General features: G+C 36.2%; 4 pseudogenes across 2 annotated transcripts; 3 read left to right on the top strand and 1 right to left on the bottom strand.

The window, feature by feature from the left end:
* Positions 1-12,588: 12,588 nt before the first annotated feature.
* On the top strand, positions 12,589-15,906 carry LOC143544892 (histone-lysine N-methyltransferase ASHR3-like; annotated as a pseudogene).
* A 9,551-nt stretch (positions 15,907-25,457) lies between these two features.
* LOC143544924 (putative LRR receptor-like serine/threonine-protein kinase At4g30520) lies at positions 25,458-31,232 on the top strand (annotated as a pseudogene). The gene is made up of 11 exons (XR_013137334.1): positions 25,458-25,963; positions 26,060-26,192; positions 26,302-26,373; positions 27,016-27,159; positions 27,332-27,403; positions 28,049-28,108; positions 28,259-28,359; positions 28,436-28,570; positions 28,844-29,176; positions 29,928-30,307; positions 30,720-31,232. The product of XR_013137334.1 is annotated as a putative LRR receptor-like serine/threonine-protein kinase At4g30520 (transcript).
* Positions 31,233-36,699: 5,467 nt separating this feature from the next.
* On the top strand, positions 36,700-38,532 carry LOC143544893 (UPF0481 protein At3g47200-like; annotated as a pseudogene).
* Positions 38,533-39,244: 712 nt separating this feature from the next.
* On the bottom strand, positions 39,245-44,903 carry LOC143544894 (large ribosomal subunit protein eL42-like; annotated as a pseudogene). Its single transcript, XR_013137330.1, has 4 exons — positions 44,676-44,903; positions 39,727-39,905; positions 39,556-39,630; positions 39,245-39,466 (listed from the first exon to the last, which is right to left on the bottom strand). The product of XR_013137330.1 is annotated as a large ribosomal subunit protein eL42-like (transcript).
* Between the last annotated feature and the right edge of the window lie 27,186 nt (positions 44,904-72,089).

Raw genomic sequence — 72,089 nt, forward strand, 5'->3', positions numbered from 1 at the left:
CTGACATGCGTCAGAGATGGAGACGTTATGTGTCAGACTTTTCGTGTGCTCGAGGTGCTACAGTGGCCTTTCATGTCTCCTCATACAGTGTCAGGAACACGTGTCGCGCTCATGTTGGCCTGCACCTGCGAGTGGGGGCGCGTGAGCGTAACTCTGATCATTACCTGTTTCTTTCTCTCTCCTGGGCCTATAAAAGCAAGCCTTTTGAGTAGTTTTTTCTTCATCTTCATTGTTATTTTCAGAGCTCTTTCTCCTTCAATTTTCATTTCGATTAAGAGCCTTCATCTTTTGCTTCCAGATTTCCGTGCTTAAAGTAACCGCTGTTTGATTCACAGTTGTATGTCTGATAACCTAGACACCACAATTTCCCCCAGCAAACGCCGTGTAAAATCGTTAGTTATGTCCACTTTGAAGAAGACCGGCAAGGGTAAACGGGCTGCCTAGGCCTCGTCGGAGGAGGTGGGGAAGAACAAAACAGTGAAGAGATGGGATGAGATTCCCTGCAAATTGAAACAGTCTGACTTCGACAATCTCGTCGCCTCTCAGGGTTTTCTCCCTAAGTACAGCTGTCTGCTCCCGGCGACCGGGCAAACGGCGGCAGATCCGCCCACCGGCTATATCTCTTTATACTCTCAAATTTTCACTCACTGTAACCTTCGTCTTCCGATGACAACGTTTATGGGTGCGCTCCTTCAGTTTTATGGGATTCACATATCCCAAGTCCATCCTTGTGGACTAGTGCGCATGACTCATTTTGAGTTCATGTACAAAGCTCAGTGCGAGGAGCCCACCCCTCGGCGCTTTCAATATTTTTACAAGCCAAAAATCCAAGATTCTTGGTTCTCATTCATACCGCGCAGTCAGAAGGTTAAGTGCTGCACTGTTTCCTTCAAAAGCCTTCATGACTGGGCTGGAAATTTTTTTTATATTAAGGCTGGTGTGATTCCTATCCGCATGACCATGCGCTCGATCACTTCTGCGCCCGCGGATGAGAATGTTCTTAAGAACCCAACGGGCGCATGGGTTAACAAGTTATCTGCTGAACCATCCCCCGCCAAGAATATTTGCGAGGAGGCGCCGGTGGGGGTTGGTATGAGCAAGAGGTGGACCGACAGCGCGACTGAGCCCGTCGTCCATGTTGATGGCTTAGGTGAGTTATTAGCTCATTGCATTATTTCTGCGCGAATATAATTCGTTTTGCTGATATCATTTGTCTTGTTTTATGCAGTAAGCAAGGAATACGTCCACGCCGCCTATGACGAGCATATGGAGGGCGGCTCTGTCGCGCTGAGCGCTGGGGAAGTTGCTTTCCCCGATCGCTTCGATGATATGTTCATCCCTGTCGATTTAGAATTTTGCTTTGACAGCGATGCGCCTGGTAAGCCTTTGTACTTATGCTTATGCCTTTAGAATACCAAATTTGGTTAACATTTCTGTTGCACGTATTGTAGATGCGCTCGAGAACTATGAGTTGGAGCTTACGGAAGAGGAGGTGGAGGAGGAAGCAGCTGAGGCGCTACAACTCAAGCGCAAAGCTAAAGGCAAAACTGGCGAAGGGGCCAGTAAAAAACAGAAGAAAAATGATGCCCCTGTTGCCCAGAATCTTCCTCCTACCCAAGCGAAGGGACTTGAGAAAACCAAGGGATTTACCTCCAAGTTTTCCTCGTCTTCTTTGCCTCGAGGTGTGGGCAATCCTCCCGTCCACAGGAGGTATGGTGCTGCCACCTCATCTCTTCACCCGGCGGACAAGGGAAGCGGCGCTGCGCCTGCTGTTTCATCTTCTCCAACAGGTATACTTTGTTTATATTTTGTGGTTTTATGAGCGTGATTCCGATAGAGTTATTAATGAAGCTTTGCTCACTCAAATGTTTGTAGAGCCGGCGACTTTGGTGGCTCAACCTCAGGCGCAGCAAGGTACCGAGGCTGCGCCGAAGGTTGCTTTGAAATCCCCTGTTTTACCCTCGAAAATGGGTGAAATGGACTTCATGGCGATGCTCAATTCGCGGACGGCGGTGCGCCAAGGTATTTATTGCGCTTTGATTTTCTGATTTTTTCCTTTAGATCAAGTCATGAATCATTGCTCCTTGTTGGTTTTTTCATAGGAATTATAGCTGGCACATAAGCTGCTGGTGGCACTGCTGGCGCCGGCGCCGTTAGTTCTGCTCCTGCTCCAACAAGCACTGAATCTCCTCTCATTGGGATTACTAAGGAGCAGGAGACTATTTTATGTGCTGATCTAACGGCGTCAAGACCTCCCTCACCTCTTCCTGCGCGCAGCCCTCGTGAGACTGTTTTTGATTTTTCCAAGTCGCAGGAGAAGAGACCTGTTACAGAGGATGATGAGGAGGTCAATTCTGAAGGCTCTGATGGTGGCCGCGCAAGCCCTGTAGCGCCACGAGATTTCGTGGTGCAGCCTTCTTCTCGTGGGGCTGGTGCTGACTTTTCTGCCGGCTCTCCGCAGGTATAAGTTTGTTTTTCTCCGTTGTGCGGACTTCCAGATTAGTGTTTAGATGACTAAAACGTTGCTTTTGCGTGGTTTTGTGTTTGCAGGAAGCCGATCACATATACTGCCCGAGCTGGAATATTACTGAAGATAGCTCATTTCAATCCATGGGCGTGTGTGAAGACTTCTGGGCTTACTCTGTTCCTCCGGCTGAAAGGAGGTTTCAGGAGGACCGCGCTCGCGTGGACTTGCTCAACGACCACCTTTTTGCTGGGTCTGCGTTCTTTGCTGCCTCCCAAGAGCTTCGCAATGATTATATAAAAGTGCGTGATGCCCTTGTGGAGGCCAAGCAAGAGGATAAGATTTCTGCTTGGAATCTTTCTGATGCTCGAGAGAGAGCTGAGAAACTCCAAGCAGAACTTAGCGAGAACCGAGCAAGTGCCAACGCTGCCTTTGTGAAGCGCGGGCATAAGCTGCAGGCTGCGCGGGAGAAGCTGCAAGCGGCAGAAGCGGATGCGGCCAGGTACGCGCGTCGAGCGTGTGACTTGGAGTTGGAGGCAGAGGCGCGTGATCAAACTCTTGCGCAGGCTAACACTGACAAATCTTTATTAGAGAGTGAGGTTGCGCGCCTGAAGAAAGAGCTTGATGCTGCGCGAGCAGAAAAGAATGAAGCCTTGGCGGCAGCAGCGTCTGACAGAAAAGAGCTCGATGCTGCGCGAGCAGAAAAGAATGAAGCCTTGGCGGCAGCAGCGTCTGACAGAGAAGAGCTCGATGCTGCGCGAGCAGAAAAGAATGAAGCCTTGGCGGCAGCAGCGTCTGACAGAGAAGAGCTAAAACAAACCAAGGAAACTGTTGAGTTGTTAAACTCTCAGATTCCTGCTCTTGAGACGTTTGTTTATTCCCTCGCGCAGGATCGTCAATGGCTAGTTTCACAGGGTGTGACTCGTTGCGCTTATGCGATGAAATACTCAGACGAGTTTCAGACCCTTGTGATGGATTGCAATGCTGCGTCGCGCTTGGTGGGTCGAGCTGAAGGGTTTAAGGATGGCTATGAATATGGCATGCTGAAGAAGAATCCATCCGACTACCCTTATCAGCTCGACGTTGTCTGCGCTGACATGGCCGAGGTGGGGGAGAAGTACTTGAATACTCCAATTCCCATCCTTGAGCAGGTATTTTAACCTTAATGAGTTTACCTTGACTTATTTTCCTAATCTTTTGTACTCATACTTTTCCTTGCGACTTGCAGATAGCCGCGCTTGCTGACCAGCCCGATCTTGGCGCGCTAAAGAAATTACTTGACGAATGTGAAGGGACTGGTGGCAGCGATGATGGCGCGGGCAATGCTGCCTCTGCTAGCGGCTCTGGCGTGGCCAAAGGACCTACTCCTGACACTATCGTGATAGAAGACGACTCCATTCAAGACGAACAGCTTGATTATGGTAAGTTTGGAGATGACGAGGAGCGGGCTGCGCCAGATGCTGAGGGAGGAGGTAATGATGAGGACGATGAAGAGGCTGATGTTGATATAGAGACTTGAAAAGCCCTTCATGTTTTTTTTTGTTTGTAGTTTTTATCTCATCATTTTGTAAATTTGTAAACTTCTATGTTTTGGAATGAAATTTTGTTTTTCCCTTATTCGCATCTTGCGCATTCCCAATTCATCTCTTTATATTGCATGTTTGTGCTCGTTGAATATAAGGTATGCTTACACATTGAAACTTGGACAAGGCTGTAAGGAAATTATTTTATTTAATCCTTAACAGTTGTCACATTTCAAGTTATTTTGCAATATTCTGAATATGCTGACACGTGCCTTGGCACTTCATTATTCCTCCTTTGCGCGACGTTATCGCGCATTTATTATAGGGAATTATGAATGAGTTTTTTAGCATTTACGTGTAAGTATGTGTTACTCTGATATCCATTATAATCCCATGCGCGACCTCGACCTGAGACCTTAACAACTATGTTTTGGCATGTGCTTTGCCTTAGTTGTGCTTAGGTACTTTTATGGTCTAGCTGCGCAGCATGCAGGATGGATGTTGTGAGTGATTTGAGCTAAGGCTCATATTATTTGGCTAAGGCCCCGACGTTTTAGAGTTAAAACTCGTTAACGCGTTTGAGCTTGAAGCTCGCGCATGTATGTTTTACTTCGTTTTATTTTTAGTTTGATGTCAATACAATGTTGTCATATTGCTCAAAATTAATAAAGGGAAGTGTGAAACATGTATGCAAAAGGTAATAGAACACACATTAAGAGAAAATAGCGCGCATCATTATTCATAATGGCTTAAAGGGGCCTTGATTACAAACTTGACAACTTTTACATGAAACATTTTATAAGCTGTGCTGCGTTCCATGTGCGCGGGATCTTCTTTCCATTCAAATATTTTAAAGCGTATGCGCCTTTTCCCAATTCTTCCGAGACTTGATAAGGTCCCTCCCAGTTGGGAGACATCTTTCCCGGGGGTATTGCGCGACTAGCTTCATTGTTCCGAAGGACAAAATCATTCTTCTTGAAGTGGCATTCTTTCACGCGCTGATTGTAATATTTTTCTAGTTTTTTCTTGTATTTGGCTTCACTGATGATAGCCGCCTCTCTGCGCCCTTCAAGTAAGTTGAGATCCAACCTCCTTTCTTGCTCGTTGTCTTTTTTACTCATCATGAGCACTCTATAGGATGGGCATCCAATCTCTGCTGGAATCATAGCCTCCGTTCCATAGGTTAGGCTGCACGGGGACTCGCCATTGCTGGTTTTGCATAATGTCCTGTGTGCCCACAGGACATTAGGTAACTCCTCGACCCATGCATGGGATTCTCCCTCCAACCTTTTCTTCAGCCCATTCAGCAAGCTTTGGTTCGCGCGCTCCACTTGGCCATTCCCTTGAGGGTGGTATACTGAAGTGAAGACTTGGTTGATGCGCAATTCCTTGAGCCAACTGGATATCTTCCTGTCAGTGAATTGTTTGCCATTGTCGTTCACAATTTCCATTGGCAGGCCAAAACGGCATATGATATGGCTCCAAATAAATTGCTTCATTGCCTCGGCTGTGATTTTTGCTAGTGGCTTGGCTTCAACCCATTTTGTGAAATAGTCTACTGCCACTACCAAAAACTTTACTCGCCCCAGCGCTTGTGGTAAGGGACCCACAATATCGATTGCCCACTTGTGGAAAGGCCATGCAGAGGTCACCGGAATCAAGTTGTTCTTTGGCCGCATGGTGTTTGGCGCATAGCTCTGACACGCTTTGCATTTTTGGATCTCTTTTAACGCGTCCAAGTACATGCCTGGCCAATAGTAACCTGCGTTCATTGCCTTGGCAACCACCATGCGCGGGCCAGCATGTATTCCATAGATTCCTTCGTGTATCTCTCTGATCACATAGCTTGCTTCCTCAGCATCCAGGCATTTCATGAGCGGTCCAAGATAAGAGCGTCGATATAACGTACCATCAAGCAGTTCGTAGTTCTGCGACTTGTGTCTTATCTTCCTCGCCTGTGCACGATCGTCCGGTACCTTTCCCTCCTTCAAGAATTCCATTATTGGAGTTATCCATGATGAAGGTGTTGTATGAATTACAAGGACAGACTTCGCTCCCACCGACGGGTTGCTCATTACTTCCACCCTGACATCTTTGCCAAAGTGATCGAAGCTGGTTGATGCCATCTTGCTCAGCGCGTCGGCAGACTTATTTTCACTGCGCGGAATGTGTATGATTCTGAAAGATTCAAATTGTTCGATGAGTTTTTTCGCCTGCTCTAGATACAGAGGCATGGTGTTCTCCTTGGCATCATAAAGGCCATTGACTTGCGCTGCTACCAGGTATGAATCTACATGAGCCTCTAGCTTTTTGACTCCGAACTTGTGCGCGATGCGCAAACCAGCCAGCAGGGCTTCATACTCAGCTTCATTGTTGGTGCTCTTGAAATCCAACCTGATTGCGTAAGTATACTCATGATTTTCCGGATCCACCAGCTTGAGGCCTGCGCCGGACCCTTCGTTGTTTGAAGCTCCGTCAGTGAATAATCTCCAAACGTTTTCTTCATTATTGGCTTGCGGAGGGTCTAATTCGCGCTGAGCCTCTTCAACTTTTCCTTCAGGGATTTCTGCGATGAAATCAGCTAAGACTTGTCCCTTGATTGCTGGACGAGGCTTATAGGCGATCGTGTGCTCTCCTTATTCCAGCGCCCATTTTGTCAGCCTTCCTGAGAGCGCGGGACGCCGCAAGACTTGCTGGATGTTGTAACCAGTCAGGACTTTAATAGGATGACCATTGAAATATATGTGAAGCTTGCGCGACGCATGCGTTAGTGATAAAACTAACTTTTCTATGATGGTGTAGCGCGTCTCAGGATCTGTCAGCACCCGACTTACATAATAAATTGGTGTTTGGATTCCTTTGCGATCCACCAGTAATACTGCGCCAATGGCGCGCTCTCCTGCTGACAGGTACAACGTTAAAGTTTCACCAGGAAGTGGAGCTGTGAGCGCAGGCAGATTTATCAGACATTCTTTTATCTCATTGAAAGCTTGCTCGGCCTCAGGCGTCCACTTGAATTGGCTTTTCTTTAAGCAATTTCTCAATGTGTTAACGAATGGGGTAGATTTGCTTGCATGGTTTGCTAGGAACCTGTTAATTGATACCAATCTGCCATTCAACTTTTGAACTTCCTTCATGGTGGATGGTGAGGGCATGTCAAGGATAGTCTCCACCTTCTATGGGTTCACCTTGAAACCATCCTTTGTGACCATTACACCGAGAAATTTCCCTTCTTCTACGCCGAATGTGCATTTGCTCGGGTTGAGCTTCATGTTTACTTCCTTTAGGCGCCAAATTCTTCGATGTCTTTGAGCATTTGTTTTTCCTCCCTGCTTTTAATCACCAAATCATCCACGTAGACTTCTAAGTTTCTTCCAATTTGCTCGTTGAAAACCGCATCCATTAGTCTTTGGTAAGTGGCTCCAGCATTCTTCAAACCAAAGGGCATTTTTGTGTAACAGAAAACACCCTTGTCAGTTCTGAAGGCAGTCTTGTCCTCATCTTGTGGTGCCATTTGAATTTGGTGATAGCCCTTATAGGCATCCAGTAAACATTTGAGCTTAAATGGCGCCACAGAGTCCACCTTCGCGTCAATGTTTGGGAGGGGGTAACAATCTTTTGGACACGCTTTGTTGAGGTCCTTGAAATCAATGCACATTCTCCATGACCCATTGCTCTTCTTTACCATCACAGGATTGGCTACCCATGTTTGGTATCGTATTGGGCGGATGATATTTGCGCGCAGTAGATCTTCTACTTGCTCATTCATGGCCTTTGCCTTCTCATCCCCCATGACTCTTTTCTTTTGAGCAATTGGCTCTACAGACTTGAATGTGTAGAGAGAATGCTGCGCCAGGTCTCGCGGAACCCCAGTCATATCAGAATGTTGCCACGCGAAGACCGAGATATATACGTTGTGAGCAATCTTTTCATTCTCACCCTTGTGTCATCTGATATCGTAGCTCCAATTGTGATTGTTTGTTCTGGGAATTTTGGGTTGAGAATCCATTCCTCTGGCGCGTTGTTTGCCATTGGAAGCTTCATTCTCCCTTCTCGCGGTATACTTGTTACTGCGCACAAATGATCTCGGTATACAAATGTTACTCCTGTTGGTGTTGGGAACCCCAACGCGCCGTGCGCTGGTGACGGTATGGCGTTGAATTGGGAAATCGTTCCTCTACCCAAGATCATATTATGGCATGAAGTGGTGGGCAAGACCAAGAAGTTGACAATTTCAGCTCGCTTGTGTTTCTCATCCCCCATAGTTAGTTCGAATTGTATCTGACCTAGGGGGTGAATAATTTCGTTTGAGACACCCGAGATTGGTGCATTCACAATTTCGAGCCTTGCTTGGTCTGCTGGATCCAACTTCCTGAAACATTGCTCATACATGATGTCTGATTCACTGCCGGTGTCCACCAGGACTTTTGACACCTCATAATGAGCGATGTGTGCAGTGATGACTAGAGGACTGCTGATAGACGGGCCTCCTCTGATTCTTGGGAAGATTACTTGTTGCTCGCGCCAATCCCCTTGGACTTGCGCGCTTCTCTTCCTCGATATTTGCCCTTGCCTTCCTCCTTCAGCTACACAGATTCTTTTGAATTTTTTACTGGCTGAGGCTCCGTCTGGTTGTTCATTCTCTGGTCTTGGGTTTTTCACCAGGTGAGCCAACTTGCCTGATTTCACATCTCTTTCAATCGCATCCTTCAAATGGTGGCATGCATCGGTGTTGTGCCCTGTGGACTTGTGAAACTCACAATACTTGCCACTGTTTTGTGGTCCCTTATGGAGTAATGGCTTGGGGCTTTTAAACTGGACATTCTCTGTGCTTAACACTTGCGAAGGCGTTTTGGTGAGGGGAGTCCATATTCTTGGTAGAGGTCTGTTAGGCTCTCTGCCGCCTTCCCTCTTGTCACCTTCTCCGCGATTACGAATGTCTTTTTGGGGCTGGGGTGAACTTTGTTGCGCTTGCTTTTCTGCGGGAGAATAACTGGTTTGTTGCAACCTGGACCATACGGAGTTTTGTTTGCCCCTCCTTTCATTGTTGCGTGGTGCTTCTGTTTGATGCCCTCTATCTCTTGCTCTGTCTTGGGCAATTTGTTTTTCATTTCGCGAGAAGACTCGCGATGCTTCCATAAGCTTAGCCCAAGTGGTTGGCATGCCATCTCTGCTCACGAGAGCTCTGCGGAGTTGATCACTGCGCGCACCTTGTATAAAGGCCACGCGCAAGAGTTGTTCAGTGATACCTCCAATTGCAAGAGATTCCTGATTGAAACGAGTTATGTAGTCTTCAATGGTTTCATCATTCCTGCGCACGCAGTGCATGATGTCATCGGGGTCGCGCGTGTGTCTGCGCTGCTGTACAAAGTGAGCCTGGAACTTCTCCAATAGCTCTTCGAACCCATCGATTTGTCCTGTCGGCAAGCTTTCGAACCAGACACGCGCTGCGCCCGTGAGGCAGCGAGCAAACATGTGACACCACGTTGGCATCGTCCAGCTTTCTAGGTTTCCAGTGTTGTAAAAACCTTGTAAGAAATCATCTGGATCTGTTGTACCATCGTACTTGCCTAGACCACTTGGCATCTTGGTTTTGTGTTGAATGGGAGCCTTCGCAATGCGCTCAGTGAATTTTGAATGCTTCACCAAGATGGCTGGCCTATATGGTGTGGTTACGTCCACTTGCCCTTTTGCTTGTGGGTTGTACGGTGTATATAGATCCATATCAACTTTGGCTCCAGGCGCTATGTTCATGTGCGCGCGAAGCTGTGAACCTCCTGCATGAGTATCTCGCGTCTTCCTCATGCTTTGCACCTCTTCCTCATCACTAACATCAGCGTGTTCGGTGTGAACAGAGTGACCATCTTCCTGCGCGCGCGCCCTTTTTGTTGTTCCCTGAATGGTTTGTTTATCAAATGCGAGCCTTTGTGTTAAGTCGGCTAACTTTTTGTGTTTGACCAGCTCATTGTATTTGTCCATTAAACGCCGTTGTTCGTTTATGAGCCATTCTTTAGGGTTATTGGTTTTAACTTCCGGACCCATTGGTCCTTTTTGTTTTGCACCAGTCATATTTTGGAACGTGAGATCGTCTGGAGGAGTTTCAGTCTGGCTATGAGGTGTTGTGATGAAGGGATGGTTACTGGTGCTGCGCGCAGTATCACGCGGCACCCTCAGAAACTGATGTCCCTCATTAACATCCTCAAGCTCATTATCCTCCAGAACTTGATCGCTATTTCGAACACCGGAAACCATGGTGAAGATTTTCAGAGAGAACTGATGAGATAGTGGTTTTGTTGCCGTTGTAACAGGTGATGACGCCAATGAAGAAACGTGGATCGACTTACTAGTATACGATCAACTTTCATCGGGTATGAGTGTGCTATATCACCGATGGTTTTCCGGAATATGAGTTCTTCCACCTACAAAACGAGCAGCACCGTGAACTTACCCCTCAGAAAGGGACAGAGGGGTCCTCTTTGGGGTAACCCTCCGGTGTGAGAATAAGATATTGTAGGAGAAGATAATAATCTGAAAGTGAGTAAGGACTTAGAGTGTATTTTCTTGCTTACCTCCCCTTGTGGAGGTGGTGTGGTATTTATAGTATTAGGGTTTTCAATGATTGGGCTCAGACCCAATTAGGGCCTTTTTGGCCTCCTCCTATTGCTTCGCGCCACGTGTCTTTAGGACACATGGTGCTTTTTCATTGATTATTCTCTGACCAAGGTATTTCACCTGACCCATGTGCAATCACGTGGTAACACATGGGTTTTGCTGAGTTGTCCACCCTTCATTGGCAGCTGTCAACATCAGCATATTATTTATTCCTTAAAGGATACCTTCTGGAAGGTTGTCTGATGAGCACAATCATGGTTGTCCTTATCCTGATTTGGATAAGGACGTGGTTGATTATGTGCATGTGTGATATGCGCCTATCCTGGGGATGCGCGAGGTCTTCTCTTTATTCTCACGCGCAGATGTTTCATGCGCAGATGTGATATGCGCAAGCATATGTAATATGCGTGAGCATATGTGATATGCGCCACGCGCAGATGCGCCACGCGCAGATGTGATATGCGTGAGCATATATGATGCGTGAGCATATGTGATATGCGCCACACGCAGATGCGCCACGCGCAGATGTGATATGCGTGAGCATATATGATGCGTGAGCATATGTGATGCGTGAACATATGTGATATGCGTGAGCATATGTGATATGCGCCACGCGCATAGGTTTTGGCTTTGTGTCTTCATGACATCCTGATTTCAAGCCTCTTGTCTATATCTTGTGGGTTGACCCGCCCCGCTCGATGTTAAGGCGGGTGCATACCTCTTCACATGTTATAAAAACTGAAATACCAAACTGAACTGAGATCTAGAGGCGGGCAAATAAACCGGTTTACCGAATCGACCCAAAAATCGAACCGAAACTAAACTGGTTTGAAATTGATTATATAGAAACCGGTTTGGAACCGAGAAACCGTAGGTTAACCGATTTTTCCAAAACCGGGCAAAAATCGGTTAAAACACGAAACGAAACCGATTGTAACCTGACCTGGAAACTGGTTTTAACCCGAACCGATCATAAACCGGTTTTGACTTTTGTTGACTAAACCGAACCGATTTCAACACAAATCAGGTTTTGAATTTTAAACTGGTTTGTGCACCTCTATCCGCCACTGCTCAACCACTTTGCGTGGGTAAGGTGGTGGGAGTGTGGGACGATGAGTTGGTGATTGTACTGATGAGACTCCCAGTGGTTCGACCCGGTAACTTTTCAGTTTTATATATAACTTGTATTTTCGAATTAACAAGTGAATTAGTTCTTTTTCAACGAGCCAACCAAATATCATTTTTAAAAAAATTTCGAACCCATTAAGTATAAAAAAATTGGTTAAAAATTTGTTAGTAATGAATATTTGTTTTTATAAAATATAAAAAACTTTAAAAATAACTATAAATACTAATAACAAAAATTATAAATGCGTCATAAGACCAACCCAATTAAAATTTTAGACATAACACTTAGAAAAATTAAATAAAAACCGACGCGACTCAACCCACACTAGCCCGGAAACTTTGATGTTGTGAAAGCTCGAGTAATATACTAAAACTTTGACTCGACTTAACTCACGGGAAAAAATTCTTGATTCTGTCACTGAATGAGTCGATGGGCTTGTGAATTTTTATACAACTAATATATTAATTATTAAAAATAAAAAGGTATATATATTCGTTCAAAATTGTATCAAAGTTGGAAAAAAAATTAATGTTAATTACACACTTTTATTATGTTTAAGGAAGAAAACAAATATTTTACCGTTTAAGATACTTAAGAATGACAAAACTACCCTCTAATCTTTATAATCTACTCATTAAATACAAAACCACCTTTTCAAAAAACGTCCAAATCATTTCAAACTTCAATCGACAATTAATGTTTTTCATTCAACAGAATCTCTATTGTAGGAACATACATTAATGTAGTATCAACATTAATTAGTATATTAGGGTTTATAAGTTGCAAACAGGATGCCACACTTGTGCAAACTTGTCACATTGTCTTCTCATAAGAAAACAAAACTACCATCTCATTTAAGAATGAAGAGATCAGTGAAATCGAAGAAAGCCAAGACTTCGGTTCCAAAATCCAATTTGTTTCTTCCATTTCTCGTGGACGCACCGAAACTAGTAAGAGTTTGATGGTTTTTCTGTTTATAATAATATTAGTAAATTTATCAAGAACATTTTATGTTGTATATAGGATTCAAGAATAAGTTTTAATCAATATTGTTATAAATTTAAATCAAGTTGTATATATTAATGATAAAAATATGAATTGATGTGTACTTTTTTTTTGTTAACATATTTGAATGATATACTAATTACAGGCCGAGTGTCGTGTATGCGAAAATGTAATTTACCCAGAGGATGAGGTGAAATGCTCTATGACAAATTGTAAAGTTTCTTATCATTCAAGATGTGCAAGTGATCGTTTTGGCGTGTTACGATCATCCAAAGATATCACATGTCCTCAACATGTATGTTCGTGTTACGTTTAAAATAAATCACTTATATGTTCAATATATATATATATATATAGGAAGTGTATTAGTTATTAGTTAATTAACAACATTTGTTGATTATTCAATAGGCATGCTTTCACTGCAAAAAGAAGACATCTTTGAAGAGGTGTTCAAGATGTGATTTAGCATCACATGTTAAATGTGCACCTTATCCTATGTTGGAGAGACCAGGTGACATAATATGTTGGAGGCATTCTACTGATTCACCACCATCTAAGGTTATATCAATAATCAATTCCTTGTTCTATTCTCTTCAATTAAGTTGCCGGTCTCTATATGACATTTAGACTCGTCGTTGATGTAAATGCAACGCATCATTGTTATGTTAAAAAAACGTTACATATAATTGGTTTAGACGCACATTTATAATCAAACATGTCATTCATGTCATGATCATGTGTTTGGAGGCATCGTTAAGTTGTAATCTTAGACGTGTTATCATAATTTCTTTAAATGCAACGTCGTACTAGGATAATACTTAATATGCATCGTTTGCCTAAACGTTTTTTTAAAAGTCGTTTTAAAAATCAGATATAGCAATATATATTTATCTTAAATGAATTTTGTTAAATTTGGCTATATTTCAACCATATTTAACTTCCTACTATTTAAATGTTGTGTCGTCTAAATCTTAACCGCTGAAATAGTTATGTTAACATGCATTCAAGAAGATTAGAAGACGGTATTACTCTTACAATTTTTGTACTCACAAATGATCAAATAATAATTAAACAAGTTATAGAGTAATTTATAGTTGATGATAGTACTGATTTCTCTTGTTGATGTGCAGCATGCAGTTCCTACTAGTAGTATAAAGGTAAGACTTACAGCAATGTTTAAACTCTTCTTTCCAAATTACCATGACCCGAAAAGCTTTATTCTATGCACAATGATCAAAATCAGATCGGCTCAACCTTTTCGTGGCCTAAAGCGAATATTAAAAATAAGATCTTTTCGTAATAAAAGTAATTGTTTTCATTATAGTCCTAGTAATAGCTTACCTTATTCGGTTTAAATTAATGTTTAATACTAGCATAAACCGCAAACAAACTCGTTGCATACAAATTCTTAAGAACAACTCTCACAAGAAAAACTAAGAAAACATCACATAGATTGACTCTTTAATACTAAATGATTTTTTTTATGTTTAAAGAAACTAACTAGATTGACTTCAATCACATACGTACAGGAAGTGTTTGATCGTCTACCGGTCCCATATGTGGAAAAGGAATTCAATTTAGATCTCGTGTCGAGTAACACCATGCCTAATAACTTGGTGCAAACTTCAGATGTGCATTCTTCAGTTCCTATCAATAGCATAGAGGTGAGCATTGGAATAATATCTGAACTCTTCTTTGCAAGTCACAATATAATCTGCATATATTTTCTGTTCAATGCTTACAAAAATAAAAACGAATAAAATGAACTAAATCTTTTCGACTTTTCATCATATATAGGAAGTCTTTCGTCATCTGGAGATATTATGTGTGGAAGAGGAATTTAAGATCGATCCCAAGTGGAAACGCAAGGTAGCGAAAAAGTTGGAGCCGCCTCCTTATGTGCATATTAAGCGTAGTATCCTTCGATCACCATTTATGTTGTCTCCTACTATATATAGTTATATACAACACAAAATGAAAATTTAATTAAATTGAATGCCAATTAGGCTCATCATGTCATAATTTGCTTAACTTAAATAAGATATATACCGTGTAAAAAAGAAGGGTTATGATATGGATCATAGCACTGGATGCACAAGTTGCTCCGACATATGCTATGAAGATTGTTTATGCAGGTAACTCGTCGGCTATTAATATGTTCTACATGGCATTCGTTATCTATCAGCTCTACGTATAATATTTCTAATGTTCAATTTTTGTAGATATGTGCATATTAGTTGTACGAGTGCCTGTGCGTGTTCAGAAAACTGTACAAACAGACCTTTCGACCAAGAAGACAAAAAAGTTAAGGTTGTTAAGGTAAGTTTGAAGCTAAGAAATAAGAACTATTTAATTCTTCTACTATGTACAGTTTTTGTAGTACACTTAGTGTTCTATAACATCTTATATGATTGGCATATATGTAGACACAACATTGTGGTTGGGGTGTAGTAGCCGATGAATTCGTCGATAAAGGTGATTACATAATTGAGTATGTTGGAGAAGGTATATATATAATTCTTTGATTTGTTATTTTTTCAAAAATTAATAACTATGGAAGCTTAAAGTTTGAAGAGAATAACTGGATGGTTGTATTCGTTTTGGTAAGTTTATGTCTAACTATAAGTTAATCTTACCATTTCAGCCATTAATGATGCTTTATGTGAGAAGAGGTTTTGGGACATGAAAGGAAAACATATCACCAATTTCTATATTGTTGCTGTCCGAAAAGACCTCAACATCGATGCGCAATACAAGGGGAATGAATCACGCTTTATAAATCACAGTTGTGATCCTAACTGTATTATGGAAAAATGGTTGGTTGTGGATACTTACTCCATCATTCGCACTTAAAAGAAATATATTGTATCATCTTATGGGACAAATATGTTATTTTGTAGGGATGTCAATGGGGAGACTCATCTCGGTATCTTTGCTGCTAAAGCAATCGAAACCCAAAGAAGAGTTAACATTTGATTATGGGTAATGTTTATCATTTACGTACACCCTAACCTATACTATAAAAAGCTACACTGTATAAATAATCTTTGTGATTTTGGTATTGTAGATATGAGATGTATGGTCGTGATAAAATAAAGTGCCATTGTGGCGCTTCAAATTGTCGTGGCTATCTCGGTGCTAATCGGTCAACCACTGGTGCAGCTACTAACTGAGAAATTGTTGATAATGTTTTCACACACGACTAAGACGCGTATGCAACTACTAACTCATCAATTGTTGATAATGTCTTCACAGACAACTATATTTTTTAAGGTTACTCATGTAAATGTCTACTGGTTTTAGACCATGAAAGTCTGAATAAAACCTAAAAAGGGGTATATGTGATATCCATTACAACGTTTGTTTTGTTATTGCATAAATGACAATATGATGGTTTTACAATAATTTATACAAACTTTGCTTCATGTTTGACATCTATTTTGGTATATGTCGTGTTTAGTTGATAGATAAGTACGTAAATGTAAAATCCAGATAAAGTCTAGTTTATTAGTAACTTAAAGTAGATTGGATTTCTTTTATGCATGCAAATGTGTAATTATATTGCATCGTCACTTCTTTATGACAAGTAAATTGTAACGCCCGAAATTAATAATTATCCACCGGCGTCTCCGAGATTTTGAGTGTCTTTAGCAAGTATGGGCCCTTTAAATGTATAAGATCTTTCCTTCATAAATCGATGATAATTAAGATAATAAAAAACAAAGCAACATGCTAACGATTTGTGGGGTTAAATTACGTGTACTTGGCTAAAAATTGGTTTTATTAAATATGTATTGCTTGGGCTGAATTTATATATGGTTTAATGTGTATAGCTTGGGAGAAAAGGGCTCAAATAAGAATAAGGAGTTTTCTAGGAATAGTAAGAACCAACAAAATTTTGACATTTAGCATTACAAATTATGGTGAAAAAACAATTCTATGAAACTATGTCGGTTATTGGTAATTTTAAATCTCAATAATTGATTAACATGATCTAATGGCTATGATTTATTCCTAGTCTTCCTAGGAAACTACTTATTTTTAGGATAACCCTCCCCTAGCTTGGGATTCATATATATATTGGGTTTAATCTGTATTGTATTCCCTTGGCAAATATGTATCAGGTTTAATGTGCATTACTTGTTCTTATTTATTTGTTAACATTTTTCCTTGTTCGGAATTTGTAATTATGAAATGTAGACAATTATTTTGATACATTGTATTTGTAGGGATGTTAATGGGGAGACTCGTCTTTGCATCTTTGCTGCTATATCAACCAACCCCAAAGAAGAGTTAACATTTGATTACGGGTACATGTAATCCTTTACACCCTCTAGCTTATACTATAACAAACCATGGTATATAAATAATCGTTCTAGGTCGATCGATTGAAGTAATGAGGCAAGAAGTATAGAAGAAAACAAGAGAGAATTTAAGAGAAAAGTTTTGAATCAATTTTCTGCATGATCATTAATGAAATGAAAAGTCCTTTAAAAAGGGCATAGTACATGTGCATAAGCAAAACCTAACATACATACATAATCTGCCTACATGATGAACATAGGTTCATGAGTATAACTATCCACTACTTCCTTTAATTCTCACAAACAAACAAAAACCAAATAAAAACAATGCATAATTATAAATATGCAAACATTAAAATAAAACATGCATGTGACACTAAACGACACATATCAATAATCTTTATGATTTTGGCATTGTAGGTATGAGATGTATGGTATTGAATGAAATAAAGTGTCATTGTGGTGCCTCATAATGCCATGGATATCTCGGTGCTAAACGGTCAAACGAGTGCAACTACTAATTGAGCATTTGTTGACGATGTCTTCACACACAATTAAGTTTATTAAGGTTACTCAACTGTCTACTGTTTTTTAGACCATGAAAGTCAAACGAAGCTAGAGAAAGGCTATATGTGACATCCATTTCAGGATTTGGTTTGTTATTGTGATTTGTGAAAATAATGCTGGATCACATTGCACAAATGGCAATATGTTGGCTTTACATTGACATGTAGTAACTTTGCTTCGTATTTAAAAATGGGCATTACGTTTAAAAATAGGGAAAAAAATGTATATATTTTGTTCTGTGGCCCAAGCTTAATCAAGCCTCTAGCCCAAAATCAATACGGGCTTTACTCTTTTATTGGCTACATTTATCTTGGCTTTATTTATGTATATTTGACATCTCTTGGCTCTCAAGTCTCAATAGGACCCTTTACAAGTTGATGGTTAGCAAAAGTATGTATAAGGAATTATACATAACTTTTTTTTTTTGGCTCAGCATGTATACAGTATTAACGTCACAATTGCTATTGACCTATCTGGGATCGGTTCACTTAAGGTTCGAATCTAGGTAAGCTTGGACAAACCAGAGTCCAAACTTCACGTATCCATGTCAATTAGGCTCGTGCGCATAAACAAACCTGATTTTTATACTATTTTAACTTTATATTTACATAATAGTTAATATTATATAAAAAAACTATTAGTACATAAATAGCATATATTATGTTATGTTATATATAGAATATTGATACCGAAACATCCGATAATCTTTTAACTTAAATTGTAAGTTCCTCTCTCTCTTTAGGTTGTTTAGTTTTGTTTATCGTTGTTTTGATTTTCTCTCTTTATTCGCTAAGGTTTGATTCATCCTAAAACGAGTTCAAGTTCACGTGTTAATGAATAACCTCGTTACATCTATACATCAATCAAGTGGATAAACATATGCAAATTGATTGCAAGGGACTCCTAAAATCAAATCTTTTTTAAAAGATTATGAAACCGAATCAATAAAAAAAAGTTCTAAATTGTTTCGTTGTCATTTGACATTCTCCCATTGCTATCATATCTTACTACATTGAAATAAATATTTAACAAAATATGCACGATGAGACCACTATCAATAACCTTTTTCTTCATAATTGAATGCAAACTACTATTACATGTTATTTGATTTTCAATTGTTTATTTTGTTTTAATGGAAATATGATGCAAATTATTTGATTTTGTGTTGTTATTTTAAAACCGTTTAATAAAAATGATGTATTAGACATGTTAATTCACTCGTTAAATGGTTAATTTCAAGTTGACATATTTAATTAATCAAATCAAATGTCAACATATCTAAATTTGAATATTAAAGTCAAAGAACATTTAAATTAAATAAAGTACATATAGTTTTAATAAGGCTGTGTGTAACGGTGAAATGCCCTTTGTTGCGTCACCCAAATTGGGCGAGGAACACCGTCGTATTGTGTTTTATGCAAAGGGGTGGGCCGAGTAATGAACCTTTGTGGGGTTAGATTTATGTGTCTCTATCTCAAAAGAGGTTAAGCTTTTGCGAGCGTGACGCTCATGTCTACGTGATGGTGACGTGAACAGTGAAACCACTTTTTCAGTTTTTAATGAAACTATTACACACAACCTAAAGTCAAATTGTTTACAAGTTACAACCAAACAACTGTTTATGATATGTTTAACAAAATAATACATATAAGTTATGTTGAAGTTAATAAGCTAAACCATCAACTAATTAACTTACATGAAGACTGGATATAACAAATTTGGCCTAAAAATGATATAAAAATAAAAGATATGAGTGTGGTGGAAGAGAGAATGTGTGCAGGCACGGGTAGTACCTTTAGCTTTTAAAAGGGGACCGTTGGTAACCACATTGTTAACTTTATACCCTTTTTGCCTTTGCCTTAAATCTTTAAAATTGAGATAGGCATGGAAGAAGAATATATAACACGCACACCAACAATGATTTGGATGCTCCCCATCACTTGATCATTATCAAAAAACTGTTTTTAATCTTATAAAATTATAAGTTTATAAGCAATATAATAATATTGATTTGTCACACTAAAATATAAGCCAAAAGTTAGTTTATAAGCAATTTAGTCAAATTGGATATATGAATTTCCTTAAAAGATTTTGATTTAGAATTCTTAGTTTTATATATGCTTTTCTAAAAAGCATATCTCGTAGTTATCTGATAGTTATTGAAAGTTAATTTTGAAACGAGTCGTCAAAAAAATTAACAGGTTGAAGGGGTTTTTCGAAAAGGTTTGATAATATAGGATTTAATTAATAATTTGTAAGTTTAAATAGTTATTTATTTAGTGTTTGAATGTTTTGCAAGTTTATCTAGTTTTTTGAGTTGCTATATATTAGTTATTTGAGTCATACTGTCATAGTATGTTTCGGAAGTTACGTAATATAAATAGATTGTTAAAGGTATGTAATTGATGTGTCGGGAACTATAACAAACAAAATGAGCCGATTTTGGTTGAGATAAAATTTTGTGTTAATGTTTTTGGGTCTGAATTCCAACAATAATAAGGTTCAAACAATTGTTTTTTAATTAGACCACACCTAAAATTATTGATTTGTCACACTAAAATAAAGCCAATATCACATGGCCATGAATATGCTAAAGCTATGGTAGAGACTGTTTCCAAAGTGAACACAAAGGTGGTGAAAATCATAATGAGAAACAAATAGACCACACCTAAAATTATTGGATCATATTATCTAGAATATGATACCAGAACACAAAAACAAAGAGGCATGTTTAATAGAGAAAATGATTTCATATAATAAGTTCAAGATAAAGAAAGAAACACATTCTCAAGTAAAGAAAATGATTTCATATGATATGATTGTTTCTAGTTGGCCCTAGGTATGTTGTTATGTTGTTGACACGCACATACATGAAAAGGTTTATCACATCATGTGGTTTATGTTTTACAATTACATGAGTTGCCTCACTTTTAAAAAGATCTAAAGCATTATATCACATAAATCTTTCATAGTTATTGAGGTGTTTAATATTATTTTATCCCTTTTATATCTAAACCCGAAATAACTATACATTTCAATTAATCATATCCTATATATTACTTTAATAAAAGAAAATGACTGTGACTGAAGAAACACTAACCGGATGGCGCCAATGAAGAAACACTAACCGGACCCCGGGCAGATTACTGGTAACCTGGGGGTTAGATAGATGTTTCCCACGATGGGTTAGACCCAGAGAAGATGGTTCTTCTGATAACCTGCAAAACAGACACCGTGAGCTTGTCACTGAGAAGGGGGGGTTCCTCCTTGTGACCACCCTCCGGCGTGAGAATCAGACTAGATTGCTCTTTAAATATAAAAGTATATTAAGAGATTGCTAGAGCAGATATCAGGTATAATATGATGATACAAGATAAGATGAGATGGTCATACCATTTGTGGTATTTATAGCCGAAGGTAGGTTTCCAAGGAGGTGTGGCCGGCTGCAACAGTATTCCTGTTCCACCAACAGTAGCCTACGCACGTGCCCTGCTGGTAGTTGGTGGGTAGGCAGCGGCTGATAGCGACCAGGCCTGCTGTATACTATTCCTTTTCCACCAACCGCCGGCTACGCACGTGGTATGACAAGAGTTGGTGAGTAGGCAGCGGCTAATAGTGACATACAGTGTAGGAGCATGCTGCTCGCCATACTGTTGTCCATAAGCTGTCGTATCTTTAGTCAGATCTTTTCCCATACCTCGTCAGGTACAGTACAGAAGATCTTCCCGTATCGTACGGACTGGCTTATTTGGGCGGGAGTATTCCCCCTCCCGCCCTTGTGCGGGATTGTTCCCGGCTTCGCTCATTCCTTCAGGTGACACTGAATGATCGAGAGCTAAGTGCCTTGTGCGTGTAGCCTTGCTGCGCGGGTGGCCTTCCCTAATGGCTTGTATCCGAGGCTGCGGGGACAGGCGGAGTCCTTCACCATTGGGAGGCATTTCCTGCGTGAACAGCTTGCGTACTGCGCGTAAGGACGTCACGTCTCTGAGCATGGTTGGTCCTGCGGATCCAGTTGGTTTCTGCGCAGACGTCCCTGTTCAAGGTGAGTCTTGCGGGTCCAACTGGGCTCTGTTGGGACCTACCTCTTCAGTGACACATGTCGCTTTGTGATTAAACCTCATATCTTTTTTCCCTCAAAAACTAAAATATTAATTAACCATAATATATATCTTAAATCAATAATTAGTCACTTCCCTTTTACACTCTTTTTATATTATGTTTATACATTTTTTATACAAATAAATATTAACATATTATGTATGTTACTATATATTTCAAAATACTTGGTGAAATCAAAAAAATTAACAACAACCCATGTTTGTTAAAAATTATAAAAAATTTAATTTTAAATGTTATCATTAACATGACCTTTGTTTTCACTGAAAGGGGATATTATGGTCTCTTGGGATGATTAAGGGGTTAGGTTTCCCATTCAAGTCTTTATTTACTCGTCGTGGTAATCATTTATTCGTTAGGGCATTCATTTGTTCGTTTGAAAAGTGTCGCTTCTGTTTTCATTGAACGGGGCTCGCAACGACTCACGAGCCTTTGTTTTCACTGAACGGGGATATTATGGTCTCGTGGGATGATTAAGGAGTTGATTTTCCCATTCAAGACTCCATTTACTCGCCATGGTAATAATTTGTTCGTTATGGCATTCATTTGTTCGTTTGCAAAGTGTTGCTTCTGTTTTCACTGAACGGGGCTCGCAACGACACGTGGGCCTTTGTTTTCACTGAACTAAGATATTATGGTCTCGTGGGATGATTAAGAGGTTGATTTCCCCATTCAAGTCTTCATTTACTCGTCGTGGTCATCATATGTTCGTTAAGGCATTCATTTGTTCATTTGAAAAGTGTCACTTCTGTTTTCACTGAACAGGGCTCGCAACGACTTGTGGGCCTTTGTTTTCACTGAACGGGAATATTATGGTCTCGTGAGATGATTAAAGGGGTTGAATTCTCCATTCAAGTCTTCATTTCTAACACTTCATAACGACTTTTCTAGAAATCGGTTGAAGTTTATGAAAGTTTAAAGGTCAATATGCAATAATGCATTAAGAAGAGGATAGAAATATAAAAAGTACGCACACACATGTTTCTGAGAAAGACAAAAGGTGTTTTAGAATGTGAGAAAGCTTCTCTATTGGTTTCTATTTTATTCTTGTTCACTTTTACTTTCATTAAAAATTCATTATTTTAAATCAAATCTCATCAAAGATCATGCTTCTTTAAGGTTAAAAGTAAAAAAAAAAAAAGACCCGTTGTATTTTAACTTTTCATGTTACATGATGCAAGGTGTTCACGGGTGGGTCGATTTGGTTTAGGTTGAAGCCATAATCGAACCGAAACCAAAACATATGGTTATTAGAGATTTTCAACTAATTGGTTTTTAGTTTACAGGTATTTCGATTGATTAGTTTTTTGCTTTGGTGTTGATTCCGTTATGAAACACTAATCATATTAAATTAGCTTGAAATAAGTTTAGTTAATTAGAGTTGCTAAGACCATTAATCTTGTTTTTAATTGTATTTCCTTTTTCTCCTATGTTAACATGATGTAAGATTGCATTAGTATGCATAAATTGAATTTAAGTTATGTTATTCAAATTAATTAATCGAATAACCTTTAAATGTAAGATTGTTGGATAAAAGATTAGCTATTGACTAAGAGTTCAGTATTGATTAGTGGGTCATGTCAACAAATCACAATGGTTCAACATGAAAATAGACATATATTTCCAAAATTAATTTAAACTTAATGGAAACTTGAATAACAAGTTACCCTTAGGAACATTTTACTTTCTGTTTTTTTTTTTTTTTTTGAATGTTTAAGCTTGTCTCCTACTACTTACAATAAACCGCCATTGCCAGGGATCGAACCCTGGACCTCTCACCCAAAGGCCTAAGCCTTTACCATCCCACCAAAGTGGAGATGGCATTTTACTTTTACTTGCTCGTTTTAAAATTTGAACCTAGCGAGCTAGCTTGATTAGACTTTAAGCTCAGCCTAGGCCAACTATTTTGCTTTTAGAAAAGAGTTTCTAAAAAAATATTTATTTTAAAGGCTCGTTTAATCGTTGCATATGGTATTCGAAATCTACGGACTGGCCTGATTAAACGAATTTATACCAGCTCAGAAAAGAATTCATGTAATGTTTGAAGACGTATAGATTCGTAACAAGTGTTAACATGTTTTAGAAGTCGTGTAATGGTCTTGTTCCTAATCTTATGAATATCCACAACTTACATCCTATTTTATTTAAACTTTTAACTCCTCATTCCTAAGTCCCCGTAACATGATCAATATTTAAACACAAGTGATATAAAATATGAACTTATTATAAATCTACAATTTGAACAATATAGTTAGGAAGATTATTAAAATACATTTTCATAGATAAAGTTATGCATTTTCTTCCCAATTTTTATTGTTGAAAATATAAAATGTACAAATTATAATAAAGAAAAAAAAATCTTCTGAATAGAAAAATGGTGTGTTTGGGTGTTTATGGTGGATTTAAATGGTACAGGAAGAAAAGCAAATAGAGTTGCAGGGAAGTAATGATAAGGAGGCAGTAGGCAGGGTGTAGTGTAGTCTTATCCCATCCATTTCATCTTTATATCACATCTTAGTCGATCATATTCTTAATAATTCATGATTCCCTATATTCTCCTACCAATTGTGTAATATATATTTATACAAATTATTCTACTAAAGTTTTAAATGTTTTATATGATTATCATGAAATATGTTTGATGTTAAAACTAAAATTGTTCCAAGAAAATCAAGAAAACGACTACTCTTGTTGTATATTATACGTCGTGAAGTTAAACGAATCATATTATGCATTTATGGTTATGAAATACTTAATACAGTTCCACATATCTACTCATCTCAGTAAAAACTAGCAACAAGCTAAACGGTACAAAAAGGGTAACCAAAGCTTCATCAAATACAATCAAATCACGAAATTAAAATTACACAATATTTACTCACTACATCAAAGAAAGCATTTTGTGATTGATGATCCATAGGAACCTCAAAGCCTTTATGTCATTAAAAACTTTATGTTTACTTACAATAAAAGTATTTTGAAATGTATAAAAACTCGTCCGCTTTCTACATTTCCTCCTTGAGAAATATTATTTTCTTGATGAAAGCGAGGTTGCCCCCTCATAGTTCATACACGATCAACCTCGCATGGCTTTGTTTTCATGTTGTAAATTCGCATAACCAAAAAGGGTGCTAGTACTTTTTCATAGAGGTATCCTTATTGTATATTTACATCATGAAGTATATTATTATTATTATACATTTATATTGAACAAAATGATCCAATAATAACAGAGAGACAGATAAGTAGACAATAAGTTACGTCGTCACTCCATTTTGAATGGCAACATATGTCTATAATTATGATATAATTCAAGTAATTTCACATATCAACTTTATATTCACGTATTATCAGGAAAATACACCGAAATGTATAAAAAATGACCAACGTTTTTCTTAAAGAAAAATAATAAACAAAAATAGATTCATAAAACTCCATACACAACAAATTTGACCTATTTAGGCCGACTATTGTGGTTTAACAAACTGGGCGAGAAGGATCCAAGTCAGCAACACTTTTGCAGGTAAAGGGGCCCCAAACACCGTGCCAAAGAGGCGTGAAGGGTAGTGTCGCTAGCTAGTTTACGCTTGAAGGGGCGAACATGATGCAACGTAAGACAACATGTCAGATGGCTTTCGACATGGGTGGTGGTAATGCCCCTGACGTTAAACCACAACAACTAGTCTAATAAAAAAACAAGTAAATGAATTAAATTGTATAAATTATTTAATTTTTTTATCCCTCTTTGCTTTTCTTCATCTATGTAAAAATGTAAAAGCTACCAGAATAGCAACAGTAAAAAGAAAAAAAAAGTGACTGATTTAATTCAAAGAAAGAAAGAAAAGGAATATGCGCATGTTAGCCAAACCTGCGCACTTTAGCCATTAAAGCATCTTGAAGCTCATAATTTACACTTTACATCCCTCACTCACTGTCACTGACACCAGTACCCTATCACACCCCCACCTGATTCTCTCTCTGTACAAATAACAACACACTTCCGATTACAACAACAATATTATTATTATTATTATTATTATTATTGTAATAAAATCTTTTACCAAAAAAAAGAAATCTTTTTTTTTTTACATATACCCTCTTTATATTTCTTCACAATTTAATGTATTTCACCTGCATTGAATAATAACCATGCTCCAATATTTCAAAATTCTCAATTTCTTCATCTTCTGTTTTCTTCCCCTGTTTCCTCTGTCTTTCAGCTATGAAGCAAGAAACCCTGAAGGTTTTAATCAATTTTTAATTTTTTTTATATTTTTGATATGGGTTTTTGATTCTCTACATGGGTTTTTAATATCTTGATCTGAAACTATCTGTGCAGTTGTATCTTTGATTTCGATTAAAAATGGGTTGAATGATCCTCATGGGACTTTTAGCAATTGGGATGAAGATTCTGTTGACCCTTGTAGCTGGGCTATGATTACTTGCTCTCCTGATAATCTTGTTACTGGCCTGTATGTTGTTTTTAACTTGTGTATATGTATATTATATTGTATCTATATGCAAAATATTTTACTGTTTTATTTATTTTTCTAAAACCCTTGGGGTTGTTTTTTTTTGCAGTGGAGCTCCTAGCCAGGGTTTATCAGGAATATTGTCAGGGGTTATTGCTAATCTTACAAACCTGCGTCAAGTGTAAGCTTTTATAAATTTTGGTTTTTCTTTAAAATATTCTTGAAAATTTTATAAAAAGTTAAAAAAAGGAGGGTAATTTGTTGATGAATGGTTGTTCAAAAAGCTTGCGGTTTGAAGCTTCAGCTCGTAGCTCGCTGGATAAAAGCTCGAATAAAATTAGCTACAAAAAACTTGATTTGAAACTGAGCTGAGCTCGACCTAAGCTATGCTCGGGTCATGGCTCGATCATAGGCTCGTTTTACTTCAAGCTCGAGCTCGTTTAATTTTGAGCTTGAGCTCGAGCTCAAACCCACCTTTGCTCAACTCGTGAACATGATGATTATAACAGGTTGTTTCAAGTGTAAGTTTTTAAAAATTTGTGCTTTCTTTTAATTAAACATTCTTGAAAAAATTCTTGAAAATATCAAAAAATAAATAATAATAAATAAATAAATAAAAAGTGGGTATTTTGTTGATGATTATAACAGGTTGTTTTCAAGTGTAAGTTTTCATAAATTTGTGTTTGCTTGAAAACATTTTTGAAAATGTCAAAAAATAATTAAAAAAAGGTGATTTGTTAATAAAAATTTGTGTTTACTAGAAAATATTCTTGAAAATGTTATAAAAATAAAAAAGTGGTTAACTTGATGATGAATATAACAGGTTATTGCAGAATAATAATATCTCCGGCCAAATTCCGGTAGGGATAGGACACCTTCCAAAGCTACAAACATTGGAGCTTTCAAATAATAAGTTGACTGGTCATGTGCCTGAGTCACTTGGTCTTTTGAATGGTTTGCAGTATTAGTGAGTGATTTGAAATTTCTCTCTCTTAAACTCCTTAATTGAAACATAATCTTTGATGGGTCAATTTTTGTTTTTAAGTTAAATTGACCTTTGAATATTTTGATTTTTGTTTTTCTTGATTTGATATTATTTGACCCCATGTTTGTTTTTGATTTTGTCATGTAATGAGTAGAAGGTTGAATAACAACACCTTATCTGGAGCTATTCCTTTGTCCTTAGCTTCACTTCCTCAACTAGCACTCTTGTGAGTTTATTTAATTATTATTATTATTTTTGTCATTTAGGGAAAATATTTATTTGTGTTAATTTGAGTTGGTGTTCTTACAAATCACACGGTCATACGGGCCAATATATTTATATGGCCCGTATGGGTTGATGTGTTCTTACAAATTGTATATGCTGTATGATGTGTTTGGCTGACACAAAATATACTGATGTGACAATGCACACCATTGAACACATCATACGGGCCAAAATGTTTATACGAGCTGTATGAGTTTATGTTCTTACAAATCATACGGGCCGTATGAGTTGGTGTTCTTATAAATCATACGGGTCAAAATATTTATATGACCTGTATGGGTTGGTATTCTTACAAATTTATATACTGTATGATGTGTTTGACTGACACATAATGATTGATGTGCCAATGCACATCAGTGAACTCATCATACATGCCAAAATGTTTATACGTGTCGTATGAGTTAGTGTTCTTACAAATCATACATGCCAAAATCGACTGATGTGACCACCGACAAAGTCATATGGCCGTTTAATTTGTTTCACTATTTATACGGTCTATTTGCGTATTGGAGGTGGTGTATGTATAATAACACGCTTTATTTTGGTTTGAAATCATTAAATCATTGATAAAGTTTCTTCATTTCAGGGATTTATCAAACAACAATCTCAGTGCTCCTGTTCCCAAGTTTTCAGCAAGAACATTTAAGTAAGTATACATGAATCTTGTCAAAACCAAACGGGTCAACCAACTAAAACGAACAGTTTTTTAATGACCCGATTGAATTTCTTGATTATGTTACATTCTTTTCTTGATATGAAGATATAAAAATGTTATCTTTATCTGTTTTTTGAACAGCATTGTGGGCAATCCAATGATATGTGGAACCCATGCTAATGAAGGTTGTTACGGGTCAACTTTGCCCGAGCCTCTTTCTTTTGAGCTCAATCCATCACCAGGTATAAAATTTTTAATCATTTGATTCTCTTTCTGTCTCTAAACCAAGTTTCTCACTCTAATAATTGCAAATTTCAGGCAAAAGCAAGTCAAAACGAGTAGCAATCGCGCTTGGAATCAGCCTCGGATGTCTCGTTCTTCTCCTTGCATCACTTGGAGTTCTCTTGTGGAAGAGAAGCCGAAACCAAAAGCAAAGCATTCTTGATATTAATGGTATTGTTAAATCCCTTTTTGTCACATTTGACTTTCAAGGTCAACGGATCCCGTTTTCAAGTACATTTTTCGATATGATTTAACTTTTTTACTCACAATTTCATAGATATATTCAAGTATGTAACACTTTATATAAAAAATCAGAAATTTTGATGCTAAATATGTAATGTTTGCATAATAAATTTTAAGCTAGAAAAGTCCAAGATTGACCAAAAAAGTCAAACATGTTAACACTTTATATTAACTTTTACTTATGTAAACTAATGGTAGCAGATATACCAGAAGGTCTAATGAACTTAGGCAACTTAAGAAGCTTCACATTTAAAGAACTTCAATACGCAACCGACAATTTCAACTCAAAAAACATCCTAGGAGCCGGAGGATTCGGTAATGTTTACAAAGGGAAACTAGGAGATGGTACTATGATTGCAGTCAAACGGTTAAAAGATATTAATGGGACCGCTGGAGAGTCACAGTTCCGGACCGAATTGGTGCTTATTAGCCTAGCGGTTCACCGAAATTTGCTATGGTTGATCGGCTACTGCGCCACCCCGGTTGAACGGCTCCTGGTTTATGCTAATGGCAGTGTGGCTTCAAGGCTTAGAGGTTTGCACTTTGTACTTTGTAACTTGTAACACTGTCCTACTGTTTTATTAACCAAAAGTCAACATGAGTCAAAGGTTGACTTTATAAAAATGGAAACTTTATGACATGTGTGGGGGTCCCAGTTGACATTTTCAAAAGTAAATGTTGGATGTGTTTTGGGTACAATATCAAAGTGGTTAAGAGTTGGTACATTATTTTGGTGTTTCATGTTATTGTGGTCCTTCAAGAAATCTTGATACATGATCAAACATAAATTTGGCAAAATGGGCGGGTCGGGTTGGGTGATGGGTCGAAACGGGTTCGGGTCAGACTTGGTTCGGTCAAACGGGTCAAGTGAAATTGAGTTCAGGTCAAAATGGGCCACTTTTAAAAAAAATCAATTTAGTTCATGTCAAGATGGGCCACTTAAAAAAATTGTTCGGGTCAAAACGGGCAGGTCGTGGGTGCTGGGTCAAAACGGGTTCGAGTGAAAATCAGTTCGGGTCAAAACGGGCCACTTAAAAAATCAAATTGGTTCGGATCAAAACGGGCCACATAAAAAAATCAAATTGGTTCGGATTAAAACGGACCACTTACGAAAATCATTAGTTTTGAGTCAAACGGGCCACTTAGAGAAAATACAATTTGGTTCGGACCAAAACGGGCCGCTTTGAAAAGAGACCAATCTCGTTCGAGCCAAAATTGGTTCGGGTTGATTCAAACATATGGTATTTGTCTGATTCCTTTTCAAACATTAATGTTTAAATTTCAGGTAAACCGCCACTAGATTAGAACACGCGTAAAAGAATCGCGATTGGGGCTGCACGCGGATTATTATATCTACACGAGCAATGTGACCCAAAAATCATCCACCGAGACGTGAAGGCGGCTAACGTTCTCTTAGACGAGTTCAACGAGGCCGTGGTGGGTGACTTTGGGCTAGCTAAACTCCTTGACCACACCGACTCGCATGTGACCACTGAGGTTGGTGGTACCGTGGGCCACATTGCACCAGAATATCTCTCCACGGGCCAATCTTCCGAGAAAACCGATGTTTTCGGTTTTGGGATTTTGTTGTTGGAACTCATAACGGGAATGAGAGCGTTCGAGTTTGGGAAAACGGTGAATCAGAAAGGCGCGATGCTCGAATGGGTAAGTGTTTTAAGCATTAGAAATTTTTGTATTTGTCTATGCATTATTTAGTTGTACTATTTGTTGACATGCATCGGTAACTTGTACTCTTTGGACTAGTAGTTAAGAGTAAGTCTACCAAGTCCTTGGCATGCATGTACTACTTATGTTGATCTTTTAGAATGTATTACCAACTGTACCATATGGACTCACATGGCCTAGACATGCAATGACAACTTATACAATTGCAAGGTACAAGTCCTTGATGCACAAGGTGCAAGTCTAATAAGTAATAACATATTGATCAACTTGTACACTTTGGAATATGGACCAAAGTGTTTCATATGCATCCATATTGTACACCTTACACAACTTAAAACTCATCAATGCACAATGTACAAGTGTTCTAAGCATCAGAAACGTTTCATTTCAGGTGAAAAAAGCACACCAAGAGAAAAAAGTCGAACTTTTAGCAGACAAGGAGCTCGGAGCCAACTATGATCAAATCGACGTGCATGAGATGTTACAAGTGGCGTTACTTTGTACTCAGTACACTCCAGCCCACCGACCTAAAATGTCCGAGGTTGTTAGGATGCTAGAGGGGGACGGTCCAGCCGAAAAATGGGCCGTGACGCATAATAATATAAATCCCAACACTATAAGAAAGAATGGTATGGTCCAAAAACTTGAAGACAATGATGATGACTATACATCAAGCATGTTTGGAGTGATGTTGATGGATGATGACCATGATCCTCATGCCATGGAACTCTCTGGTCCTAGATGATTGATTATCAAATGTTGCATACTCAATTAGGAATGTTAAGAGAATAGTGTTACATTTGGTGATTATTATTTTTTTTTAGTATTTAAAGGGTTATATAAAGAATTGGGGATGTATATTTGGTAAATAGGTTTGATATTTTTTTTAGTTTTGTTATGGCTTGTTATTTTAGGGTCTATTTTATTTTTCAAAGCTAATGTTAGGAGAATATGTGTAGAAAAAGTTTGTGATGTTTATTTACTTATGTTCTATTATCATTGGATGTGTCTTGGTATGTATAAAATTGGTTTAACTTTTTTATTATTTAATATTAAACTAACTTATAATCAACTAGCAATACTAAAAGTTGGTATTTGATTTTCTTTATGTTTTTATTATTATTATTATTATTATTATTATTATTATTATTATTATTATTATTATTATTATATATTTTGGTGGGGAGATGTTACAAATAATAATGTTTGCATGCCCCAAAGCAAAAGTTAAGTATTGACCAAAAGTTGGTAGAGAAGGTTTCCTTTTCCCTGTCATGCCCATCTTGTTCTCACTGCTTTCCATTTTAGTTTTTATTAATATTTTTATTTTTCAAAAACACTATGTTGGGGTTTTAAAGCCCTCCACGTCATCTTCACGTAAAAAATGAGGGATGAGGCATCGAAACTCATCTCTATAATGTTTCGTTATGATTTAAAGCCCCTTTAACGCCCCTTTATATATACATACATATATATGTATGTGTGTATGAGAGGGAGAGAGAAAAAAAAACACATGGCCCACCACTCCTTTCCCTTAGGCGCCGGTCTTCATGAACCCCCCTTCTGGCGCCTGCTCTTAGCGCCCCATGATAGTGTTCAAGCCCAAAGGCGCCCTCCTTGGACGTCCATAGCGACCCGTCTAAACAAGTTTAAATTTATTTTTTTATGTTTACTCTTAATAACGTATTTTTTAAGATAATAATTATCTTCGATTGTTTATAAACTAGTTTTAATTATCCTACATTTTATTAACATGCATTTCAAAATTGAAAAAGAGTGCTTCAATTACATTTTATATATAAAAGCCTATTTTATTTATCGCTTTATTGGCTCCACTCAAATACCACTCTCACCAATCAAACCAAACAAAAGTAGAAAATGGAATAATAACATAATTGGCAAAAATATTTCCATTCAACCCTCATGCTACAAAATAATGATTGGTTAAAAGCTAATTCTATCTCAAAATTTTTTCACTTGTGATGTTTTGAGTCATAAAGGTTGAGGTTTGAGTCATAAAGATTGCTCCACCAATATCAATAGGGTTTTTCTTTTTCTTTTTTTTCCCTTTATACATAATATAACAAATTATTATATTATATTCATGACATGAAGTTGTCAATTACAGTTCTTTTGATACTTGGTTTTGAGCTATGTTGTTCACCATTGATGCTAATACGCAATAAGATTTGTGGAATCCTTGATACTTTAGGTACTTAAAAGCATAGGGAATAATGATGAAATGTGTTAAGAGAATTGAAATGCAAAGAATGATGAAAACTACAAATTTGTGTGAACGTAAAGGACGATAAATGTAGTTTTGTCTATAAACTTATATATATTGCGTGCCGCTCTTCAAAATGGTAAAAATATGTTGATATATTAGAAGTGTGGGAAACACTTCTGGGTAGGGTATGGAACCGGGTGGCGGGTACCATATACTATACCCGCGTATTTCAATACCATATTTTCGGGTATATATTGGGTTTTTTTTTCAACCGGCTACATTTTTTTTTGGGTATTTCACGAGCATTTTTAGGGTCTAGATTGGGATCTTTAGGGGACTGCAATTTTTTGGGGTATTTTTCGGGTATAAGTCGGGTTATGGAAAAACCCAGTTCCGGTTTCGCGTATTATTGGGTACGATCAAGTCCAGTTCCGGGTTTGGTATTGAAATGCATATCCTATACGTACCCAATGAGTGGGGTTGGGGTACTAAAAACTGGTCCCAAAAAACCCGGTTTCAAGTAATTTGACCGGAAACGGTTCTAGATTTGGGTTCTTTTTGTGCACTTCTAGATGCAAATATATAAAAACGCAGCAACTTTAGCGTATTGACTCTTACTTGCACCCAAGTCCCAAGCCCATTACTCAGCAAAATAGGCCCATATTCAGAATAAACATATAAAGCACACTCATATTTTTTAATATAAATGACTGCGTGATGCTGCAGAAGCGTTGATACAGTAAAATCATACGTCATGATGAGGATATTAATAAAATATAATGTTAATAAAGTTTGTTCTAGTAAATGTCCCCGCGCAGGTAAACTTATGCATCACATTAAGGACATTAATAAACCATAAAGTTAATAAAGTTTGTTCACATGTTACAATGGCTCAGTTTTGAACAAAAATTACATCAAAATATACAAATCATAGAATCAAATAATTTTGTAAATGCATCGACAATAAATTGAATTGAATATACCCACCAAACTATTTGCACACATGTCTAAACCTATTTGACTTTTAATATATATATATATATATAAATAATTGGAGGACATATTTAATGGAATTGATACCAGGTATTGAACACGAACTCAAACTCGTTAATTTGGCTAACACCCAAATACGAATATTATTATTGAGAAACTTCATAAAACTCAATTACCCAAATTGCAATCTCTAAATCCCAAAGCACGGGTATTTATAATCTAACCTATCACGTTTAGACTACAACTATGATTGCTAAATAATATGACATAATAATTATACTAACAATTAAATTTAAGCACGTGTAATTGTCTATAATTATCCACTCCTTAAATCTCGTTACTTAACCTTGCACGCCAAGTAATACCTTAAAACCGAAATTCCCAACAATCACCCCCGGAATTTCGATCTCGAAACGGACAAGTCTTCAGCTCCAAGTAATTCTCGCATCTCCTTTAATTTGATTCTCCGAAAAGCCTTCATCAAGATATCTGCACATTGCTTAACACCACTAACATGCTCGACACTTACTTCTCCACGATCAACACATTCTCGAATGTAGTGAAACCGAGATTTAATGTGTTTGGTCCTTCCATGGAAAACCGGATTCTTCAGGAGTGTTATTGCTGATGTATTATCGATACGTAACACCACTGCTTGAATTTCTTTGTCGAATAACTCACTTATCAAGTCTCTTAGCCAAACCGCCTGACACGCGACTGCGCTTGCCTCCGTGTACTCTGCTTCACACGATGAGAGTGCAACCGTACACTGTTTCTGAGAACACCAAGTAATTGGTGAAGACCCAAGATAAAATACGTGCCCCGTGGTGCTTCTTCCATCGTCTTGGTCAATGTTATGGCTACTATCACTATAACCAAGTAACACGTTTTTCCCAGGAGTGTAAGAAATACCGAAACTGAGAGTACCTTGAATATAACGAAGAATTTGCTTTATAAGAGTTGCATGAGATTGCTTTGGGCTTTGCATGTACCGGCTTACGACTCCGACCGAATACGCCAAGTCGGGACGAGTTTGTAAAAGGTACCGGAGACACCCGACAATCTTTCGGTATCTCGAAGCATCAAAATCTTCTTCGTCTTCAAATTTAGAAACATTTATACTCGGATCCAATCTCGCTTTTAATATGCTCCGAGCTGTATTCAATATCGTGCGGTTCCGCCTTTCCACAACACCGTTTTGTTGAGGTGTATATGGAGCGGTTAAATGCCGAATAAAACCCTCATTTTCAGAGAACCGATTGAAATCACGAGAAGTAAACTCTCCCCCTCGATCAGTTCGAAATGTCTTGATTTTCTCACTATTTTCCGCTTCCACCATGACTTTAAATCGCTTTAAGGTATCAAACGCTTCATTTTTTTCCTTCAACAAAAAAATCCACATGAAACGTGAAAAATCATCTATCAAGACGAACATGTACCTATTTCCGGCTATGGTACTAGGAGTAATGGGCCCGCATAAATCTCCATGGATTAGTTCCAACGCTCGGGTTGCTCTAAAATTCCCTGACTTCGGAAACGGTTTCCTCGTTTGCTTCCCGACTAAGCACGAGTCACAAATTTGATTTTCTTGATCAACTTTTGGCATTCCAACGACCATATTATTTTTCACCATTTGTTTCATAGACTCGAAATTTAAGTGTCCTAGTCTCGCGTGCCAAGCCAATTCTCGTTATTAAGCCGGGCTTGTAAACACACGGGTTTCCCCGTCTTTAATTTAATCGTGTAAAGACAATTTTTGGATCGAGTAACGCGCATCAACAATTTTCCTTGATCATCATACATCAATAAGTAATCATCTTTCATACGAATATCACAACCACTTTCTGTTGCTTGCCCAAGACTAATAATATTACTTGTAAACTAGGAATATAATATATGCCGGTCAATAATTTTTGCTCCCCCGTTTTACCAACTAGTAATATCGACTATTTCCCGCAAATATCAACATAAGACCCATCTCCAAATTTAACTTTGCCACCAACACGCTTATTTAATTCAGAGAATAAAGATAAATTACCCGTCATATGGTTGCTCGCACCGTTATCCAAACACCACAAGTCTTGTTCGTGCGAACCACCCTCGTAATCTTTTGGTATAACCTTCTGTTCATTCAAGTACACTTTTTCTTGAACGCACTGCACCATATAGAGGGACGGGTCTTTTTCTTTTGCATCGGCCAAATGTGCTTGTCTTTCTTTCCTTCGTAACGGACACCTCGAAACGAAGTGACCAAATTCATCACAACGAAAGCATTGAACTCCCGAGTAATCCTTTTTACCCTTTCGTTTATCCCCTTCGTTGGACCCTTCTTGTGAACCACGGTTCTGACTCCCACGTCCACCACCATGTCCATTTCCACGCCCTCAGTTTGAACCTTTCCCGTGCCCCCTACTCGATTCGTGTGAAAACTGATTCGAACTCGAAGAGGATTCATAATTATTAAACAAAAGTTTACCTTATTCAGAACGCAACACGTGCCCTTTGATACGCTCCTCATAAGCCTTCAACCTCCCGACAACATCCTCAAAACCGACTGTTTTAAGGTCTAACACTTGCTCGAGGGATGCTACAACTTGGATAAACCGGCTCGGTAGGCTTGTGAAGAATTTCTGGACTAGATTCCTTTCTTCATACGGTTGTCCAAGTGTGGCTGCTTTAGAAGAGATCGCGGTTATTCTCGAGGCATACTCGTCAATGGTTTCGGTTTCTTGCATCATCAAACCGTCAAATTCACGTATTAATGTATGAAGTCTAGCATCCTTCACACGTTCTGCGCCCATATTTCTTGACTTTATGGCATCCCACATCTCTTTTGCCAATTTAAAATTACCGATTTGAAGTATCTGTTCCTCGGGAATCGACTGAAACAGAAGCGCCTTCGCGATGTTATCTTGCTTCGCGTCATTAGAGCCCGGGTCAATCACATCCCAAACTCCATGAATCCCAAAAATAACCTCCATGTGCATACTCCAAATCGTGTAGTTTGTTTTTGTCAAACGCGGACACTGAAACGACCCAGAGATAGTCTCCTTTTTCGCTTGGTTCACGTCACCCATCTTGATTCTCCGATTATTGGTTACCGAAAAATCTCGTGACCTTGATTCAATTTTTCCAAGACGTGATTTGATTTATGTGCACAACCAAACCACCAAAAGAATAAAGTATTCAATTGAATAAAGATTTATTCAATTATTTTGACCACTTTGCACTTTCACCAAACTAAACAAATTGACAAAGAAAGGAATCTAATCCGTCAATTGTTTAATACTTACACAAGACCCACCTTGGCCAAAGCAAGCCAATCACGTGAAAAGCTATGGGATAACCTTGAACTGCACCTCTTTATATAATAATACATTATAATACCTTAACGAGGCAAATCAACCAAAATCCTAACGACCAAACGCCGATTGCCGCTGCTCACCTGCTCGGAATTTCCCGGGTTAGTTCCGATTGCAGGTCTTCTGATTAAAAAACCCTACGTCGGAGAATCAAGATATTTTTTGAGCTATTATTTTTTTTCTTTTGCAGGTCTTGTGATTTTGAGCTATTATTTTTTTTCTTTTGGAAAACATATATAAACTCATATAGTTTCTGGTCCCATGCATTTGGTTAACTTATAATTGCGTAGGAAATAACGTTCACCATGGAAAGCGGTGATTTAGAGCTTGGAGACATGAACATGGTTCAACATACCTTTCAAAGTCTTCTTGATTGTATAGAAAATGAAGTCAACCATATGAACGTTGTTTTTCCACTGATTGACTGGGTCCCTCATACACTACAAGATCTCAGCCCGAGTTCTTTTACCCCTCGAGTGGTCTCTTTTGGACCTTTGCACAGAGAAGATGACAATGTGCGATCATTTGAAAAGGAGAAACTGATTTATCTGCATAATCTAATGTGCCGTACAGGATCCCCACGAGAGGAAATACTGAAGTTATGTGTGGACAATGCGTACTCTTCAATGGAGCAAATCAAGGCATGTTATGTTTGGACGAAGAAACATGGTGATGATGAAACTGCCAAAATGATGGTTGTGGATGCTTGTTTCATTCTTGAGTTCATTTACAATTGTTCGACATCTCATCATGATGCATATGCGTGAAACAAGTTGCTACCACGAAGTGTAGTTTTCGACTTGGTGTTGCTAGAAAACCAGATCCCTTTGTTTTTTCTTGACGAAATATATTCGTGCACTATATCGAGGAGTCTACCTCATGTCTCCTTTATTAAGTTTATCTGTAGAGTTTTGAAAGAGCTCGACCCCTTTATGAATGATATAATTATCCGAGATATTTCCATTAATTCCACTCCTCATATTCTTAGCCTTCTACACGAATGCTACAAGCCTCAAGATTATGTTATATCATATTTAGGTAGCTCTAAAATTTTTTCGGCTACAGATCTAGACAGCGCAGGGGTCAACTTCGAACCTGACAACAAATCAAAATTGCGGACACAGATGCGTTTGAAGTTGAATAGGTTTCCATGTGGACCATGTTCTTTTGGTTTTTGGATTAAGCCTACTCTTAGAATGCCAGTATTGTTTTTGCATGATTTTACCGAGGTGGTTTTAAGGAATCTCATTGCATACGAGCAGTTATTTGAAACTAGTAATTATATTTCATCATATGCTATTGCCATGAATATGCTAGTGAGGAGTGAAGAAGATGTTGCCAAGTTGCAACACTCGGGAATCCTGATTAACAATATGGGTTCGAATGAAGAAGTTGCTAAAATGATCAACAAAATATGTAAAAATGTTGAACTCAGAGAATGGTATTATGATAGAGAATGGGTATTGTTGAATATGTACTGTGAAACTTATATAGCTTGGGTGAGGAGAACTTATTTTAGGAGTCCATGGTCTAGCATTTCTCTACTTGCCGGAATCATCCTATTTTTTCTAACCGTGGTTCAAACCATCTTTGCGATTAAGCCTGCCGGGAGCAACAACTAGATCAACATGCCTGCCTGATGCAACAATTAGATCTATAAGCCTGGTGGAAGCAATAACTATATCTGTATTTTATCTTTCTTTTCTTTTAATGTTCACTGTTTGATTTGTATAATTGAAAGTGGAATTAATTTCACTAAAAACATGAGAATATGTGGAGTAATGTTTTCATTTCAAATCAATTCATAAATTTAGGCTGCTATCTGTAGTTCAAGGGCTACAAAATAAGACGTTTTGCGCCATGTGACTCCCAGTCAGCAAATAGCGGGTTTTTGTTTTTGGGTGTAATAATGTTAGCTCAATACATACATATATAGGTTCGAGATACTGTAAAACAATGTCTTAACATACGATAGGTATGCGAGACACTCGGAAGGCAAAACCTAAAAACGTTCAAAAACGGTTTTCGTGTAAAAAGGTAAAAAATTGATCGATTAACGATCAAAAGCAGTTTTTTTTGGTAAATCAATGATTAATTGGATATGTATTGACGATTACGAATTGTTAGGATGTGATTTCATGGATTGATTTCATGAAAAAAGGGATTCGAAAATAACCTATTATTATATTGGATCTCTCACTTACAATATATATATACACACGACACACAAACAATTATAATAATAATAAAAACAAAAGGAAGCTGGGCAAGTAATATTAATGCAATGCATAATATCACAGACCACTTCCTCAAGTTAAAACTAATAACCAACACTAAAACAGTCAAAAACACAAGATTTCCATTTCTCCATACAAATGTATCAAAGCAATATAGAAACTTGCAATATTAATATCAAAAACTTAAAACACAAATGTCTGCTAAAACAAAAATATGAATAGTAGTAACCGCAAGCAAAGAAAGCCCACAACAAAGTGCTTAAAAGAGAGAAGTTCCCTTTCCCTTCTTGTCTCCACCGATTTCAAAATGCTTGCACCTCTGCAAAAATAACAACAATCAAAACATAAGTAAACAATCAATCAAATGACATCAACAAACTGTATAATATAACAGAATACAAGACTAACCTTAATTGGGTGCTGTGAGACGTGCTTGCAGCCTTGGCATTGCAACCTTAGCACAATCTTCTTTGTGGTTTTCGCCTAAACTGTTCAATCAATTATTTATAAAGTTGTTAAATCTACCAAACTGACTGCATTTTGAACAAATATAAAACGTGAATAGAAATGTAGGTTTACCTTCTTGTGAAAGACGGGCTTGGTTTGACCACCATAACCAGATTGTTTCCTGTCATAACGACGCTTTCCTTGTGCAGCCAAACTATCTTTACCTTCTTGTATTGGGTAACCTTATGAAAGGTATGCTTTCTGCATTCCTTGTTCTTGCAGTAAGTCTTCTTCGTCTTGGGAACGTTCACCTATAAACAAAACACAAAATACAATTACAAAATAATTCAATGCATAAAAAATCAACATGATGATTGCAAAAGAAACATATATAACAAATCAAAACCAACTGTCTGTAAAAATGGATCTTAAACATATGTAACAATAATAAAAGCTTGTCCTCGTAAATCAGATAAACAATCCAATAAAAATTCAATAAAATAAAGAAATCAAACACTTGGTTTGACATTTCAGGTTGATAGATGTAAAAATTTGAACTTTTGCTTTCTGAAAAGTTCAAAACTTTAAAGGTTTTAGAAACATTTACCTATAAAGCTAAAACGAAAACTAACTACACAATAAATTCATATCTGAAGAGCTATGAGTTAATGCAAATAAGATATCGGTGGGCTAAGGTTAAAATTAATATTAAATATAGCAATTTAACACTAACAATTCAATATATTCTCCTACCATTAACAATTTAACCTTTCACAACTTACAAAACAGTAACAACTGTAGCAAGTAACTTAAAACCAATGTTGTAAAAGTAGGATTACAAGACCGGGTACTCCCCGAGTACTAGCTACAAGGTATGTCGCGAGGCGAGTTTCTTTAACTCCGCCTAGTTATTAAGAATCAATCAAAGGCGGTTAACCTCAGCCAGGATCACATCTAGTTGGTGGACTTGAGCCGACTTTAACTTAAAAAATAAAACATAATTCGTATCTCTATAGTATTAAAGAACAAATATCATTTTTTTTAATTAATGATCATCAATTTTTAGAATAACTTTTTATTTAAAAATGTATTTCGCTTATTTATATTAATATTCACGTATATTGTTATAAATATTAGTAAACTAATGATATTTGACATATATATAATTTCCAAAAATTAATTTTCCTTATATTTACCATGTCTGAGTACTCTTTGAGTACTCCATCTTCTACTCCCCAGTCGGGAGCCTATGGTCCCTCTAGCGACTTTTACAACCTTGCTTAAAACACTAAAAATTGACAATTATAACATAAAAAACTGATACCAAGAAAGTTGGTGATATATCAGTCAATATCACCGATAATATCGGTACCGATATTTTGCACCAATATTTTACTAAGGGACCAATAAACAATATATCAGTGATATACCGGTGATATATATATCATCGATATCGACTGTGAAGTTGAAGACAAACAACTATTGACAAAGATTTTGGCTTTTACATTCTAAAATGTTCAAAACTAAGCAAAATTTCAAAAGCTATTTGCAGATTCAAATTAGGTTAAATTATCAGCTGATAAACTATTTGCACTAAATTAAAACAAACTATCATATATCTAATAAACTATTAACACACAGACTGAATCAAATTAAATAATATATAAAGCAATCAAATCAAGTATGTTTAACAGATCTAACAGCAACAAACACATATATATATATATTACAACGAAACATTACAGATTCATCGGCTACAAAATGATCAAGTGATTATTATTAATTATCAAAAGGATAGATCGAATTTGATACCATGGCTAACGAGTTGCTGCTGCTGTTGCTGTAATTCGCCGAGAGAAAGAAGAGACTGACTATTATTATTATTATTATTATTATTATTATTATTATTATTATTATTATTATTATTATTATTTAAGGTTAGGGTTTCATTTTGAGCCCATATGATATAAACTAAGATTGGGCTAGACCCGACAGAACAGGCCCATGTTGTTTTTTAATAAGTTTTTGACGCCCGTATTGGAGTTTATTAATCTCACTAATAAATAATTAGAGATTTGGAGGTGCACAAGTTGGGTATTTTCAGCAACCGGGACTGGGTACGAATTGGTTTCGGGTTTGGTCAAACAAAAATCAAGAACCGAGTTGGGTAGGAGCGGTTTCTAGGAATGATGGGTATTATTTGACTGGGTTTGCCAGGTTTTTATCGGGAAGGATCTATGTTTTGATCAAGTAAAGGTGGAAGTCTATGGCTGTTCAAAAAGCTCGTGGTTCGAAGCTCAGGGTCGTTCGATAAAAGCTCGAATAAAAACTAGCTAAAAAAACTTGATTTAAAACTAGCTTGAGTTGGATCATTTTTGTAACCGAGCTAAAATCAACGTAAGCTCGGCTTGGGTCATGGCTCAGCTTGTTGACTCGATCTTAGGCCCATTTAACTTCAAAATAGAGCTTGGCATAGCTAAGTTATCTCGTTTAATTTCGAGGTTGAGCTCGAAACCACCCTGGCTCGACTCGTGAACATCCCTAGGTGGAGTTGGGTCGGGTACACTTTTCATGAGGAAACGAGGGTCGGGTAGGACTGGTCTGGTTCTGGGTTGGGTACACCAGCTTTTTGCCCACTTCTATCACTAATGGAAATTAATCAATTTTGTTACTAATGGTAAATTGGGCAGGTTAACTTTGTTACCTAGTGATAATGAAACAGGGTTGTTATATGTACATTGCATGTATTATATGGTATATAACCTTTAAACTCTAGAACACACAATTTTGTCAAATCAGGTAGTGTTAGTAAAGTTATACGGATTGCATAACTTTTGGAGGCCACCTTACAACGTGCTTTTATAATAACTTCAATTTTTATTTTCATACTACGTATAACATTTTCAATATATTACACACATTATATGAGATTATATAGGTCGCATGAGATCTAAAAAAACAATACTCATAGTTTGAAATATGAAAAAGCTATACGAGACATTTGATGTGTGAAAATACTAAAACAGGTGATATGATAAGATATGTGAGCGTTTAAATAATGTATGGAGTGTTCGTATATAACCATTTCCTAAACAAAATAGTACTAGTCTACCTAATGACTTATGAGTAAATGCTAAACACCACACGTTAATAACAAATCAACTGTTTGTTCACGTTGTCGAATCTTCTCCATGCTCATTGGAAACATATCATAGCCATGTTTAGGGTTATGGAAATATTGGTTATAGTAATACGAATGCTCATGCAAAACTTGTGCGCTTGCTTGTTTTTTGTTGTATCAGTTTTGAGGTTGCATTAACAAAATTATAAACAAAATGTGAATGAGTAAGTAGAAGCAATTTGGTGAGTTTCAAGTTTTATATAGGTCACACATTTATTAATTCCAATGAAGTGAAATAGTTCATCATCAGTAATCATTTAATTGAAACTAGAAAATAACTAAAGTCAAAAACTTAAAATGATAAGCAAAGTGTTACGAAGTCTACTCATTGTAATAATAAAATGTCTGGTGGACCAAACTAAAAGGTAGATCACATTATTTTAAACTAATATGTCAAATCTTAATGGTTTGCCAAGTTGTAAGACCAAAAAAAGGACTAGTTTTGAAAAAAATTTCTGTAGAAGATATTTAGATTCTTGGGTACCGTAGGCAGTGTTGTAAAATTTGTTAGGTGGTAGTCGAGTGAAGGGGTAAATACTAGCGATTAATCAGAATTAATAGAGATTATTTGGATTAAGTTTATATGTATTTTTTTTTCAAATATACACATATATAACAAAGTTTATATATAGTTTTTCAACTTTGACCGTTTTTTACTACCAAATAACGATTAATTGGAGCATATGCAAAATTTTTACAACCATGCTTATAGGTGAAAAAAAACTAATAGTGAAACGTTGATAAGTAAAACATTCATTAATCACGACCACACATGTCCTCGATCAAAAACCATAAAGGTATGCACACATTATTTGCAAAATACGTGGATCAATCAAGTCTTCAATCAAGAATCACAATCGTGTGCACAAAATGTAAGGTTTGAAGTTCAATAAATAGTAATGAGATTTTTATAAATGAAGGAGCTGATAAGGTTTACTTTATAATTAATTTGATGTGTACTCTCGGCACGAATGACATTTATTGGCACATTCCAAATTTCAACCATTTCGACTCAAAAATGGAACACATTTAGTTTTTGAAAATGACATATAGATTTGACCTATCAATAAGAAATCATGAAAAAGGATAAGACGTTCATAGTAGGTGTTTAGAATAATGAACATATGTAACTTTAAAATGATGGTAAAGTGGTAAACACTTTATTCTCATTTAGCATATGTTTCGATGAATCTTGTTTCAACTGGTTTTCTAACTATAATCACCTATTTCAACTGGTTTTTTAATATTTAGTTAAATTATATAGATATAATGAATGCGCTTAATAATTTATACACCAACTATCAAGTATCAACATTAAGTATGGTTTCTTCTAAGTTTCGAAATGATTAGAAAGATTATTAGGTGTACGTGTTTGAGATTACGTTACGTAGAACGTTACCTCACGATATGACGTTTAGATGACACAAATAATCAGAATATAATAATATTTTTAGAAATATGTCATCCCCAAGAAAATATGGCTGTTCAAAAAGCTCGAGGCTCGTGGCTCGCTCGATAAAAGTTCAAATAAAATTAGCTAAAAAACTTGGTTTGAAACATTCTGAGGTGAGTTGCCCCGTTTAATTTCGAGTCCGAGCTCGAAATCACTCTGGCTCGACTCGTGAACAGCCCTACAAGAAAAGAAGAGTATTTACATTTTATAAAACACTAACTTACAATCATAAAATTGAGATCATTTAAAAACATGAAACATGTTTTGCAAAGTACAAACTTAAAACCCCCATAAACATATTTCTTTCCATTTGTGAAGATAATATTAAACAATAAAAAAAGTTGCATAATTAGCAAATTATTTGATGCTAATAGTAATAATAATATTAATAATAATACACTAATCATGAGGACCAAAGAGAGCATAAGCATTCTTGAGAAGCTTTACACGAGATTCAAGTAGAAATATATAAACTGCAATTCTTTGGAACAAAGTGTCCATATCCACAACTTGTTCACCGGCAGCTCTTCCACCGGAGATAATATTCTGCAGCTGCCTGAGCTTCCTTTGCATGGACCTTCCATGGTGGTTGTGGTTCACCACAGTCACCACCTTCTTCACCTTCCTCTTGCCACTTGTTCTTCCTACAACAACACCTCTTTTCCACATTCCCATTTTCTCTCTCTTAAATGTTTTTTTGTTTGTGTTATTAGGGGTTTTGAAAAGAGGGTATTTATAAAGAAAATAATTGAGAAGTGTACAAAATTTTCATGTGCATGAGACTATTTGGATGCATGTAGTAAAATGATTGCAAGCTATGGAAATCTAGTGGATATAAATTGATGACATGACATTAACTTAATGTAAAGTTGAACTTGTGAGCATAATCAGTTAAATGGGACGTGTTCATGTTAACCTTTACGAGTTTGTGATTGATATGATCCAATTCAACTCGTTTATTTAGTTTTTGATTTTTTATAAATGTGTTTTCTTGTAATAATTTAAGCCATATAGGTAATTTAATGTCAAACGTTAGAAGTTTAAAACATAAGTGGTTGAAGCATAGTTGCATAAGTATTAAGAATAATATGTAAATATAGAATTTTAGAACTAATAAGTGAAAAAAAATTTCTATACTATATGTTGTGTTTGGGTTAGTGACGTGCTCAAACTGCGAACATGACCTGATTAACATCCCTAGAAAATTCCAACGGTTTCGATTTTATATTTATGTTGTGAATGTTAATTGATTTGTTACAAGTACAAAATTTTAAGTATGTATGATAATTTTGCACAATTTGGTTGTCTACATATCAAGTTTTTAGTTCATTATCGAGTCTAATAATATAACACATGTATGAATACATTTGAAGACGACAAACCACCGATCAAAAGTTTGGGTATCGCTTTCATTTCAATAGTTTGTTAAAGATATTTGAAACATAATTTTATAGAATTTTGCAAATTCTAGATATTCTATGGGGCACAAATGAGTCTAATACTCAAATGTTACTTGTACACATGTTATGTCACTCTTATTGGGATGAATGACTGGATCAATGTTAATAATTTTAGTGTCTAGATCCTAGGATCACTCATTAAAAGCAAATCAATCATCTAACTAGTCTACATACAAGCTAGTCGAGTAGTATATATGTAACTAGCCAGTAGCCATCACAATATCACATCTCAATAGTTGAACATTATCGTGTAACAACTTAAGTCCAATGAAAGGACTAGTTTGTCAACCTTCATATAAACTTAAATAATTTAAAGAACAATCGTGACGTTGGCTAATAACTTGAACTTATAAAGTGCTAACATATAACATCCCGAAATTTCTAAAGTAATATTTAATATATTATTTTGTCGGGTGAAATAAACGAGTTAGTGGAACGATAATAATAGCAAAATATGAAGACTTAGTAGGATAGTTAGATGGGATTAGATAGGGACCAAAAGGAAATATGGGCCTTCGGTCCATGGGCTTAAGGGAGTATAAATACCCCCTTAAACCCCAATCCTTTCCATTCCATCCATTTATCCATCCTAATCTCTACACACTCCAAAACACACACAACCCGAACCAAGATCCAAAGGCAAGGACCCAAGCTCGTTGGTGCTAGATCGTCGTGACGAACCAAAGCAACAAGACCATCTCGTGTTCATAGTTCGACTCATTTACGGTACGTTTATATCGAGAACATGTTCGTTTAGGTTTGGATTAGTATAGAAATGATAGATCGGTGTTTGTATGGTAAAAACGAATCCTACAAAGCTAAACTTACTGAAAATGGTTAAGATTTGATGGGTTAATCGATTGATAAAAGAACCCGTAACCTATATGCCTAAATCGCACCCCTTAAACATCGATGTTAGGCCGATTTGATGGTTGGGGTTTGTAGGCGCTGGTCAGACAATTCCGTGGATACCTAAATCGAGTTATTTGGTTAAAAAACGAAGATGATTAAGGACGAACAGTAGCTGCAGCCGACAACTTCGCCTGCAAGCTAAGTTCGCCTGATGAACTTCGCCTGCAAAGCTAAGTTCGCCTGATGACAACTTCGCCTAAAAGCTAAGTTCGCCTGATGAAAACTTCGCCTAAAAGCTAAGTTCGCCTGATGACAACTTCGCCTAAAAGCTAAGTTCGCCTGATGACAACTTCGCCTAAAGCTAAGTTCGCCTGATGACAACTTCGCCTAAAGCTAAGTTCGCCTAAAGTTTAACTTCGCCTAGAGTCAAGTTCGATTAGAAAATAAATTAAAACGATAAGTAAAAGTAATCTAATACTAGGCCACCAGATTAAATCAGGCGAGTATTGATACGTGTAACTTATACAGTCAGCCGAGCTCAGTTAAAGAAGGGATTTACAACTATCGGAGGAAGAAGCAGAGTTCAGGTGAGTTTCTAGCCCCCATTTCCTTGTTATGTTTTCGGGGCTGTGTGCATACTCGATGTGAAGTGTGAATACACTTACCTTAAGTGGTAAGTGTATGCTATAGATGTTATACGAGGTATATATTTTATAATGATTGTCGGTACGTGAACGATCTTCGGATATTGCACGTATCGCCAAGGATAGTAAATTCCAAGTGGTTGATAGTGTGTATGAATGTTATGATGTGACTTGTTTATTACGTAAATACTAAACTGATATGAAGTGTGATATAGGCAGGTAGAGGTAGAGTGTGTTAGAAGTGGCAAGAGTCTAGTAAGGGTGTTAGTGGCATAACGTGAGCGCGTGATAGGGAAAGCCTGTACGTGCCATCGTTATTATGTGTATATGATTGTTGATGTGACTTGCTTATTATGTAAATGATATGAAGCGTGTTGTAGACAAGTAGAGGTAGAGCGTGTTAGAAGTGGCAAGAGTCTAGTAAGAGTGTTAGTGGCATAACGATAGTACGTGGTAGGGTAAGCCTACACGTGCCTTCGTTATTAAAGTGGCAAAGTGGCATAACGTTTTACGTTATTAAAGTGGCAAAGTGGCATAACGTTATACGTTATTAAAGTGGCAAAGTGGCATAACGTTATACGTTATTAAAGTGGCAAGGTGGCAAAGTGGTAGGCGTAAATAAGAGGCTAAGTGGTAATGTGAGCAGGTTAGATAGTGGATTATGTGTCTTCGGATACGTATATGATGTATGTAGTGGTTGTATGATAAGTTGCTTGATTAACTAGAACTCACTCAGCGTAGCTGACTTTTAGTATGCACGCAGGTGATCAGACCAAAGAACTAGCATGAGGATGGCACATGGCATGGATTGAACAGCTGGCATCTTAAGATGGAAGAAAAGATGTTTTAAATATAATGATTTGTTTTATAGTATCAGATAAGAGATTGAATGTTTTGTATCGAATGCTTCAAGTAAACGTTTCCGCGGAAGTTTTAATTAACTCTGATTGCAAGAACTGTGTTTATGAGTAAATCCGACGTTAAAGTAGGGCTACCGGGTTCGGGGCCTTACATAACAAACTCTATTACTTAAACTAGTGACATCCTGCTCGAGCCTATATACCAATAAATATATCACTTAAGGATAAGCAATAACAGAACCGTTAATCGAATTGAAAACCGACGAAACTAAATTTATAGCTTTTATACCTTATTTCATGTATTATACCACAATTTCATATATTTATATATACATTCATTTCATATATTTATGCGTCTATTTAATGTCTCTAAGTAAATATTCTAGCCCAAAATTTGATTATGGTTATAAACCAAACTGAAAAATTAACCGAATATATTGAACCGATTAATTAAAAACCGTCTGATCAATTTGGAAGCTAATAATTAAAACGTGCAAACCCCTAGATATATTACTATAATCATGCACATATAATTCATTCATGCAACTTAAACATTCATATTTGTAACTTTACAAAGACAACTAGGTAAATTTGCAAACCAAATAAACAACCGAATCCTGAAAACCGTAAACACTCCAATAGTTCCTTAAAACATTTTCAGCGTACAATTTTAACCAATTTTTATGATAATTTAATTAAAATTTATGTCAACACGTCATGAATGAGAATTTGTAATCATTATAACAAAAATACTTTCAAGATGATATCAATTATTGAGATGTTACAACTTAGGTAGGTTTATATGTCTATAAAAAACCTCAAATTTGAGCGTATAGACTTGATTTTTTTTCATGTTAAGCGTCTAGACGAATATCTTATATGAGATTTAATCGACGATGATGTTGAAGAGCGATTTTGCAAATGACTAATATAGGGTTCAAAGCATCTCCGTCGTTCATTGGAGATGATTCACCACTTTATTATCATCCACATCTCTTTTACTATCTACCATTTCTCTCTCCTCCTCACATCAATGTTCGTCTGCAAATCATTCGAAGTACCAGACTTTCTCCTCTCTCTCTCTCTCTTTACTTTTTCGCTTTTCTACTCTCTCACTCGTCCACGTAATATCCACATTATTTGGATGGCACATACAAGCCTCCCGAGGGTGCTCTTAGAAGGTGTTGATGGTATGACTTGAAAACAAACAAATAAATAAATAAATCTTATTGAAGAGGTAGGTCCCAGCAGAGCCCATTTGGACCCGCAAGACTCACCTTGAAAAGGGACGTCTGCGCAGTTGAACCCGCAAGACTCCTTAACGGACGTCTGCGCGGTTGAACCCGCAAGACTTAACTTAAAAGGGACGTCTGCGCAGAGACCAACTGGATCCGCAGGACCCACCATGCTCAGAGACGTGACGTCCTTACGCGCAGTACGCAAGCTGTTCCCGCAGGAAAAGCCTCCCAATGGTGAAGTACTCTGCCTGTTCCCGCAGCTGCGGATACAAGCCATCAGGGAAGGCTACCTGCGCAGCAAAGCTACACGCACAAGGCACTTAGCTCTCATAATAATTCAGTGTCACCTGAAGAAGGAATGAGCAAAGCCGGGAACTCTCCCGCACAAAGCCGGGAGAACTCCCGCCCAAATGAGCCAGTCCGTACGATACTGGAGGATCTTTTGTACTGTACCTGACGAGGTATGGACAAAAGATCTGACCAAGGATACGACAGCTCACTGACAACAGTATGACGAGCAGCACGCTCTTGTACTGTATCACTATTAGCCGCTGCCTACTCACCAACCTGTCGGAGGACGTGATTAGCCTGCAGTTGGTGGAACAGGAATAGTACACAGCCGGCCTGGTCATTATCAGCCGCTGCCTACCCACCAACTACCAGCATGGCATGTGCGTAGCCCACAGTTGGCAGAACAGGAACACTATTCAGCCGGCTGTACCTTCTTGGAAACCTACCCGCGAGAAGGATAGGAAACCGAGACGCATCCTTCCATACCCGGCTCATCCCCAGCAGCACCATCCCGGACTCCGGTACATAAACTTTGTCAATGGGAACCTAAGGTTTCCATAAACAAAGAATGCAGCATATACCCCGATCTTGCCACTGGGGGCATCGTACACAGTCTGGTGAGATTCAGGAAACTCAGGCTCGAGAGACTCGAGCATGAACTTCCTGACGATGTACTGGTACTGATCGACAGGTAGAGCACACTGGCACTCGCCAGCAGTACTCCTATCGTCGGCTACAGCTTCAGCATCATGAGAAGACATTTTTGCAGAAAGAAGAGTGATTTCGGGAAATTGCTTGCCTGAAAAAGGGGAGTATTTGCCGGAAATCACTAAGAAGAAGAAGAAGAGAGGTGAAAGTGTGAATTGCAAATAACCCTCTTCCCCTTTATATAGTAATCGCAATTAATGCGGTGAATTTAATGCGGAGGAGAGAGAAACCGACAATGCAATGAAACTATGACACGTGGCAAAAAGCAAGCTGGCAACAGCTGTTGAAAGGACGTGCCAGTAACTTCGCGGCCACGCGCCCGAAAAAACACGCCCACGCGCCTGAAAAAGCGACTGGAATGACCATGTTCTGTCACGTCACCATAACTTCCTGCACGTCCTGACACAGTCAGAAGAAACCGTCACACGACGTTTCAGATGTTTGGATTGTTCTTATCCTCACCAACCTTTCGAATTTCAAAATTCAAAATTCAAAAAGATTCAAAAGTAAGCGGGAAAATACCCCTTACCTTGGCAACCAAGTAACCATAAGACGGATGCGGGTACAGTGTTAAGGCAAAACCTTCCACATACCTAGCACCCGCAGGGAATTGAAGCCAAGAATACCCCGGCAACAAAGTAACTATAAGACGGGTGCGGATACAGTGTTAAGGCAAAACCCTTCACGTACCTAGCACCCGCAGGGAATTGACGCCAGGAGTACCTTGAAAGTAAAGTAACCGTAAGACGAGCGCGGGTACAGTGTTAAGGCAAAACCCTTCACATACCTAGCGCTCGGCAGGGAATTGAAACCAGGAAGGATCTTCTGGGCAATGCTTGTGGAAACGGAAATAACATTCCCGCATAGCGGGAACGTCGAGAACTACATTGTTTGAGGCTCCAGGATGGAATTGGTGGTTTAAACATAATTGATCACTATGTTCAAAACCACTAAAACCTCAAGGAGAATCCACACAAGTGAGACTCAACGCTCCTGACTTGCGAGAAGGTTACATACCTACCCGCATCATACCCAAAGATCAAGCAAAAAAATCGGGAATTTTTGCAAGTGACATTAGGAAACCCGCGGGAAGAATCCCCACGGAGAACCTTAAAACTAGAAACCCTTTTCAAAACCCCTTGCTCAAAGTCCAAAAGTTCACCTCACTTTATTAAACATTCATGAGAAGAACATTGGACTGGGGGGACTTGAAGAGGTAGGTCCCAGCAGAGACCAGTTGGTCCCGCAAGACTCACCTTGAACAGGGACGTCTGCGCAAAGGCCATCTGCTCCCGCAGGACCCACCATGCTCATAGGATCTTACGCGCAGTACACAAGCTGAACACGCAGGGAAAGCCTCCCAATGGTGAAGTACCCCGCCTGTTCCCGCAGTTGCGGATACAAGCCATCAGGAAAGGCTACCCGCAGACAGCAGGGCTACACGCACAAGACATTAGCTACTTCAGTAGTCACATGAAGGGATGAGCAAGGCGGGAACAATCCCGCCTAAATGAGCCAGTCTGATTCTGAAAGATCTCTTGTACCATACCTACCAAAGTATGGATAGGACAGACGATCTGACCAGAACAGCCCATGAGCCAATCACAGGGTGACAGCTCATCGACAACAGGACGAGGAGGAGTACCCTCTAGTACTTTTCACTATTAGCCGCTGCCTACTCACCAACCCTTACTGAGGAGCATGCGCGGCCTACAGTTGGTGGAATAGTGTTACTGTTGGCCGTAACCTATTCACCAACCAGCATGGCCTGCGTACAATCCACAGTAAGTAGGACGTGCATAATCTACAGTTGGTGGAATAGTGCAGCCGACTTTGTTACTGTTGGCCGTAACCTACCCACCAACCAGTATGGCCTGTGCATAGTCCACTGTTGGTTGAACAGGAATACTATTCAGCCGGCTGTACCTTCTAGAAAACCTACCTTCGGCTATAAATACTCCAACATCTTGGAATGGTAAGATCATCTGCTATCCAGTTATCTAGCAATCTCTTAATATACACTTATATTCAGAGCAACCTAGTCTGATTCTCACGCCGGAGGGTGGTCACAAGGAGGAACCCCCCTCCTTCTCAGTGACGAGCTTACGGTGTTTGTTTTGCAGGTCTCCTGAAGAACAGCCTTCTCACTAGACCTCATTCGTGGGAAACATTACTTAACCCCCAGATTATCTATAATCTGTACCGGGTCACTTAGTGTTTCTTCAACAACCGACACAATTAGTCGGTCGCGATCGGGAGGCTCGGGTTATGCGGTACCGCGAGAAGCGGAAGAACCGGAAATTTGAAAAGACGATCCGATACACCTCACGGAAGGCGTATGCGGAGACACGGCCGCGTATCAAAGGCCGGTTCGCAAAGCGAACGGAGTCGGGAGACTCGGAAGCCGATCGGTGGTTGTTCGCCACGGCGGACTACGGCGTTGTTCCGTCGTATTGCCGGGAGATTTGATGTAATTCCGGTGATGTTGTATGACGTGTATAATTAATTAGCTTTTGTTTTTTGTTTTTATTTTCGGGAATATTAAATAATTAGATGAGGTTTAAATCTGACCATTGATCACCTCCAAGGGGCAACTATTTTTAGTTGACTAAAAAGGTCAAAGTCAAAATTATCTCAAGTCAAAGATAGACTATTGTGTTGATGAATATTTGGGTCACCTACAATTGTTATATCTTATTAACTCCGGGTTATGTTCTACATAAATGGAATGGTCTAAGGTTTTTTTTTTTTTTTTTTAACGGCTACACGCACTAATGTACCCCATCTAATCCTACTCTTGCACTACAAAAAGGAAAAAAATCTACTCTCATTTCAGCTTTTAAATTATGATATTCACTTTCAAACGCAAAAACCTTTACGACGTTTGTCTCACGTCTCTTTGTTCAAGACGTTTTCATCGCATTTTCGGTTCAATTTTTTCTTTTTGTCCATTTTCAAAAGGTGTTTAGATATGAACATTTTGATTTGAGAAGAAAATTAAAATTTTTAGATATTTTGTTGTGTATAATTAGTTTTTCCTTTCACGCGTTTGTCTCATGTCTCTTTCTTCTAAGTGTCTTTCTCACAATTTCGGATCAAGTTGTTGTATTTATTTGTTCATATTTTAAAGATGTTTACTTAAGAAATTTGAAAAGAAAGTTATAACTTCAAAGATTTTGTCATGTATAGATTCGAGTTTTAGAATAAATGAATTAATTTTTAGAGGTGCCTAACCATGTATGAAAAGAATAACTAGTTTTTCCTTTCACGTGTTGATCTCATGTCTCTTTCTTTCCCCGTATATTTTGTTCGAATTTTCTTGTCATAATTATAAAGATATTTACTTAAGAACATTTAGATTTGAAAAGAATATTGGAATGTCAAATATTTTGTCATGTATAAATTCGAATTTTTTACAGAAATGATATAATTTTTAGAGGTGTTAAACATTTGGCAAGAATAACTAGTTTTTCCTTTCACGCGTTTGTCTCACGTCTCTTTCTTCTAGATGTCTACCTCACATTTTCGGTTCAAGTTTTCTTATCATTTCATTAAAAGTGTTACCTTTGAACATTCAGATTTGAAGAGAGAAACTAGAAATTCAAATATCTTGTCACATATAAACTCGAATCTTTAAAGAAATGATGTAACTTTTAGAGGGGTTTAGCCACGTCTGAAAAGAATAACTTTTTCTTTCAAAAGTGTTCTCACGTGAAAAGAATAACCTATAGAAGTAGTATTTGAACAACATTTACACTAGGTTTTTGACTTGGATCATTGACGCGGTGACACTTAAGTTTTGACTAGAGTGGTGGACGTACTAGCGTGACGGGTTAATGGAAGAGAACCATTGTTTAGGTAGGGTTTGATGTTCTAAAAGAGAACAATGACTTGGCATTAGAAAGATAATAGAGCCATTTGGAGCTAGTTTCCATCATCTATGATGGATTATAGTCATAGGATAAAAATGAGGCACCTCATGTGATTGAGAGTTGTCATATATGATCAAGAAGAGAGTTTAGGACAGTTTGTTTGTATCTTATATAAAAGAAAGAGGAAGAACTATGTAGTTATCTTACAGCCTGTATAGTTCCTTATAAACTATTTATTTATCAATAGTTTAAATGATGCTTAACATACCTATATGTTCATATAATATACATATCATTTGTTAGATCATGTACATGTCACAAACCAAAGATCAAGAATCAATAGGTGCTCCAATTATATTATATCGAACTTCGATCTTGTAGGTGTGGCTACTTTACTCCACATCGTTCTTGTAGAGATTAAGTAGAGTTAAGGACGCTTTTGCATTCTAGTCTAATCTTATTTTAGCAACCCAAGGGTGCTGTAAATGAACCATGCATAATACATTGGAAAACAAGGATCGATAATCTAAGAAAGCCAAACCTCAGTGCAAGAAGAGAGAAGTTAAAAGTTCAACAACATACGTATGGTCAGTTCCAGTGTACGATCGTGGAACAATAGCGCCTTTAGCCAAAGTTGGTACAACACTGTATTGCACAATATTTTCTTCAGTATAATCATAGGATGATCGTACAAACTTGATTCAAAAAGCTGACAAAGACTTGACGTCGCTTAAAAGTTTACATATCTTTTAAGCGATAGTATTAGACAACATCCCCTTTAGAAGTTCCGAGAACTTATGCAAGATCTCCAAAGCAGATCGGTCCCTGCTTTCCAAGTGAGAGATGCTTTATTGAAAGCTCTCACCCAATGAGTGAGGGACTAGGCGCGTGATCCTTGAAGTTGGCCGCTTAGAGTCGCGTTTACTAATAATAGGAAATAATTTTGACTTTCGAGTTAAGTATGGTAGGTCAGTGCAAAACATATTTTTAGTCGAGTTTCTATTTAATGGGCCTCTAAAATATAAGTGCTATAGGCTTATAATCAATCGTCAGCCCGATGAAAATTTCGCATTTATTGGGCCAACTCTAAATTTGTAATCTTTTCATATTAGTAACATTTATTGGGCCAATAAAGCAAAGCAAATGTTGGGCCGATGAGAAATTCACATACACGTAGAAGTAGAGATGTAAAAAAAACGGTTTGGAACCGGTTCACTACAAACCGATCCGAACCGGTTTGTCAAGAAAATCGATTTCAAGAAAACCGGGTCCCAAACCGACCCAGCATGCCAGTTCAATCGTTGGATCCTCTTCTGAACAACTAAACCGGTTTTAAAACCGATTTGAGAAAAAAAAATGGTTTGAAACTAGTTCTGAACCGAACCTAATCGATTTGGACCAGCTCGACCTTTCATACTCCTAAACCGGTTCTTAAACGGAACCGGTTAGATTCAAGCAGGTTTTGACCATGGTTTGACCAAACCGGTTTGGTTTGACAAAAAGACCGGTTTTGTACACCTCGACGTAGAAGTAGAAGCCTTTAATGATTGATTACATTCGGTTACCAAACCTCATGAAATTAAACACAATAAAATTAAAAAATTTAAATATCCTCAATTATAATTTCTTAAATATCCATATATCCACATTATATTTCAATAGTTAGTTGATGAGGAGAATATTATATGCATTTTAGTGTACAAGTTGTATGAAAGCATAATGGAAGGACAGAACTTTGACACAAATGGGAATTCTTAATGCTTAGCAATACATCAATAATAAATTAGCTAAACATCAAGAAGTTGGTGCTTCCTGTGGATATTGTTCATATATATTCCTTTTAAGAAACACTGTTTGATCCACTTCTGTTAAGGAACCTTTCATCAAGTGATATATATTGCTTGTATGACATGATCTCATTATTCTCTAATATTTCTAGAAATTACAATAAAAAATTTACAAGCTCGAATCATCATTAAATCTTTTACTTGTTTTTGTCATATTCGATAGTTTTATTGAAATTACAACATTGAGCTTTTCGGTAAGAACAATAAACTTGATAAGTGTAAGAAAAAGGCTATAACAAAATAAGGGGCAGTTTGTTTACATCTGAACGTAACCATCAGATGTAAACATCTGATTCATTCAGACTTCAGACTGTTTGGTTCCAAACAGAAAAACATCTGAATGATTAAAATTATGTCTGAATCATTCAGACTTACTGTTGTTGCTGAATGGGACAGATGCTCATTTAGATCTGAATGAACCAAACAACTCCTAAGTTAGCTTTACACGTGATATGCAAAAAAATATATTTATTTCTTTTAAAATTTGTTCACATTAATTATTGAAACAATTATTGTACGGATATGTCATCCTGACTCTCACAGTGGCCACAACACAAAAGAGCACTTTCTAGTGGCCGCATATTACGTGTATGATATCACTATATTGGGCCGGTTATTTCAAATAATAATAATAACAATAATAGTAATAATAATAATAATAACTACGAGGAATGTGATAGGATTACGGTAGTTACATAAACTAACAAGTGGTGAGGGTTGGATGAAAATGTATAAGGAGAAGAGAGTGAGGTTTGTAGCTAGACTCAATACACATATAATTATTCATTACTGGACCAGCAACTACACACAAGTGCTTTAGACGTATAATGAGTTGGTGAAACATTGTAATCGTACTAACACATCTATGTAGAAAGTTATATAAAAGTGTTATTATTGTGATTACTTTAGACGCGGCGTTTTAACAAATATGGGCATACCATTCTAATTAACCGTGCGTGACACTTGAACACATATCAATGTTTTAAAGTATGGTACTTCAAGCGGTAATATAATTGAATAACCTGCTCTATTTCTCTCTACAGCAGGATAATTATATCGTTAAAATACCACTACAAATGTTGGGTCAGCACCTCCTCGGATTAAATTCCGAGCAGAACTGCAACATCTAGAGTGGAAGAGTTGGTGTCCGTTTGATTGTAGTTGTGTTCTGGTTGTTATAAGTGTTGTTATTGGTTCTAGCCACTTGTTATAGTCCTTTTGATATAAGATCGCCGTTCAAAAAATATTAAATTCTAGACTCATAACACAATATTTAAAAACTCACTAATAAATTTAAAACTATTTAAGAACCTACCAAACATAAATAACCTATACATATCATTTAAGAAAATTAAATTCATTACATCTAAGTAGAGGCATTTTCGTCGTATACCATGCCTTAAATCCACACTAGATGTATAATGTATAGAAGTATAGTGTCGGGTTGACGAGTTTGATAATTTAACATGACAGTCTACACTTCTTATTCATGCCAAAAACATTACCTTAACCTGTACACACTAAATTCATGTAACCCTAAGACAACCATTTTTAACACATTTATCCGATCGTGCCAAACAGTTTGACAGGTTTGGTCGTAATAATACATATGTAAGCGCGTTAATCAAGTTGGCATGTTGTAAAAAAAACCGTGTTAAAGGTGATATACATGAGTAAGCAGACCAACTTGTTTAACTCAACAGATTAGTTGGTTAATGCGTTAAATTCATTAGATTGACCAGTTAATCTGTTGGTGTAAACGACTTAAACACGTCAACCTCAAAAAAAGCCATTTGTCAAACTGATATAAAATGACTGGTGCTAATTATATTTATGTCATGTTTCAAACTGTTTTAGTCATTTAGAAATTATCACCCCAAAATATAAACACCTCATATACTAACACGTACATAAAATATAATTTGAAAAGCTCAACTAATGATTTATTTGAATAGTATCATTTGAAAATGGGCCATGTTATACAGTTAAAAACTCTATTATGAATCTATAACCACTCATAGCATATCCAACTTAATGCTTCATGTGTTCGCCACCCTTAAAAAAACAATCATTATTGGTTTCTTTATAACAGTGCTTGCTTTCATCATAAAATTGTATTATAATTTATTTTTTTTATAATATCTCAAAAGTGGATTTGAAAAAGTAAGAATGGTTCTTGTCTTCATTTTAATATTTAATATGTGCTTTGTTAATAATTAGTTTTAGTTGAAAATTTGTCTTCATCATGCAGAACATGTTAACATTTGAAAAGAATTTACTGAAGGTGTTTATGTTGAGTTTTTTTCTTTTTGAAAGGTTAACTAATAAACATCTAACAAAAATGAATATTTTAAAATGTGTGACAAGTCATGCATGATCAACATAATATGGTATCACCCATTCTAAAGCATGAAAAAGGATTTATTGTATGAAAATGTAATAAGCTTATAAAAATTGTGAAGTTACAAAATGATTTATAAAAACATATTCTTAACCTATGTTTGATGGAAGCAAGGATGCGGTGGTGACCTTCCAAGTGGATTGCTGCAATTGTAGCTGTGATTAAGATCAATGATTGTACAGAGGATCAGGTTGTGATGTTTGCAACTCAAGTTCAATGAGTTTTCAAAGCTAGTGCCACATTTGGTTAACACTGAAGCAAACCGCATAAAGTGTTACAATCGAGGTCTCCCAAAGAAGGTCCGAACATACATTTAAATTCGACGTTTAAGAGCTATTAACGCATGTGTAACTCCAGCATACAAGATGTACCCCTAGGTTACGAGTGTTTCACAAACTTAGAGCATCTACAACGGTTTTGTTAATCAGCCGTACGTATGCAATAATGTGGAATCAAGCGAATAAAATCCAAAACTTGACTCCACCATTGTGGAGCAAGTCTGTAGACGATCATCGGACAAATTGGTGGCCATCTCTCTCTCTCATACACACACATACGTACATTGTTAATTTTTAATAGGGTCTGTAGAGTTTTCTTGTAAAACAAATTGTGTTTTGAATAAAGTTTGGAATATAATATGAAGCTGATTAGTCGGTTTATTGTTATGGGTGCTCATGAAAACATCCCATTTCCTTTTTCCTCTAATATAATTTGTTGTTTAGGTATGATTACATGTTTATCCTTTCTTTCTCTATATGTGACTCCATCTCTCTTTTAGAAGACCAAGAAAACACTTAAACAAACACATATGCTACTAAGTTGGGAGATCGAGGCGTTCTTAGGCATAGTTCGAGAGTGCTGTCAATTCCATGGGTTGGGGTCTTCGGTATGCATAATCAAGTATGGCAAAAACCGATTGGATATGGAGGATGATAGATTATCGGCTTTTCAGCTTAGGCCTCTAATACGGGTGATATCACGCCTTTTTTTCGGATTCTTGGTTGACGCCCCACCTCCTTAAGATAGATTCCTCTAAGTCCACTTTGGATAGACTTTATTACCCTAAAATTCACATATATCACATTTATTGGAGCGATATCTAGTACAAATAAAATTAACCTACTAAACATATAAAATAACTACTATAATTAAACTTTTGAACTAAATTAATTATGCAATAAAAAATAAAATATTGTAATTTTTACTATTGTAGTTCAAAAGTTATAGAACAATAATACTTAAACACTAGTGTTAACATAATCACTCTAGTTAATTATTTGTATATTCCTAATTTTAAAGGTCATTTATATTTAATCCATACACCACATTTTATTATCACCTTCTTATAAACTTTAAATTACAAATGAACATAAACCAAATTCGAGGGAAGATACAAAACCCTGATATATATAGTCATTTGTAGTTGGTCTATACACCACATTATTATCACCTTCTTATAAACTTTAAAAAAACAAATGAACATAAACCAAATTCAAGGAAGATACAAACCCTAAACATTAAAACACAAAACATTAATAACCACAACTGTGCCTAAGCCAGCTTGTAAGCATTACTGTCGGCTCGCCGCATAAGTCACATGATGTCACCTCTTAAAACCACTATAAAACCCTACCTCATTCAACCCACTCATCACCCTTCAATAATAACAATAACAATAATAATAATATTAACCTCTCTTTAAAGTTTAAACACAATGACACCAATATCATCTCCGGCAACTATTCACCGATCACTATGGCACTCACCCGTGCCGTACCTATTCGGCGGCCTTGCGGCGATGATGGTTCTAATCATTTTTGCCCTCTTGTTCCTTGCTTGTTCCTATTGGAAGCTATCTAGGAATTTACACCACGACAATAGAGACGTTGAAGCCGGGGACGTTAAACTTGATGATAATAAGCCACCGATTGTTTTCGAGCCGATGTGTGTCGCGATAATGGCTGGAGAAGAGAAACCGACGTTTTTGGCAACACCTAGCTCTAGCCGAACGTCGTCGTTTGGTAGTAACAGCTGCCGAGGGAATTTAGCAGAGATGGAGGATTCGTCGGAAATTGAGAAAGATGAAAGTCGTGATCATGCAGCACAGTAACCTGTGTAGTTGGCCTAGTGATAAAGACTTATATCATTTGGTCAGTGGTCCCGGGTTCAATTTAGAAAGATAGTTTAATTTAGGAGTTTTGTAGTTTGTCGGTAAAATAAATCCTCTGAACAAGTGATTTAGAAAAAGAAAAATAAAAGGTTTGTACCTTTAGAGAAAGATCTTGATTGGTGGTGATCGTGGGATGGATCATAGATGTTATAGGGGAGTTTGTAGCTGATCACTAAGCACTATTTTGTTATGCTGATTTATTTAGATTGCCGAGAATGTTCATAGACTTTTGGACTTGCTAAGAGACTTTGTTTGATTAAGTTAAAATATATGTATGTAGCGTTGGGTCCGGTCAGATCATATTGAATCAAGTCGGGCCAGATCTAATTATCTATCTGTAGTAAAGAAGAAGTTTGGCACCACAAGATTCTTACTGAACCGTTTTCTTGGCCAATCATCGTTGTTCATATATAGGTTATCCTCTTTATGCCACGTTTCAGTCTCACCTCCTAAATCTCGATTGATGTTATGCAATCTGCCCTTCATAACAGAAAACAAACCAATTGATTAAAAGTAAAATATACAATTTTAGTCGGTAAATGCGATTGTCAAGGGATTAATTAATTACCAACAAAATGATATTGGTAAGTATCCCTAGCTTGGTTTTAAAAAGCGATAGGCGAACAAAAGCGATGAGGTCTAAAACTGAAGCGCAAAGTGCAAAAAGCGAAAGTTTTTCGTATATGAGGCGTAAGGTTTTTATATAATTTTTTTAAATATATATCTTATGTTTTTAGCATCCCAACTCTAAATGTAGCAATAAATAGATGTTATATATGATTCAATATATAAATTATCTATATGACAACCTAAAAAACATGTTTTACAACATTTTGATGCATAAAAACGTCATCTGTATGAAAGGCGCTCGCTTCGAGTTCGCCTCGGCTTCGCCTCAGGCCGCTTTTTGCCTAAAAATAGCGTCTCACTCTCGCCTTTTATAAATTGCTCGCCTTGAATAGGCAAAAGCGATGAAGCTCTCGCCTTAAGTCGCCTCTCGTCTCGGCTCGCCTCAGGTGTGCTTTTTGAAACCAAAATCCCTAGTCAAATTAATTACAATAAGAGTTATTAAATATTGGATATGATAACTAGTAGTGGTTTTTACTTTTTACCCCTTGCTATATGTCGTAAAGACGGTTCGGCCATGATGTTTCTGGCTTCTTGACTGATCAAGCCAAATGAATTGTAAGGGTGTTCATCTGTTTATTGTTTCGGTTTGATAACTTATTCTATCAAAATTGGGATCCTGGCCGAATTTAGCGTGGATGAAAACTAGAATAATCAACATTTGAGCCGAAATCAAACTTGTTTCGGTTTTCGAACAAAAAACTAAAATTCAACTTAATGTAAATTGGATCTTGGCTTGAATGTAAATGGACATTAGGCTAACTATTTTGTACTATGATTATTATTTTTTAAATGACTTAACACATTTACTAAATATGAGCTAGATTTAATATATACGTTGGAATCCGAATTCGGCTAAACCACTACAGAATATGTAACTCGGTTTGATTTTCAAAATAATCGATTGAAAACCGAATATATCGAAAGGGGACTACTTCTTTGAAGTGCTGTTACATCCAAGTATGTGATAGGATGGAAGGATATTTTAAAAGATTGTTCTAGCTAACACTATCATATACATATATACATTTTAAGTTGATTTGCCTTTCGTCTTAATGGATTCTCCTTGTATACAATCAATATCAATTAATCCCAAAAAATAAATATATGCATGAAATAAGGTGGTCTCCTTATATTGCCTCATACATATGTATTTTAGAGCTGAGGGTCTATATGAAAGTCACCTCTTTATCTCTTTGGATAGAGGTACATTGTGCCTACATCCCACCTTTCTTAGACCTTACTTATAGTTTTGCTGTTGATGGGACTTCACTGGGTTTAATTGATTGATTGATTGATTAAATAAGGTGGTCGGGTTAGAGCATTCACATCTAATTCGTCAAAATTATGTGAGGGAAGTTTGCAAATTATATGGTGAAATTTTGAGTGGTTGTGAGTGTAAATTATAAGGTTGAAGGAGAAATATAATGATTTTTTTATAAATTTAAGAAAACAAAGTTTTCTTATATGTATTTTTTAATATTTGTTGAATTGGTTATGAGAAGAGTATAGAGAAAACTGAAATTAATAATAAAAGTATAAAAGATATTATTTATTAAACAAAAGAGAAAAAGAGAAAAATGTTAGATTTTTTATTGTAATAAAATAAATGGAGACTTAGGATAGGTTGAGAAAGCTCTCACAAGGCATTTATGAAGATGAAGAAAATAATATTTATACTCATGTGTGTAACACTAGTATTAAAAATACATGTATAATGTCTTTACAAATTTAATGTGTACGATTAACACGGCCCAAAAATTAATAGTTTTTTTTTTCTTAAGTGAAAGGTCTATAGTAATTTTGTTCTTTGGTACCAAAATTTTTAATCGGGGCAAAAAGTAATCTAACTACAACGGTTGACAAACCATTTATGTCGTTATATGAAGGGTTGCGATTGTTCATTACACCGGTTAAGCCACCGTATAACTAAGGAATCATTTGGTTTGATTTGATACATTGTAGTTCACATATTAAAACCACTTGTTTATGAAAACTATACGTCTTATCCGGTTATTGATTTCGTAATACGTGAAATACATTTAAGCTGAAAACAAACGACACATGATTTAAGAAAACTATCCCGTCATAAACAAAATCCAAAGACACTGCAAAATCGATTGCAAAAATTGAGTTCTGACAAATAACTACTAGTTTTACTCAAAATGAAAAACATACTTCCGTGCAAATAAAAATCATATACCTTGTTTCAATTCTTCCTAAAGATGACTACTTTCTCATGTGATCAAAACACTTATTGACAAAGCTTTAACTTCAAAAACCCTTTTTTCTTTTTAGAAAACTATTAAAGAATAATTAATTATCATCTTTAGAAAGAAAACAAAGTTTTTACAAAGCTCTTTAAGATTATTACTTTTGCTCATAAAATGTTATTAAATTATTGGTTGTTTAAATTGCTATTAAGTCATTGATTATTACTCATATTTACAAATAAATATGAAATGTCAAAATATAAAATGGTTGTTACATGTGTTTCAGTATTCATTGTTGATATAATTATACAAAACAACTTAAAACCAAACCATTAGCAAACTCTAGTTATACATACATATCTAATATAAGGATAAATTAAATTGTTATTGACTGCTTGTAAGTATATGTGTCAACTTTATGCAATATTTCACTTTGGCTGGTTTGTGTTTTTTAAGAAATGTATAAATGAATGAAACAATTGCATACATCTCACTTTAAACGACAAAATATCAAATTTCTATAAACATATGTTGAAGAGCATTTTACAATATATATTGGAAACTTGTGTTTTAAGAAATATGATGTTTAATTTACAAGTTTATATGTGTATTTTTGGAATATAAGTCACATATTAAAATTTCATCATCATCAAAACATGTAAATTGTGTTTGGGTATCATGTACACACCAAAAGCATGATTTAAAAAGAATACATGAGATCATAGCTTGAATTTCATGTAACTTGCATAAGAGTTTGTAACTATTAATTTATTATCTAATTAGTGACAAGTGACAACTAAAAAGTTTATTATAACAACTAATAAATTAAATGTTACAACTAATAACTAGTTAATTACCATTAATTATTGACTATAAGCAAATATATTAATTAAATAAAAACAAACAAAAATCTTCACATGATCAACCATAGCCTTTTTTCTCACGCTTCTAAGTTAATAAGGTTTTACATCATCCATCATTCCCCTATATTTAGATCCAACATGAACCACAATTTTTTAATCTGCTCACCTTACACTATTTTTCCGTCATAAACCAAAAAAATAGAAGTAACATTTGTCGTTAAAAAAATGACAGCAGTTTCTGCTATGGCTCCATCACCCATGGTACCTCCCCAACAATCATTATGGCAATCTCCAGAACCATACCTCTTCGGTGGCCTTGTGGTGATGATGGGTCTGATTTCTTTCGCTCTCTTGATTCTCGGATGCTCTTATTGGAAACATTGGGGCGATATTGAGTCCGGGAACAGTGAAGTAATTAACAACAACTCGCAAACCGAAAGTTGTAACAACCAAGAGGTGTGTGAAATGCATTTGGTGATCATGGCTGGTGAAGCCAAACCTACGTTTTTGGCGACGGCTAGTTCGAGTAGAACTACGTCGTTTGGAAGTAGCAGCTGCCGGAGCAGTTTAACGACGGCGTCATCGGAGGTGGAGGTACCGGAGGAGATGATAAAATGATGATTTGGTTATGCATAAGTTGTGTCACATGTGTCATGAGTTAGCAATTACTCTTATGTGACAAATGTAACATGCAATATGTTTTTAAGCTTATCTGGTTAGTGAAAACCTGAATTTAGATTTTACTATCATAAGTACCTATACAAAATTAAAGGGAAAAAATATATATACAAGTCTAATTAGTTTTTTAATCAAATATGTGTTATAATAGACATATTTTTTTTAAGTTTATGCTTCATAGGGTAGGATGTCATATCGGGTATCCGTCACCCTACCCATCTTACATACAGTCCCAAAGGAGGGATGGTGTTCCTACTCATCCAGAAGTGCCACTACGGCACTCCGTCCCATTGTCCCAAGCCTCAATCCCGCTTCCCCTTCTCTTCTTTTTTTCTTTTCTTCGGTTCCGCCATGAAGTAAACCTTTTATGTGTTTTTTAATTACATTTAAGTCATTCTAATATAAAACCATATGATTTATAAATTTGTGGGCTATATACATAATTTAATAGTCAAAATAGTTTTTTTGTATATATTTTTTTAAATTTCGGTAGAGATGATTGAAAACGTTACATTTAGAGGTTTTTTTTTTTTAATTTTAAGTTTAGAATATATAAATTCTATTAATCGATTGTTGGAATTAAGATGAGTGACTGGCCGAGTACATCTGACACTGACGTACCCGGAAATTTTGGATTTCTTTGAAAACGAAGTTGTTTTTCGTGACCAACTTTTCTAAATAAATGAATCATTTTGTAAAATGTAAAAGAAAAACAAACATTACAAATTACAATTACAAAAAATTATAAAGTAACAGTTTTTATTACCTTTTGAATAAAAAACAGTTTTAATTTAATAAAGTAAATAAATGACACTACTAGAAAAGGTGATGGTTTTTCTATAACCGTATTGTAGGAAATTTGTTGGAAAACTCCAGTTTAAAACAGTTTTCCAACAAAAAAGTTGTTGGAAAAACACATGCTTGAAAATCGTTTTCAACCGTTTTCCAACAACTTTTCTTACAGAATTGCTACAAAAACATGTGGTTATAAAGTTCCTACAACTTTCCTACGAAAACTATTTTGACTTAACATAATGTTTATTAGATAATATTGTAGTAAAGTTGGAGCTTATTTTTTTTATTGGAACTACTTGTCGTAGGAAATTTGTAGGAAATGTTTGTGAGAAAATAATTTGTTTTCTAGTAGTGTGAAACAAATCATCATTACACATATAATATCTCGTAAAGTCCAACCACCCGGGTACAATCATTGATCACACACAACATTTGTAACCTGGCTCGTCATCAATTCTATTAGAACCCAATGATCAAAAACCTATTATGGTAAAACCCTAAATTTGTGCATGATATTTTGAAAAGTTTGAATGCTGTTAATGATCTATTTTATATATGATATTTACCTATTTTGATAAAAATAATTAAAATATTATGAAACAACTAAGTTAACTTATAAGGTGACTATGCGACTAAAATAAACATGTTGGGCCAGCAGTAGACGCTTAGCTTGTGAGCCCATAACGTTACCGGGCTGTTAAAACACAGGTGGACTAGTTTTACACATTTTTCACTTAAAAGTTTTGTTATGTGCTTGCATCATTGTTGGCCCGTCTAGAGGTGCACAAATCGGGTTTTTCAAATACCCGGGTTCGGTATGAAACCGGGTTCAGGTATGACCGGGTATTGGAAATCGGGTATTGGTGATACCCGGGTCGGGTTCGGGTCCGGGTATTGTCTCTAAACACCATACCTTATGTATCGGGTTCGAGTCGGGTATATAACCGGGTATTCTAAAACTTGGTATTTGAATACCCTATATTCGGGTATTGTAAAAACTCTTTTTCCGAGTTTTTTCTTGCCTTTTTTCGGATATATATTGGATTTTTTAAAGGGTCGCACCTTTTAGGATTATTTTTCCGGGTAATATCGAGTATAGATCGGGTATTTTAAAAACCCGATTCTTGGTATTTGTAAAACTAAGTTCGGGTATGGAACCGGTTCGAGTTTTTGGGTATTACCGGGTACAAATCGGGTCCGGTTCCGGGTATGGGTTTTGGTACTGAAATACATACCCTATACATACCCTATGAGTAGGGTCAGATACGGGTTCGGGTATTAAAAACCCGGATATAAAAAAAACCGGTTCCGGGTATTTTTATCATATTCGATTCCGGGATCAGTTTTTTTTTTCACCTCTAGGTCCGTCTACCTAATGCACTAAGCCCAACAAGGAGGTGGGTCATTCTCTTGACTCCATCAGTCCATTAGTTTTATAAAAATTTAATCTATAAAAGGTGTTGGAGACTTGAAGTTACACCCTAACCAACATATTGAAGTACAAAATTCAGACCGAAAAGGGGCCTACTAATTTGTTACATACATAGTTCAAATTTCAAAACTACAGCACAATACAAAGTTATAACACTTGGTATGATTGATTAATTCATACTTTTAAGAAGATGCAAGCATGCTTATTTAACACATGTCACATGCAACAAACATTTACAATTTAAAATAAAAAAAAAATAATAATAAGAATGAGTGATGTGCATAATATAGGTTGAGTACTAGAGGTGAAAAATAAATAGAGTGGATGACGACGTAATGCTGAGGTGAAAGTAATCGAGGAGTGACTGATATAACGAGCAAAGTATTACGCTTTTATACATGTAGCTTTTAATCACTACTTAAAAAAAAGATAAAAATATCAATTAACTTCAATCAAATATCAAAGCATGTTGCATCTTGTTTAACTCAATTAATTGAGGTGTTGTAGGCCTATTGTACCATAGTAATTGATTGTACTTAAAAGATTTGTCTCAACTTTTGAAAACACACATTAAACACTAACTTTTTGATTTAATAAGTAAAAACTTATCCAACAATTAAAATATAGGATAAAATAAAGTTATCCTTTTACAAAACTATCCAAAAGGGCACAGGTTGATTCTTTTTAACTTTTGCACTCGCATGCTTGTGTGTAAAGTAAAGCATGGGAAAATCAAAGACCATAATTCCACGTCTTTTTTTTTAATGTTCAAGCTTTCCTCCTACTATTTACATTATACCGCCAATATCAGGAATCGAACCCTGGACCTCTCACCTAAAGGCCAAAGCTTTTACCATCCCACCAAAGTGGTGATGGCATAATTCCACGTCTTGCTTAGTGGAGAAACTCTAATGTAGCTTTCTTTAACCACCCATAAAGAGAGAACAATATTTACAATATTTGTTTTTCATCTTTACGTGGTTTGTCTTTGTTTGGTATAAAAAGAAAAGAATATGGGAATAAACTCATGAATAATATATAAGAATATGGGAATAATATCAGGGTTGTCTTTGAGAATTAATATGCCTCGGCCGAGCCGAAATAAAAAGGCACGTAGACTCTAACGAGTAACGAAATATTATAACCAAAAAGATTTATAGGCCTTATGTACATGGATTTTTTGTTTAGTTTAAACAATTAAATTTTTAAATAGGCTTACTTGGTTATGATTTAGGTTGTGTATAAAAAAAACTTAAAAAATGTCTCAAGTGAGAGTAGATATTGCAATCTTTTGATTGGAACTCACATTCCTTTACCACTAGAGAAACCTAGTTATTGTATAATTAGAGTAAAAAAATATATATATTTCGTTTTCATTAAAATATATATAAAAAAAACAATTTGTGCCCTCGAAATTAAGTACCCCGACCGATCGTCCACATTGCCTATGTCGAGCCACCCATGAATAATATATTATCAAACAAGTTTTTTCACCAAAAATAAATGTCGAGTGTATCTGATATTGTTTGTTTATTATTATTGTAGTGTCTATAGATGATTTATGATATGGACATATGATAGGTATGGTTTAGTGTATTACAAACGATATTTTGTTTCAAGCATAAGATTATTGTAGAATAATTATTAATTAGTCTATTAAAACTTGTTTGTGAATGTGTACTTGAGAAATTATGAATACCGTAATGGAATGGTTTCTCAAAAGAAAAGTTGAAGAATCATCTTTTATGACTTTTTAATATATTGTTTTTGATAATTTTTTTTCAGACTAGGGTATACCCGTGTTACACACGGGTGGAAATACATGTCAATAAACATAATAAATTTAAACAACAAATTCAAGCAACACAAAACTTCTTCAAACTTTCGGACCAAAACGTTAGTCATTTACATGTTCTAGATATTAAAAGTTATAAGTTACAATAAGTTAATGTACATCGAACAACCAAAAAAATCAACATAAGACATAAACATGTTCTTTCATATTAAACCATCATCAACTTCTACAAACATTCTACCAAAAGAAACTCATTTGCTTCACCACCTGAAAATATAATAAAACAATAGCATTCAAATTAAATATATTTAATAATGAGTAACATTTGAACATTAATAAAGTTGTTTTTATTAAAACAAAATAACATACAACAACAAACAAAGTAAAATGACAACATAAAGCATTTTTATAACTTAAACCATTAAACCGAAAAGAAATATCAATAGAAACATTTTTGATCGTAATTGTATATATAACAAATTTGATACTCTTTTTAAACAACCCGTTTTGAAATATTTCAAAATAGTTACAAAATATTAAAAAAATGGAATTAGTCAACTTCAAAATTATGATTTTTTTAAATTTTTTACCAATCTTGCAACAAACTTTTAAATCAATGACATTAATATTTTGTTAAACTTGCAAAACATAAAAACGTTTTACAATAAATGAATTTTCAAATAAATTTGGAAAGATTAAAAAACTTTATGTTGAATTTAAAAATATTTAAAGGTGGAAAAAATATGATACGAAATATATATACCATATATACACGTATTTTAATAAAAAAATATATATTAAAAACGTGGAAATTAATTGTTATATTTAAATGAGAATATTATTAAAGATATTACCAACGAACGTATATGAATATACCGTAAAAACATAAAATGTAATAGACACGTATTTAAGAAATTGACATTTTATGTTGAGTATATATTAGGAAAATGAATTAAATTAGAATATATTAAATGGCTATTTAAGTTATAAATCTGTTTATCAAAATTTCTGGAACTATCAAAACTAATAGTCGGTCAACAATATTAAATGAAGTTATTACTTTAAAAATTTTAGAAAATACCGAACCACATAGTAAATTCCAAAAATAAATAAATTATACTCAACTTAATTATTTGATATTTGAATTATTAATTTGCATACACGTAAAAAATAATAATTACAAATAATGACTTTCAACTTTATTATATGATTTGATTAAATTAGAATATAATAAATTTTTATTTGAGTTATAAATCTATTTACCAAAATTGTTAAACGAAATTTGTTATAGTTAAAGATCCTAAATACTAAAAATATTACAAAAACCATGGCATAATGTAACCTTGAAATTATTACTTTTTTTAGGTGATCCATAATTAATACTATTTTATTACAGTCTTTGAAATTTGCATTCAATTTTGTTACAAACTCATTATCATTAGTTGTGCATTTATGTCTAATTATAAATTAGTCAAACGTATAAGATAGAAAGATTGTGGAGATTGGAAACTAATAAACATAATAATGTTGACAATGGAAACAAAAATTTTTCATAACCAATTGTAATATATCTTTTTTTATAATTTAATTTCAAATAATATTTTGAATTTTTATAGTGCATTAATTGTTAAACAGTTTCCATAACCAAATGATGTCATTCATTAGTATTAATTGTGACATTTATGTCTCATTATGTGTGAAAAGTAGGAAATACTCAAAACTTAGGAATTTGAAGTTTGTGTTGGTAATTTTAGACATTATGAATGTGTGTTTAATCAGCCATTTAAAAAGTTCAACTTAAAGTTAAATTGAACTTTAATGCTTGACCAGACAATTTAAAAATGTTTGTCCAACTTAAACTTTTGACCAACAATTAAATAAAAAAATCAACTTTAATTTAAATTTGGAAATTTAAACTTTTTAATCAAATCGTTTAACTTACCAACTTAAACGTTTGACCAGCAATTAAATAAAAAAATCAACTTTAATTTAAATTTGAAAATTTAAACTTTTTAAATCAAATCGTTTGGAAATTTAATTTTTTTAAATTAAATCGTTTAACTTATCAACTTAAACGTTTGACCAGCAATTAAATAAAAAAATCAACTTTAATTTAAATTTGGAAATTTAAACTTTTTAAATCAAATCGTTTGGAAATTTAAAATTTTTAAATCAAATCGTTTAACTTACCAACTTAAACGTTTAACCAGCAATTAAATAAAAAAATCAACTTTAATTTAAATTTGGAAATTCAAACTTTTTAAATCAAATCGTTTTAGAAAATAATAAATTGTAATGATGGTAAGTTTAGACGTTTTGGAATATTGACTTACCATTTACAAATTTCAAATTTAACTTAAATTTGAAATTTAAAATTCGAAATTGTAATCGTTTTAGAAATAACAATTAAAATAAATATAAAACCATATCGGAAAACCTTACCGGAAAAAGATATTACCTTGTCGGACAACCCAATATTCACCTACAACAAAGCCAAACCAAACACCATCAACAATGAACAATAGTGGATGGACTCTTAATCTTGGATTTATCATTAATTAAAAAAAATGCCTCACAAAGATATTACCTTGCTAGATTTTTGTTACGCGGCATTTCAATTAATGCTCGATTAGCCATGTACAGCCGCCGTAAAACACCACCGGAGCACCACCACCACCTAGGGTTTCCAAAGAGAATCCAAAAGCAGTAGATAGGTCAGTCGCGTACAGCCACCAGAAAACACCGCCGGACCACCACTGCCACCCAGGGTTTCCAAATAGAACCCGACACAACAGGTTAGCCGGAAAACACAACCAGGTAACCACCGCAACCTAGGATTTCTAAATAGAACCCGAAAACTGTAGGGCGGTTGCGTACACTCGCGGGAAAACACCACTGGATCACCACCGCCACTTACGGTTACCAAATAGAACCCGGCAGCAGTAGGTTAGCCGGAAAACACAACCGGACGACCACCGCCACCTAGGGTTTCCATAAAGACCCCGGTAGCAACATGTGGGATACCAAAGATGGGGTCGGCAGTGGAATGAATAAGAGAGGACATGGTAAATAGTAAATGGTGTATGTGGTTTATTTTGAGAGAGAGAGAGAGAGA

Source organism: Bidens hawaiensis, unplaced genomic scaffold (assembly GCF_021521415.1).
Source record: "Bidens hawaiensis isolate Kalapana, Puna unplaced genomic scaffold, B.hawaiensis_p1.1 tig00013803_1, whole genome shotgun sequence".
Lineage (NCBI taxonomy): Eukaryota > Viridiplantae > Streptophyta > Magnoliopsida > Asterales > Asteraceae > Bidens > Bidens hawaiensis.